The 72,089-nt window shown below is 32.8% G+C and overlaps 5 protein-coding genes and 1 long non-coding RNA gene across 8 annotated transcripts; 1 reads left to right on the top strand and 5 right to left on the bottom strand.

Annotated features, from left to right (window-relative positions):
• Positions 1-6,082: 6,082 nt before the first annotated feature.
• LOC123896980 lies at positions 6,083-9,415 on the top strand. 3 transcript variants are annotated; one of them, XR_006804714.1, is made up of 5 exons: positions 6,083-6,501; positions 6,612-7,325; positions 7,514-7,632; positions 7,812-7,868; positions 9,255-9,415. It is a non-coding gene; the product is annotated as an uncharacterized LOC123896980 (long non-coding RNA). The 3 variants fall into 3 exon arrangements; XR_006804715.1 differs by lacking the exon at positions 9,255-9,415 and having other exon boundaries at positions 6,612-6,686; positions 7,043-7,325; positions 7,812-8,128; XR_006804713.1 differs by lacking the exon at positions 9,255-9,415 and having other exon boundaries at positions 7,812-8,128.
• Positions 9,416-24,250: 14,835 nt separating this feature from the next.
• LOC123896979 (sugar transport protein 5-like) lies at positions 24,251-28,813 on the bottom strand. The gene is made up of 4 exons (XM_045947452.1): positions 28,409-28,813; positions 27,891-28,210; positions 25,075-25,704; positions 24,251-24,991 (listed from the first exon to the last, which is right to left on the bottom strand). The coding sequence occupies exons 1-4, from the start codon at positions 28,548-28,550 to the stop codon at positions 24,551-24,553; spliced, it is 1,533 nt and encodes a 510-aa protein (XP_045803408.1). The 5' UTR covers positions 28,551-28,813; the 3' UTR covers positions 24,251-24,550.
• A 1,384-nt stretch (positions 28,814-30,197) lies between these two features.
• On the bottom strand, positions 30,198-31,625 carry LOC123895848 (zinc finger MYM-type protein 1-like). The gene has a single exon (XM_045946324.1). It carries the CDS (start codon positions 31,623-31,625, stop codon positions 30,198-30,200), a length of 1,428 nt encoding a protein of 475 aa, XP_045802280.1.
• A 278-nt stretch (positions 31,626-31,903) lies between these two features.
• LOC123895847 (zinc finger MYM-type protein 5-like) lies at positions 31,904-32,764 on the bottom strand. Its single transcript, XM_045946323.1, has one exon. It carries the CDS (start codon positions 32,762-32,764, stop codon positions 31,904-31,906), a length of 861 nt encoding a protein of 286 aa, XP_045802279.1.
• Positions 32,765-40,057: 7,293 nt separating this feature from the next.
• Positions 40,058-45,983, bottom strand: LOC123896978 (sugar transport protein 5-like). Its single transcript, XM_045947451.1, has 4 exons — positions 45,695-45,983; positions 45,234-45,553; positions 40,847-41,476; positions 40,058-40,718 (listed from the first exon to the last, which is right to left on the bottom strand). The coding sequence occupies exons 1-4, from the start codon at positions 45,834-45,836 to the stop codon at positions 40,278-40,280; spliced, it is 1,533 nt and encodes a 510-aa protein (XP_045803407.1). The 5' UTR covers positions 45,837-45,983; the 3' UTR covers positions 40,058-40,277.
• Positions 45,984-52,946: 6,963 nt separating this feature from the next.
• Positions 52,947-55,268, bottom strand: LOC123896977 (sugar transport protein 5-like). The gene is made up of 4 exons (XM_045947449.1): positions 55,129-55,268; positions 54,730-55,049; positions 53,804-54,433; positions 52,947-53,683 (listed from the first exon to the last, which is right to left on the bottom strand). The coding sequence occupies exons 1-4, from the start codon at positions 55,259-55,261 to the stop codon at positions 53,243-53,245; spliced, it is 1,524 nt and encodes a 507-aa protein (XP_045803405.1). The 5' UTR covers positions 55,262-55,268; the 3' UTR covers positions 52,947-53,242.
• Positions 55,269-72,089: the final 16,821 nt, after the last annotated feature.

The raw sequence follows: 72,089 nt of genomic DNA, 5'->3' as shown, positions 1-72,089 counted from the left end.
ATATTGAGAAAAAGAGAAAAGAAATGCAAAAAGAAGTGATAGCCTTGAGTACAAAAAGAATTGCAAACTTGTGTGTTGAAATGAAAATGTTCTCTAGTCCACTATGTTTCAAAAGAATAAGGGTTGGTTTATGAAAATTTTCTTTGACTAATAGGGGGATCTAACTCCAAGTTTTTCTACTACTTATCCAAAATGTCACCATCCACCCTAGCCAAGCCACGTTATAACCCTAAAAGACCTCTAATGTGTGTGCACAAAGTGAACCGAATGAATTCTTAGACTACTTGCAAAATTATTGTTGACTTGCATTGATGTGTTGATTTGAGTGAATTACCAAAACTGAAGAGTGTATGTGAGTAGTGTGATGAAATCATAGAGCCTTGGTCGAAAAGTGTGAACTACTTGAAAAATGTCTTGCGGAAACGATGGTGCAATTGAGCGATGTTGCAGGTGGATCATTGATCATCAGGTGATTCTCACGTATGTATGATTCGAGTGAATTTAAGGAAAATGCCAAGGTCTTGACACAAAAGCTTGAGGTAAAAGTTGTTTCCTTGAGGACAAGGAAAGGTTTAAGTTTGGGGTTGTGATGACGGATCGTCACACTCTCTAATCCATGCCTATTTTAGCAACATTAAATGCTTTTTAGTAGGTTTTTAGCAATAAATATAAGAGAAATCTAATCAGAAACTTGATTACTTGTTTTGCAAGAAAACATGAAAAATTGCAGGAAATTACTGATGTTCACTACGCTGGGGGCGTAGCCCATCACGCGCCGCGTGATGGAGATCACAGGGAGCCAAGTTTTCACTCTGATCACGCGCGGCATGACACCTGACCACACGCGGCGTGAAGCTTTGTTCAGGAATTGGTTTGCTCTCTGACTTGATCACGCGCCGCGTGATACCGTTACCACGCGCGGCGTAGTTGATGGATTTGCAACCACGCGCGGCGTGATAGATCTGACGCGCGGCGTGGTTGCGTTGTTATATAAGGAATTCTGTTTTTCTGAAAAAGGGTTGGAAAATTGGGGAATCTGATCTTGATCTTGGGAGTTCCAGGCACGATTTGAAGACTGATCCTGTGTTCCAGAGGCTAAGGGTGGCTAGATTGGAAGCATTCAACATCATGGGAGTTGATTCCTTAAAGTTGGAGCAAGAATTGAGCTACTTCACGATGAGAGGCTAGATCTCCATTGAGGTTGGATCATGATGAGGAACTAAACTAATGTATTCCATGTAATCAATTGTATCTGTATTGAATCTCTCTCTTATGAATGTTATTCAATGAAATTCTATCCTTAATGCTTTACAATTTCTGATCAATCTTGCAATGAACTTAGATTTTAATTATGTACGAGAGTATGAGTTGAAATCAGAACTGAATTCATTGTGCATTTGAGTGTTTCCGGTCGAGAGATTGAAACATAGAATGTAGCATACGATCAACGCGTTTTCAAATACTCCGCTACCGGTAGCTTCCATCCAAGAGATTGGAGAAGTATCGGTAGAGGATATGGTGGATTTTGACAAGAGATTGCGATTCACCATATTGTTGATCTAGTTGTAACATTCGAGTGATTCATTACGATACAATTGAATTGCATGTGAATACTATTGTTTAGGGAATTGTCGACGATCCAACCTCATTCTTAATCAATTGATTTCTCAACATTTTCGTACAAACACATCATTCAAACCAAACCCCCAATTTATGTGTATTCTTTGCATCATGTTTATGAACACTATTAGACTCGTTTAATCACACAATCCCTGTGGATCGATATTTTTATTACTACGTGGTAATTCGTTCACTTGCGAAAATTATCCATCAATTGTCTCCCTCTATATAAAGATAAGTTTTGGCGCCAAAATACGCAATTCAATACTGACTTAAACATTAAAGTGTTAACGTGTTTTACAGATATTTTATGCATCATAATTCACCGTATCATAGATTTACCTCCACTATAAGTCTCAAACTTCGCCAATAGAATCATTTAATTCTGCTCGGAGAAGATCAGATTTGCCTCCACTATAAGTCTCAAATTTGTTATATATCTTAACCTCTCTCAAAGTCACCAACTGATCATGATGGATCATGATTTCTACAATGTCTATTATACCCAACCACAAGAACAAATACAAGGGTACTATGAACTACTAATTTCTTATCCTTAGCAAGATACATCTATGACTATGGCATTAGATGAAATTTTAAATCAATATGAAGCAGCTAGATAGGAAGAAGCAAGACTCAACAAGTTGGAAGAAACGATAAACATGTTTATTCAGGTATCCATGGCTAACCAAGAAAGAACTAATATGTCACTTAAAAATCTTGAATTTCAGGTTAAACAAATAGCCATATGCCTGAATAATCAACAAAAAGGCATCTATACTTAACCCAACCACAAAGAGCTTGAGGAAAGACAATACACTGTAAAAGAATATTTGATTTGCACAATGAAGACATCCCTTTGAGATATTAATGTCATATATATTAACCTTTAAAACATATGCGAATATTGAGTATAAATTTTTAAGTTTAACGGTTTAAAAATTAGAAAGAAGCTAAAAGTCATCAAGTTTGAAACTTTACTAAAAAATCTTTAGAGTTGATAGTTTCTATATTTTGAAAATTGATAAATCTTTGAAAAATCTTTGAAGTCAAAATGAGCTTAGCTTAATTGGTATGAGATATTATACACTATATTTAAGGTGGATTTTTTAGCCGCTAGACTTCTTGACCATAAAAAGAAGATAAAAGATAACTTCGCAAATCGATATTAGTTGAGAAAAGCAAAAAGATTAAATCATGGGATGGTCGTTGAGCGAGTCATATATGAGTAGAAATATATGTTTCCATAGAAATTTAAAAAATAATAGACATTTGTATTGATATCTGATTAGAAATATTGTTTCACATAAAAATTATAAAAATAATTGGAACGCGTATTAATATACGAGTAGAAATATCAATTTCGGTATAAATTATACAAAAATAGACATGCGTAATCAAACATAAGTCCGTAGAAATTATAAAAAACCATGACATGGCAAAATCGAACCAATTTCTACTTGTTTATCTCAACTAATGAACTCTGACAAATTTGGATGATCAGTACTAAAGCCTGAATGTTTTATCATGATATACAATTAGAGGTGCAAGCAATGCAAAATAATAAAACTCTAAGGGTCTGTTTGGTTTGGGGGTTTTGGTAGGGATGACAACGGGCGTCCATGTGTGCGAGTTTGACACTTATCAAATCCACACCCGAAATCATCACCCAAACCCAAATCCAAACCCAAAGGCTGTTCGGGTGGCAAAACAACACCCACGCCCACACCCATTGGGTTCGGGTTTTTTCCATCCAAACCCAAACCCGCAGCACATTTGAAAATAATTTGCAAATTTAAGAATTTAAATGCCAACATAGACTTTGAATTAAATTACAACTAAAATTAAGGTCTTCCAAGAAAATTCAAACATAGACTTTCAAGAAATTACAACATAGACTTTCAAGAAATTAAATTACAACTAAAATTTAAGGTCTTCCAAGGAAATTGAGGGAGACTATGGGGGTAATTAGGTAATTATAAAATATTTCGGGTGGGTGTATGGGTTTCGGGTGTCACCCGAACCCAGTCAAATCGGGTTTCACCCGTTGACTTGGGTTTGGGTTCGGGTGAGTCTCTCGGGTTTGAGTTTTTTTGCCATCCCTAGGTTTTGGAGGGGAGGTAATATTTTAATTTTTTTGTGTTTGGTTCAATTTTTAGGAGGGGATACGAGGGGAGGGGAGGGGAGCACAATCCCTCTGTTTGGTTCGGGGGTTTTGGAGGGGAGGGGAGGTGAGGTAATATTTTAGATTTTAGGTGAGGTATATATATTTTGTTTGTTATTATACTAGTAGTATGTACTATGTACGATGCAATTTATATATTCATTATACATTAGTATTATTATTAACTACTAGTATTTTCTTTTGGTCAGGTAGTAATAATAATAATAATAAGAGGTATTTTTTTTATGCAGTTGCTGATAATTATCACTAAATTATTTTCATGTATTTATAGATAATTTAAAATTATATATATATATATATATATATATATATATATATATATATATATATATATATATATATATATATATATATATATATATATATATATATATATATTTGTTAGATGTATCATAAAATTTGAGAAATTGTTGTGAATATATAGTTATAAAATCATGAATCTGATGTTTATAAGGATAAAAAGGTAAATTAGTTTTAAAATACATCTCCCCCCCTCGTGAACCAAACATATCTATAATTGAAATCCGTCCCCTCCCCTCCTCTTCTCTCTTTTGAACCAAACACATGTGTAATTAAAAAATTTCCCTCCCCTCCCTTCCCTCCCCTCTCCTCTATAAAAATCCCTCACCTCCCCTCCCCTCCCCCTATATTGAACCAAACAGACCCTTAAACTCAATTTTTGCTTCTCCCAAATCGGGGGATTTGGAGGTGAGGGGAGGGAAGCTTTTTCAAAGTTTATTAATCTGACAAAATTATCCTCAATATATTTTAAAATTCCAATATTATCCTTATTACCATTTTTATTATCAGATCTTTGTTGTATGTATTACCTATACTCCTTGTCTGCCACTATTTGCTCGTCATTGCCGCTGATCGCTCGTGTACCCGGTGTATGTTTTTTCTGACTATTTGCATTTATATATATGTATATATGTGTATTGGTGTGCGTCACTTTTTTCCTTGCGTATATATGTGTGTATATAGATATATGTTACTGCTTGCATATACATATGTAAATTTTTGTATATGAACTTGTATATGTATATGAATTTATGTCAATTTGCTGTGCATATCACGTGGTTTATTGGTTTAACATATTTGCTGTACATATCATCAGGTGGTTTATTTTTTATAGGATTATTGATAGTTTGTTAAACTATTATATATGGAATTTATTTTTTAAATTTTTTTATTGAATTAGATGGATAGGCCTGAGCATCGGTCGGTTTCGGTCGGGTTTGGGCCGAAAATCACTAAATCGATAAAAATCGTAACCATTTAATTTGGACCCAATTCCGACCGTCTATATCTTCGTTTGTTCGGGTCATACGGGTGGCAGCTAGAACGGGTCGGTTATTACGGGTTATATCGAAACTTTGTTTACATCTAAAAATTCCTAATTTTCGAATAGTTTAATACCTCGTACACAATGCAACAAAAGATAGACGAAGTAAATTAAAAAATAAAGAGGGTTAGATGCAGTTAGTTTCTTTCAATATATAGATCCAAAGACAATAAAATATCAAGTAGAAGAGACGTAGAAATTAAAATAGATCTAGAATATATATTAAAATATTTTTCCCACCTTCTTCATCACCATATTATTAATTATAAGCTTTGTAAAATATAACATTTTTATCTTATATCAAAGATGGATAAAAATAACAAAGAGAAGAGTATATGAGATTGAGAGGGAGAGAAGGAAAAAAATTAATTTGCATCTAATGGTTGTTCGGTCGGTTTCGGTTATGGAGAGATAGAATTTTAGAGACCCGCACCCGCCCGTATGCAACCGTTCATGTCTGATTTTTCGCAATTTGTTGACCTGAGACCCGACCCGCACCCGAATGCTCACTACAAGAAAACTGCCTTGTAGCTTCAACATTTTAGCGTCGGCCACGACACGGACGCTACTAGCGTCACAATTACGTCTGCTGACTGGACGCTATAACTATTTTCCATTTAATTTTAATTTTTAAAGAATCATTAAACATAGCATCAGCTCTTGTTGACGTTACTTCGAAGCTAATTGAAAATGAAAATTACAATACATATTAGCGTCTGATTTGTTAGACTCAAATACTTCTCTTTTTTATTAGTTAATTAACAAATTTACTAGCATCTGCTGGAGCGGATGCTAAAAAGACTAAATTAAATAAATACTGAAATAAGAAAATTAATAAAATCTTGATATTTTACTTTTAACCAAGAAATCCTCTTTTATACCCTTTCATTTTTTATTTCCCTTTCTCACTCAATCTCAAGAACCCTAGTTTCGATTTTCAAATTTTCAAAAATCCCAATTCAATAGAAGGGACGGAACCCTCTTCACTGCTTCATATGAACCCTAAAACCTTTTTCCTCAAATTCGGTGAACGGTTCACCACTTCACAAAGATCACTCAATCAAAGGTCACATGATTTTCTCAGGGTTTTCGTTCAACCGAATCCCTTTTGTTTTTTTCCAAAAAACATGTCGCTGAATCCATCGTCAAATCATCCACCTATCGCTATCTCCTTCTTCAATTTCTCCATGCCAACTAACGATGGGTTCAACAACGACGATGCCGAACAGCCGTTTCAGATCTAAGGTGACAAAAGCTCCAGGTATCAAATACCAGATGTTCTTCTCAGATATGGATTTGATTTTCTATTTTGATTTCTCAAACACCTTACCGAACAACAACGACATCATACGTAAGTGAATTTGACCAATTTGAATATAGCAACTCAACTTTGACACTGTTGTGGAATTAGTTACAGTTCTTTGTATCTCTAAAACTATTTGGTCATTGATTCTATTGCAGAATACTGAGTTACTTATGCATCTCTAAAGCTATTTGGTTATCATTCAAAATACTAGATTTGTTGGTTCTTCATAGGTATATTTTATTTTAATCAACATAATTTACTATATTATGCATGCCACTTAAATTTGGTGACAACAATTTGGTTATATTATACTACTTATAGTTAGCTATGCCATTGTTGAGGTCACAACTTTCTATCTTGAAACTTTACTATGGTATTGCTCGATTGATATGTCCTTTGAATAAATGTTGTTGAATGTTTATAGTTTACCTGGTGGCTTATCATATTGTGCTTTCTTCATTAATTAATCCATCCCTTTTTCATTATCCCTGCATATTCCCTCTCAAAGAAAAGAAACCCTAACTCTGTCTCTTTGTGTGAATCTTGTCTCTTTGAATCCCATTATTGACGCAACCCGCCAACAAAGCTGACCAACAACTCCCATTCGTTGAGGAAACAACCTTCAAGAAGAAACCTCTTCCGCATGTTTCCTCATTTCCATTGAATTGGATACATTTATTCTGGTATCAAAGAAGAACACTAAGATATGAGAGCATAGTCACTCTTGCTGCCTAGAATCGGCAAGTCTGTTGTAACATTCATAGGTAAGAACAAATTTCATGTCAATGCCTTACAAAGTTCAAACAATAGAGGACTTTGCAAAACAAGTAGAGGCAGGGAATCTGAAACTCCGAGTTCGAGTACTAGCGGTAGGTAAATTCTTTAATCTTCACATCGTATGGTATATAAGTTGTATATCCATACATTGAATATAATTTTATACATTGAACTCCACTCCTTGTTTTGGATAAGTAGCTTTAGCATTTATCATATAAGTTCTTATGTGATTCTTCAACTTATTTTTTCTTATTGGAAATGTGTTTCTTGATTTCTCTAGTCTAAAAAGAGCTACTCGGAAAGTGACAGTGTTACAAATGGCTACTAGAGCTGCTCGGAAAGGGACAGTTTAAAATAGCAAGGATGGTTCTTTGTTTTTTATGAAGGGGTTATCGGAAGGTCAGTATTAGTAAATCTTCCCTCTTTTTCTAACTGTCTATTATCTAAGCTTAATGTTAGAAGGTAAGAGTTCAAGGAACATGGTTTTGCTTTTTTGGTAGACCTTGATGTGCTTGAGGTTGAGGTAATTGAACCTTGTTTGTTTCAGGATAATTGGATTTGTTTTTTAATTATTGCAGAGTAGAAAGGGTGGTTTGTCAGCATGGGAGCAGGCAGGAGCTCAAGAGTGGTTAGAAGTAAGTGTTGTATTAGTATGTCCTCATTCACTGATGATGGGGACAAAGGTTTTTTAGTTATTGATCTTGATATGCTTTCATTTCAGTTTTAGTTTCTATATTGCTCTTTGGTTCCATCATAGTTGAAGCTTGAATCTAAGAGAATTTATTGTTGTCATTTCACCTATGTTCATTATTGTGCCTCAATGACTTGCAATTACATGATTTTCTTATTAGTTATGGATTGTAATGTATGAATGATAGTGGAGGTTCTATCTTTATTTCTGTTAGTCATTCCAAGAGACTCAAGTAATTTGTTTTGAATTATGAGTTGTGTATGATTTTGGAGTATTTCTAATGTTTGTATAGCAGCAAAAAAATGGTTTTTTAGAGCAGCAGAAAAAAAACAATTTTTTTTTTAAAAAAGTAACAGTTCCACGTCGGTTGTTTAGGATTAATTTCCTTTGAGGATTAAATAGATTTCTGCATCTATTCATTGCAACAAGTGTGAAAATTAGGATTAAATTGTGTTGTGTGACTCTTTGGTTGATTGTCTGATAGTTGTGATCTCTCGTGCTTTGTATTTTTAAATCATGTTTTACATCTCTATATCATGCTTGGAATGAAAGTGTATAAAATAGCATGCTTACGATGTGGGTGATCCATAAATATATGTACATTGTGGCTGTTTCTTTTCATCTCTAACATGTTGGAGAAAGTACATGCTTGTTGCTTATAGAAATTGCTAAAGTCTATTAGTATTTGTGACATTTCTTGAATCTACTATGTTTTTAATTGGTTCTTTCTTCCCTCACATTGAGCAAATAAAAGTCCTGATTGCTTGAGTCTAATTGGCATTTTGTTATATACGCATGATTTTAACTTGTTCCAAAATGCATACTTGTTGTCGTCGTTTACTTCTCCACTGTATGTGAGCCTTTCTCTCAAAAAGTTTATGAACTTAAGATTTTGTGGGATGTGTGCTATTGGATTTAATGTCTTGTATCAGTTATTTGCATAAATTTTGCAATTTTTTATCCCACTCAGCTTGTGAGTGATTAGTTCTTCTATTTCTTCATCTACATATTTACACATTTAATTTTCTTTGAATTTGGACGACTTTTGATGTGCTTATCAGTTGCCTTATCTTTAGCTAATTACACATATATGTATGGGCATATAATTATCTATCTCTATGACAAAAATACTTCAAAATCTGATTTGCATTTGTTTAGTTTTATCCCTAAGCTTCTCAATTGTATCTAATTGGTCCTTACTCTGTGAATTGCCTCATGATTAATTTAGCCACTAATTTGGTGCAATATGAGCTAACGATTTGAGTTATTCATTTAGTGTTTTATATCTTATTGGGATCTTCACCAATCTTTCTTCTGTATAAATTTTCAGGTTGTCACCGAAGATTTGGAAGGATCTTCACCAAATAGGTTTTTTTGGTGTAGACTTTACTTTCGATTTGTTAGACATATATTTGATTTGTTTTTCTTAGTGTTATTGTTGTATAACATAATGGTTGCCAATCTCTTGAGATTCTAAAAATTTACACCAAATAAGTTTAGTTTGTTTGTTGGTTGAGATATTGTGTTTGTCACTTTGTATGACTATTGATTTTATGGATTTGTATGTGTGGTTGGGAGAGAATTTAATTAAAAATATATTTTTTTTAAATAAAATAAAATAGCGTCTGCCAAGCCGACTCTATTGGCTAATAAATAGCTTCAAAATAAAGCAGACGCTAGAAATAGCGTCTGCCACACGGACTCTATTGGCAACAATTAATAGAACCAAACCATACCCATAGCGTCATACAAACGCCGAAGCTACTAGCGTCTGCCGTATACCTGTGATTGTAGCTTCAACATAGCATCTCCTCAGACGGACGCCAAATAGCGTCTACTGGACGCAACTGTCTAGCTTCAGGCGTTTAAGTGTCTGCCACGACCTGGACGCTAAGCAGACGCTAAATACGTTGTAGCGTCCGTTTTTTGTCATTTAGCGTCTAATTTTGGCTGACGCTCCAGAGCAGTTTTGTTGTAGTGGCTTCAATATGTTGTCGGTTATATCGGTTTCGAGTCGGGTCTCGGGTTCATGCTCACCCCTATAGATGGATCATCAAATCGAGAAATTGTTATTAATAGATGATTTGATTTGCGCCGAAGAGCTGTAGCTCAACTTATGTGTGCAATTGTTTACCTTTATGTTCGGATGTCTCATAAGAGAAAATTAAGTTATAGCATGAGCTCTGAGAGAGAAAGGGTGTGTGAAGAAATAATGTGTCGAATTAGTAAATGCGAAACTAGTAGAAATCTATTGAGAATGAGCCCTCAAACTTTTTAGAATATGAGTGTTATAAAATTTTAAGGGTAAAAAAGTAAATTGATTTTAAAATACCTCCCCTCCACTTGTGAACCAAACACATATTTAATTAAAATACCTCACCTCCCCCTCTTGTACCCTCTTTTGAACCAAACACATATGTAATTAAAAAAATTTCCTCCCCTCCCATTCCCTCCCCTCTATAAAAATACTGCACCTCCCCTCCCCCTATTTTGAACCAATCAGACCCCAAGTATTTAAGAGTTTTAAGATACAAAAGTTGATAAGAAATTCTAAGTGTAAATATGAGTCTTGATCATAGACGTCGTAATGTTTCTTGATTTGGTTAATGCTGTTGAAAATACATTTGAATTTCCTTATCTTCAAAAGGAATTATCATTTTCCCTTTAGACAAAGTTTTTTTTGAACAAGGATAAGAAGACAAAGTTCACTTTGAGTTTGATAGTGTCCTTCAAGTTGAGCTGATCAGAAGCTTCACTTCAAAGTGTGATTCTCAGAATCAGGTCGTCCAGCTTCTAACTTTCTTTAGAGTCTTATATTCTGATCCAGAGTCTTCTAGCTTTTCATCTACGATCCTACATACTTGAACATATATTAGCATATCCAATTTGTTCTTTTACAACTTTTTATCAAAACTCTAGAGTCATTATACAAAACCCATTTTGTTTCAACCTTGTCTTACATACCAGCAATTAAAAACCTGGAAATTTTTATGATGAACACATGTGACTTTTTTTTTATATAGATAAAACTAAAATCCGCTAGTTTTATAGGAATAAAAAATATATTTAACTTTTTTTTTTATGAAGTGGTAAACACCAACCGAAATTTATAAATAATGATTGGAAATTTCTGGCTTCAAACTCGAGTAAAAGTTTTCGGTCAAACAATTCTGGCATCCTACTTCAAGAAAAATAATTTCGACATTGTTAAATTAAACTTTTTGAACAGTTATTTGACTCAAATGGAAAATCGACCAATTAATTGTTAGGATATTTTACCAATGGTCGTGTTAACATGTGTTTTAAGAGCATATGTTAATAATGTAACAAATTAAACCACTTAAAAAGTTACTCCCTCCATTCATTTTTAAGTGTCGTTTTTTATCACTGCACAGATCTCAATGCACAACTTTGATCTTTAATATCATTAATTATCTATTATAAAAAATTATGAAAATTTTATATTTTGAAAATATTCATCGAGACAAATTGAACAACATTTACATATTAATATAAAAAATTATGATCCTTTGCCTTTTTTAAAAAAAAATTATGATCAAAGCAGATTATATGAATAGTACGCCGATTCTTAAACGACACTTAAAAAAGATCGGAGGAAGTAAAATCCATAAAATTCAAAAAGTAATTTTTACATTTTTTCCTTATCATGTGCCCTAAACATTCTCTTATAACCCCGATATATATATATATATATATATATATATATATATATATATATATATATATATATATATATATATATATATACATTCTCCTTTTAACAAGGGAAAATAAATTGGTTCACGGCATTCCTCGTATTGGTTTTTTTTTTTTTCCTTTTTTTTTGACACATGATGAAATAGTTATAGGATGTAAATTCCGGTATGCAAAGATTAATTAACAAACATTATTAGTGCACATTTATAGAAATAATAATAGTACTCGTCGTAAGAAAAGAAATTATGGATCCAACTACCAAACCATATTAAAGGTATTAAGAGAGAGATGGGGCTTCAGTTTCAGGTAAGGCTACCTATCTTTATTAAACCACCTTAAATTCACTTAAATGCAAACTTCAATAGAGACCAAATTAAAACAAAATTGATTTCTCGGGTCATCTTTTTTAATTCATTCTCAACGACAGGTTTCTCTTGTTTAAATGCTCCCAACACCTTGCCTTCCCATCATTTATGTTTCCCTTCTTCCTTCAAGTTTCAATCACTTCTATGAAGTACAAGAAAATGTCAGAATCGAGTCCAGATTCTCTGCATATGACAATTTCAATTTTCTTTCATATCTATGTCCTTAATTATAAACAAGAGTCTCCTTAATTAATTATCTTTAATATAGAACATATTCATCAGAAATAAATTTTTACTTATAATTATGGCTGGAGGAGTAAGGATAAAAACTTACGAGTAATTCATACAAAAATAATAATTGCTTTTCTTTCTTTAATGTTTTTAAAAAAGGCAAATGTTAACATGTGCACCTAAGGCACGTGTTAAGAATACAAATATAGAAATATTTTCTCGAAACATGTGTATTATATCTTTTAAACATTAAATTCGTTTATAATATTAAATGTAAATTTCTAATTATAGAAACCTTAACATGTGCCCTATATGCACATGTTAACATCACCCTTTAAAAAATACACCTACTATTTTGCCACCAACCCAAATGGTAAATTGGAAAAGTGATTGACAAATGGAAAAGAATTGCTTGTGAGAAGAGATAATATATACCTGAAAATTTATAAAAATAAAATTTGGAAATTTTGTTGTAAAAAACATAAAGAAAAAAAGTGGATCGGCCGGTTTGATAAAATTAGGACTGGTTCTTGATTTTTTTTTTATTTTCCTGTTTTAGCTGGTTCGCACATCATTTTCCAGCAATAGCTACCAATAATTTGACTTTGAATAGAAAATATAAGAAAAAATGGGACAAATTTGAGGAACAATAGGGTAAAATTGTAGGGAAATCTATATCACACGGCCATCTTAAAAAATTCATCTTGGAATTTCTTTATGGAAACACATTGACCATTTTCATCCACAAGCATCCTAGTAGCAATCTCCATTATCGTGCAAATCTGCGGAACAATAAGGTAAAATATAGAAAAATTGAGAAAAAGAAAAATCATAGCGAGCAATAATAATTAAGCAACAAAAAAAAAAAAGAGACACTCACATGCAACATCGGAGGTTTCATCTCACACTCATTCCATCGCGGTAGAACTAGATTGTCCACAATCATAAGCTCAGTGACACATTTGCTTCTACCATCACGGGTAAAACCACAACACCATCACCGGTCGTAGAAGTCGCCACCAAAATGGGTTCCCTAATGCTAGCCAACAATTATGTCATCCAATTTTATGGCTCCTGTCCTGGGGAGGGCGGCCATGACACAACCGTGTATAAAGAGACATTTGAAAAAATATATAAAATGAGAGAAAATTATACTTTTATTTTATTTTAGCAAAAATTATACTTTAATTAAATTGTCCTCATTAAGCATTGTTGTATTTATGATTAGCATAGAGGCAAAGTAGAATACTATTAATATGAGATAAAAAAAAAAGTTAATGTGTTAAGATGGTTTGTGGTTGTATAAAAAAAAATGGTTAGTGGCAACCTCAAACTTGACATTTCCTAAAAAAAAACCCACAAAAATAGATACATAACGTACTAAAAATTTAACATGTCACATAAATTTATTGTGGTGTAATATTAATTTGAGATTCACGTAGACATATCATGTCAAATATTCGTCATGTCATGAGAAGGGATTCTTTTAAGTTGGAAAAAAATTGAGCCATTGGATTGTACATATAAAATAATATTTAAATATAAAAGAAATTGATTAAAGTTGATTGATAGTTGAGATGTGAAAATTGAAAAAAATTGAGAGAAAACAAATTGAGAGGATATTTTCTCGTCATGTCATACCCTTCAAGCCACATTGCCACAATCACAATTATAATATGGATTTTATAAATTGATTATTAATTTAATAAATTTGAAAACTAAAGTTTTGTTTATAATTGCGATAGGAGAAAATATAGTTAATTTTAACGAATAACGATAACGGATAATGTTAAGCCATGGAAAAGATTATGATCATTCAATTGGAACGTGTAATATCTAAGCCAACGTGAATTTGAAGGATCTCTCGGCTGTTCTCAGTTGTTTCTGACTTTACAATTAAGGGCTTGATACCCCTGTGTATCTTCTCTCTTTTTGGACCTTGGGCCCTCCTAAACATCAAAATTATTATTCCTTAGGTTTTGATAAGTTTACCTCACACCTAATAATTCTACCCCATTTTATTTTGAAAATTCTCAAACCATCCTTCCTTACTTAATTATGTAAACATGTATTAATGGTATGGATTTCAGAAGAAAAAAAATCACATGAATAATTCTGTCAAATAAAAAATAAAATCACATGAATAAATTTATTTACATTTTATATTTCAACAAAAAAAAGTATTTAGAGGTTCGATCTCCAACTTTTGTGTAGGAAAAAATTCTGCTAACAAAGAAGAATTCATCTTGTATATCTAACAGACTCCCCAATAAAAATTAGTCACTATTAAAACGTACATCATAAATAACAATTTATAGTTAATAAAATTTTGAATCTAACTCAACCGACAATGTAGATATTGCTACATTTGACACATTCTCTCGGATTCAAACTCATGATCGCATAGTTATGCCTGTGAGTATCAATGGGGCTTTCAACTTTATCTAAAGATAAAAGAAATTCAATCATAGTAAATACCGCAAACCCTAGTCATTATGTTGGAAAATAACATGATTATTGTCTAAACCGACAACTAGAGAATAAACACTGTGAAAATTGTTACAATATATAGACTTCACTCTCAACCACCTCATGACCCCAGTACACCCACACTCTCCAAAGTAAATATTTGAACTACATCTCACAATAGTCTAAAACAAGAGCTTAAGAGAAAAAAATAGACACAAATATAAGCTTAAAGTGTTTTCAGGTGCTACTGCTTGGTGTGTTGAAACAAAGAATTTGAAGTCTCAATATATAGCATTGTGTTCCACCACTATTCAATTCTCTAAGCAATGTGAGACTTCTTGATGTAGGAGGGTTTCTTTTGTAATTTATTATTTTAGATAGATTTAGTTTTATTATATTTTAGGTAGATTTCTTATTTTTATATTTCACCTAGATTAGTTATTTTTATATTTTAGGTAGATTTGTTATTTTTATTTAGTTAAGTTTGTTATTTTCTTTTACATTCTTTTAGGAGATTTGTTATTTTTATTTTCCACTCTTATTTAAGCTAAACTATTGTAGCCTTGAATGCAACTTTTTGATTGAATAAAAATACAGAGATTTTTCTCAAATTTGGTGGATTCCAAATTACTCCTTCTGGTGGATTCCGGAAGTCTAGTGGATTCTAGATTAGTTACTCTTTCTGGTGGATTCCAGAGCCTTATCTAACAGGTTTGTCGCTTGCGAACCTGTGTTTTATTATAGGATTAGCGCTTGTTTTTCCTTCACGCTTTCGTACTGCGTCAGTTGGTATCAGAGCAGGTTTCTCCTGATCTTTTCCTAACGTGATCAGCCATGGGAGAATCAATTCCGGTAATTAGGGTTCACAATAACAACCATATTGTTACGTACATAAAATCAGAACATACTCGTGGTGAATCTGATTTGGAATACTATGAGCGTAGATATTACAAAAGGTTGAAGGATGATTACTACGAGTTTAAAATCTCTGATTCGACATATCGTTGTCCGTTTTGTTACAACAAAGATTACTCGTTGTCCGGCCTTTTGAGGCATGCTTCCAGAATGACAGGTAACTCGCGTAAAACGATTAAAGATATTGCTAAACATTCTGTTTTGATAACGTATGTTAATTGGTATGTTAATGTTAAATTCGAGGAAGTATTTAGCATCTTCAATAATGCCAATAACAACAATCATGCCAATAATTTTCATCTACGTCACATAGCTACTGAAACCCTAGATGATAACCAACCATCTCTTCCCGAGAAACTTGACGATCCTGCTTATAAATCCAAACCGAAAGAAACCGAAGTAGTTGTTGAACAAGATGCTTCGATTGAAGTTGATGAATCGAAAGATGAGAAGGATGAGATCGATGAACATAATGATTCAAAGAAAGAGGATCAAACAGATGTGGAGTCTAAAATGGTAGAAACTACAATCAATGAGGAAGGAGTGCTCAATCTAGAATTGGAGGGTGGTTTCAACGAGAACAACAATGGCATGGATTGCGACATCCAAATAGAGGCGACGCCAGAAATTGATGAAGAAACAAAGGAGAAAGAATGTCGTGTAACAAATTTATCGTCCTCGGCAGCGCAATATGATGTGACCTTAAGGACAACACAAACAAAGAAACTTATGAACATTTATCGGTACTCTCATGTTATGCATATAAGTTCTACCGCCCTTATGGAGTTATTAAACGGATTAATAAGCTATTATCTCAAGTTAGAGGAGAAAAATCAAGCTTTTAAAGAAGAAAAGAGTCGGTATGAGGCAAGACTAAAGGAAGAGCAAAAAGTAGCAATCAAGCAAACGAGAAAGAATTTGATAATTAAGGCAGAACCAGTACTAAGTTTCTACTATGATAAACGCATGAGTCAGTATCAAGATGAGAACTCGGGGTCGAGTTCTTTTGAGGTAGAGGAGACTGATGTAGGAGGGTTTCTTTAGTAATTTATTATTTTAGATAGATTTAGTTTTATTATATTTTAGGTAGATTTCTTATTTTTATATTTCACCTAGATTAGTTATTTTTATATTTTAGGTAGATTTGTTATTTTTATTTAGTTAGGTTTGTTATTTTCTTTTACAATCTTTTAGGAGATTTGTTATTTTTATTTTCCACTCCTATTTAAGCTAAACTATTGTAGCCTTGAATGCAACTTTTTGATTGAATAAAATACAGAGATTTTTCTCAAATTTGGTGGATTCCAAATTACTCCTTCTGGTGGATTCCGGAAGTCTAGTGGATTCTAGATTAGTTACTCTTTCTGGTGGATTCCGGAAATCTGGTGGATTCCAGAGCCTTATCTAACAGGTTTGTCGCTTGCGAACCTGTGTTTTATTATAGGATTAGCGCTTGCTTTTCCTTCACGCTTCCGTACTGCGTCACTTCTCCATATCATTTTCTTGACCTTATATTTTTTTTTTCTCTATTAGCAATGTGGGACTTACATTGCAATCAACGACAACAATCTCCTACTTGATTGTAATGGTCATCTTCATTGTCTACATAGACAATCATGTCTTCACACAAACATAATTCTCATTGTCTATACTAACAAATTAAATTATCATACTCACAAAGAGCACACTACACTTGGAACTAAACCATCCAAAGATTTTTCTTTGGAACTAAACATCCCAAGAATTTCAACATCCTGAAACCTTGCTGAAAAATTTATGGTGCAACTTCCATGTTGGCTTTCTCCGGAAGTTCATCAGTCATCGAGATAACTGAGTACCTTGCATCAATATATGCCAACCAATGCCCCACACTATCATTACACACCTTGCATCCATGTCAACCAATGCTTGTGTGCCACATGAACAACTTCATGCCTTGAACACCTTGTGTAACTCTAATTGCATAATCACATTCTTGATTTGATTTTCCACAAGCCAAACATGATTCTTCCATCAATTTTCTCGAGCCTAAACTTCACAGCAGATAAGAACTCCCTCCCTAATTCAAACTAAAAGCTCTGATACCAGTTGTTGGGAAATAACAGACATAAAGTGTTGGAACATGATGAGAATTTGGAAGGAACTTGGTATTTGAAATAAACACAAGCATTGGAACCATGTATAGTGTGAATTGAAAAAAGACTCTTTGAGTCCCACATTGGAAAGATCACACTACTTGGTAGTGTTTATATACCACTAAGTGGCAACCAAGGGTGTGCCCTTGGGGTACCCACTTTTGTGAGAAAGGGAGACCACACACAATGCTGAATATCACACGCGCGCGCGCGCCGCCGCCGCCGTCCGTCCGTCCGACCGGCCGGCTCGGCTCGGATCGGGCCGGGCCGGGCCGGGCCGGGCTTGGGCTTGGGTCTAGGTGATATATTAATTTTTAATAAGAAAAAGAAAAATTTATTTTTTCTTTAAGTGTGTGAGTTTTTAATTTCGCACATGTTAATTGTGCCTGAAACCAAGTCTTCAAAGCTGTGTCAGCACTTATCTGTTGCTCAGTCAAAAGAAGAATCTGTTCCTTAAAAATAGGTCACATGTGATTTGTTTTTGAAATTCATCTGATTCCTCAAATGTAGAAAAATCAGTTCCCCACTATTCAAATTCGTTCAGAACACTGCATTATAAATAGCAGTCTTTGCTTTCATTATTTTTTCATCAGTTCATACAGTCTCTGAACAATTTTTTCCCTTCTTTCTCCTTGCTTTCTTTCACGCAAAATTTTCCTTTCCTTGTTGTTTCATTGAGTTGATACTCTTGTATCAATTATTGAATTGATTCATCCAATCAATAGAAGGGTGTATCTCTGCCCGAATTCTACAGTGCAGTAGCAATTCGGTATTAAAATTGTGAAGGCTGTTTTATCCTGGAGACTTCACGGTTGATAGTTTACTCTGCACAATTTGAGTAATACCGTGAAACGTCTTAAAGAGAGCGTATTCACCCGCGACTCAGCCGATAATATTTTACAGCAGTAGCATTATTTTCGAAATTTTCAAATTAAAAACAACAATTTTAAGACGTTTTCAAAACTATCATGGCTACTGAGGATATTATCGGTAACAGTTCTGTTGGTGCTACAGAGAAACCTTTTAAGTTTGAAGGCCTGCACTTCAAACGTTGGCAACAGAAGATGTATTTCTTCCTAACTCTGAAAAAGGTTGTGAATGTTCTCAATGAGGACATACCTGTTCTTCCTGATGCTTCTGCTTCTGGAACGAATGAATTGACTGTCACCAATGGTGGTGAGAAACCTGTGAATGACAAAGATAAGGATCAAATTGATTCTGCTGCAGCACAGGTTAAAGCTCAAAAGCTTCAGCTGCAAAAAGAGATACACCTCTGGAAAGAACATGATTATTTATGTAAGAACTATATTATTAATGGACTTGCTGATGACTTGTATGATTATTATCGATCATACAATACTGCTAAAGATGTGTGGGAGGCTCTGACCAAAAAGTATGACACTGAAGAAGCTGGTGCAAAGAAATATGCTGTGAGCAGGTACTTAAAGTATCAGATGGTTGATGAAAGGTCTGTTGAAGCGCAGTCTCATGAAATTCAGAAGATTGCACATGAAATTATTACTGAAGGTATGCCTCTTGATGAACAGTTTCAAATTGCTGTTATTATTGACAAACTGCCCCCTTCTTGGAAAGATTTTAAAAATATTCTTCGTCACAAAACTAAAGAATTTTCAATTGAAAGCTTGATTACTCGCCTCCGTATTGAGGAAGAATCTCGCAGGCAAGATATGAAAGAAGAAGAGAAAATTCTGGTTGTCTCCAATAACAACAAAAAGAAATCCACTGCTGCTGCTGCGGTTCTGAAGCCTACGGGCAAAAATTTCAAGAATCAGAACCGTACTGCACCTGTTCGGATTAAGAATGGGAATCCTTCTAAGGCCCCTATTGCTAGACAGCAACCTCCTCCACCACCTCCTCCAAAGAATGATGCTGGTGAATTTCTGTGCTTTAATTGCTGGAAACCGGGTCATATGGCAAAAAAGTGTAGAAACAAATCAAGGCCAAGGCCTGCTAATCTGAATGCCGTAGAAGAGGCATATGCTGCTATGATCACCGAAATCAATATGATCGGTGTTACTGATGGTTGGTGGATAGACACTGGTGCAACTCGCCATGTCTGTTATGAACGTGCTATGTTCAAAACATACACTACTGCTGAGAACAAGAAGGTGCAGATGGGAAATGCTCACACTTCTGAAGTTGCTGGAATTGGAGATATAGAGCTGAAATTTACTTCCGGAAAGACTCTGATCCTGAAGGAGGTTATGCATGTACCAGATATGAAAAAGAATCTTGTTTCTGGTTTTCTTCTCAATAAGGCTGGGTTTAGTCAAACTATAGGGGCTGATTTGTATACCATCACTAAGAATGGTATTTTTATTGGGAAAGGGTACGCCGCTGATGGCATGTTTAAGTTAAATGTTGATCTTAATTTGAATTTGAATAAAATTTCTACTTCTGTTTATTCCTTGTGTGATTTTAATATTTGGCATTCTAGACTTTGTCATGTTAATTCGCGATCAATATCTAATTTAAGTCACTTAGGCTTAATTCCAAAATTAAAAATTGATGATGTAGAAAAATGCGAATTTTGTAGTCAAGCAAAAATAACAAAAAGTTCACATAAGTCAGTAACTAGGGAATCTGAACCAATGGATTTAATACACTCTGATATATGTGAATTAGATGGAACCTTGACTAGAAATAACAAACGTTACTTTATCACATTTATTGATGATTGTTCTGATTACACCTTTGTATATCTAATGAAACATAAAAGTGAAGCATTTGATGTGTTTAAAGTGTTTGTAAATGAAATTGAAAATCAATTTAGTATGAAAATTAAGAGATTACGTAGTGATAGAGGAACTGAATATAATTCTAGTTTATTTAATGATTTTTATAAACAACATGGAATTATACATGAAACGACTGCACCATATTCCCCTGAAATGAATGGTAAAGCAGAAAGAAAAAATAGAACTCTCACAGAATTAGTTGTTGCTATAATGTTAAATTCAGGCGCTGCTTCACACTGGTGGGGGGAAATTATATTGACTGTTTGCTTTGTCCTGAATAGAGTCCCTAAGTCTAAGAAAATGATCTCACCATATGAGACATTAAAGAAAAGACAACCAAACCTGTCTTATTTGAGAACTTGGGGATGTCTAGCTTATGTCAGGAAACCTGACCCGAAGCGAGTAAAACTTGCTAGTAGAGCCTATGAATGCGTATTCATTGGGTATGCTGCAAACAGTAAAGCTTACAGGTTTTTTGACCTGAATGCTAAAGTAATCATAGAATCAGTTGACGCTGATTTTTTTGAAGATAAATTTCCTTTTAAATTAAGAAATAGTGGGGGCACCGAATCAAGTCACATTCCTGTGATAAGAAACTCTGAGAGCAACAACAATACTGAAATTGAACTTCGAAGAAGTAAAAGAGTGAGAGTAGCTAAAGACTATGGTCCCGAATATTCGGCATATACTTTAGAAGAAGATCCTAAAAATCTTCAAGAAGCATTGTCATCTCTGGATGCAGATTTATGGCAAGAAGCTATTAACGATGAGATGGATTCTCTAGAATCTAACAAAACTTGGCATTTGGTAGATTTGCCTCCTGGTTGCAAACCTATTGGTTGTAAATGGATTTTGAAAAAGAAACTAAAATCAGATGGCTCTATAGAAAAGTACAAGGCTCGCCTTGTCGCCAAAGGTTTTAGACAAAGAGAAAATATAGATTTCTTCGACACTTTCTCTCCGGTCACTCGAATAACATCCATAAGGGTACTTATTTCTATTGCCGCAATTTTTAATTTAACTTTACACCAAATGGATGTTAAAACCGCTTTCCTAAATGGTGACTTAGAAGAAGAAATCTATATGGAACAACCCGAAGGATTTGTGATCCACGGACAAGAAAATAAAGTCTGTAAGTTAGATAAGTCTCTGTATGGTCTAAAACAAGCTCCTAAGCAATGGCATGAAAAGTTTGACAATTTAATGTTGTCGAATGGGTTCAAAGTAAATGAAAGTGATAAATGTATTTACTACAAATTCGAAAATGGCATTTGCACTTTCATGTGTCTCTATGTAGACGACTTACTCATATTTGGATCAAACCTTTCTGCCGTAAATGCTGTGAAATCACTGTTGTGCAACAACTTTGATATGAAAGACCTCGGAGAAGCAAGTGTGATTCTTGGAATCAAGATTACCAGGTCTGAGAAGGGAATATCCCTAGATCAGTCACATTATGTGGAAAAGATCTTAAAGAAGTATGGTTACTATGACTGCAAAGAAAAGAACACTCCATATGACGCTAGTGTAAAATTATTTAAGAACACTGGTGAAAGTGTTAGACAAACTGAATATGCGAGCATCATTGGTAGTCTTAGGTATGCCACTGATTGTACAAGACCCGACATAGCCTATGTCGTGGGACTTCTTTGCAGATTTACTAGCAGACCTAGTAATGAGCATTGGCAAGCTATTGAGAGAGTCATGGGATATCTTAAAAAAACCATGAATCTCGGAATACATTATAAGAGATTTCCTTCCGTGCTTGAAGGGTACAGTGACGCTGATTGGAACACCTTGTCAGATGATTCCAAAGCAACTAGTGGCTTTATATTTAATATAGCCGGAGGAGCTGTGTCTTGGAAATCTAAGAAACAGACCATATTGGCACAGTCCACTATGGAATCTGAATTAATAGCACTAGCAACTGCAAGTGAAGAAGCAAGCTGGTTGAGATGCTTGTTATCTGAGATTCCCCTATGGGAAAAACCTATGCCAGCTGTGTTGATCCACTGCGATAGTACTGCAGCTATCGCTAAAATTAAGAATCGATTTTATAATGGTAAAAGACGTCAAATTAGAAGGAAGCACAGCACAGTGAGAGAGTCAATCTCTAAAGGGGCTGTAAGAGTGGATCATGTACGCACTGATGAAAACTTAGCGGATCCTTTGACGAAAGGACTGACTAAAGAGAAAGTCTATAATACTAATGTAAAAATAGGACTAATGCCTATGAATTGCTCATAATGGTAACCCAACCTAAAAGACTGGAGATCCCAAGAATTAGGTTCCAATGGGTAAACAACAAGTTGTGAGTGGTAGGACGTGAACATGCAAGATAAGAAGCATGAATCCTGAAGCAGAAGTAAAAGGTTGAGTTAATAGAAACTCTTAATGAGATCTAGACTCTGATATGAGTGGAGTACCAAGCTTCAGGAGTACTCCAGATAGACTCACCTATATGAATGTGGAACTGAGGCCGGTTCCTATGGGGTTTTGAGGCGAACTCCTAGATCATTCATGAAACGGGATAGTCGTGCAGGGCCATTAACGCACGGGCCAAAGAATACACCCTAAGAGAGGTTGTGTGCGGTTTGAGAAAAATCCGAGATAGAGTTCAAGACAAGCGTCACTCTTGTTAAATCGGGCTCTTACTCGCTATGTAAAGGTTCAAGACAAGCGTCACCTTTGCTTATGCACAATCTTACCTCTGAAACAACTTTTTTAAATTCAAGTGGGGGATTGTTGGAACATGATGAGAATTTGGAAGGAACTTGGTATTTGAAATAAACACAAGCATTGGAACCATGTATAGTGTGAATTGAAAAAAGACTCTTTGAGTCCCACATTGGAAAGATCACACTACTTGGTAGTGTTTATATACCACTAAGTGGCAACCAAGGGTGTGCCCTTGGGGTACCCACTTTTGTGAGAAAGGGAGACCACACACAATGCTGAATATCACACGCGCGCGCGCGCCGCCGCCGCCGTCCGTCCGTCCGACCGGCCGGCTCGGCTCGGATCGGGCCGGGCCGGGCTTGGGCTTGGGTCTAGGTGATATATTAATTTTTAATAAGAAAAAGAAAAATTTATTTTTTCTTTAAGTGTGTGAGTTTTTAATTTCGCACATGTTAATTGTGCCTGAAACCAAGTCTTCAAAGCTGTGTCAGCACTTATCTGTTGCTCAGTCAAAAGAAGAATCTGTTCCTTAAAAATAGGTCACATGTGATTTGTTTTTGAAATTCATCTGATTCCTCAAATGTAGAAAAATCAGTTCCCCACTATTCAAATTCGTTCAGAACACTGCATTATAAATAGCAGTCTTTGCTTTCATTATTTTTTCATCAGTTCATACAGTCTCTGAACAATTTTTTCCCTTCTTTCTCCTTGCTTTCTTTCACGCAAAATTTTCCTTTCCTTGTTGTTTCATTGAGTTGATACTCTTGTATCAATTATTGAATTGATTCATCCAATCAATAGAAGGGTGTATCTCTGCCCGAATTCTACAGTGCAGTAGCAATTCGGTATTAAAATTGTGAAGGCTGTTTTATCCTGGAGACTTCACGGTTGATAGTTTACTCTGCACAATTTGAGTAATACCGTGAAACGTCTTAAAGAGAGCGTATTCACCCGCGACTCAGCCGATAATATTTTACAGCAGTAGCATTATTTTCGAAATTTTCAAATTAAAAACAACATAAAGAAAATAAAAAACACAATCACAACACAAAAATATAACGTAAAAACTGCAAAACCGAGTGCATCTTTTTACTATTGAAGTGTTTAAATTTGATATTCAAGTCACATACATTAAGAGATATTCTAAGTTTTGCTCACACTAGAATCCACCTTTTTTAATACACTAGTGAATACATTTTGTTCTTAATTTATTGATTAATTTTTGTAAAGTCTACACACAATTTGCTTACACATGATACATGTGCATTGACTTTCAAAAACTCTATATTTAATAAGGTGTTTCAAAACATATTACACTTATACATATACACAACATCAATATTAATATCATCATATTCATGGATGATTTTGTTGACCATCTTCTCCTTTAACAAACCGACACCAAAACCAATGTTTACCCCATATAGTGTACATAGACTCTAAAGGAATTCCTTTGGTCTCCGGCAAGAAGAAGATTATAAACAAGGTCATCACTGTAACCCAAAAAGCATAGAACACAAATGCTCCAAACTTAAAGTGACATAACATTGTCAAAAATGTTTGTGATAGCACAAATATTATTATGAATTGAACTGCAATAGCTATGCTTTGTCCGGTGGTTCTTATATTTGCTGGGAAAATTTCACTTGGAATTAGCCATGTTAAAGGGCCCCATGACCAACCAAAACCAGCAGTGTAGAGACACAATAGCACCAATACCAATATTGCATTGCCCTTTGATATGTCTTTTGAACCATCAACACCACTGACCACTGCTAGAACAATTGCTACAGCAATCTTCACATTGTGCACACATTTTATAATTAGTAATAAAAAATATTTGTTGAGACAAAAAATATATTATAGGTTGTAATACTTACCAAGTTGACAAGCATCACAGCACCCCCAGTTATAAATAAAATTCTTCGACCAAATCGATCAACTATACCGGCAGAGATAAGGTTGGAAGTAAGGCTAACGGATCCAAGTATAATGGAAGAAATTAAAGCGCCATCGTGGCCCAAACCAATAGATTGAAAGAGGTTGGGTGAATAAAAAGCGACGATGTTGATCCCTGTGAGCTGTTGAAAAAATGGGATTGCGAATGCCATCACCAAATGTGGCCGATACTCCCTTTTTAATATGGTCTTAAAGGGTTCTTGTTTCACTGATTTTGCAACTTGTGTAAACTTAATAAGTTCTTCTAACTCGGGTTCAATATCAATGGAGGATCCTCTAATTTTGTGTAGAGCTTTTCTGGCTTGCTCTATCTTACCACGTTCCACCAAGCTATTTGGTGTGTCGGTTATGAGGAAGGAACCAATTGTCATTACAAGTGCTGGCACTACTGCAAGTCCGAGAGAGACTCTCCATCCCCATGTGTGCTTTGATGTGGCGAAGTTTATGCAACCCGCCGCGACTACGCCAATACCCAAGAAGAATTGAAAACCTGTGCTAAAACTACCTCGCCATTTTGGGGGAGCAGTTTCAGAAAGGTACAATGGTGCTGCCTTTTTCAATTATAAAATCAGACTATATTAATTTTCATCAATAATGTTGTTAATTAGACATCTTATAAAAAAGAAAATAAATGAAATGTTTGTGGTTAAAAAAATTAGTAGCTAAAATTTCATCTTTTTAAAGTAAATAAATGAAATGTTTGAAATTTAAACTCTAATTTTTGTTTACAATGAGCTGAGGATCGAACTCATGACTTATAACATACTATTCAAACTCCTTACCACTAGACCAAATCTAATGACTTAACTCTAATTCATATATACAAAATATGTTATCTTTATCCCGACTTCTCAAATTTTTCTTATATTGACTTTTTTAGATTTATTGAGCTATTTAATTTGGTGGGTGTACTGTAGGGTCAAGGCCATGTTGCTAATGATCTATTTTCCATATTTCATGGAGTGTATAAGTGAATCAATAGGGATAAGAAGATAAAACAAACAAAACTCATGATAAGAAAGGAGATAAAACAAACAAAATTCATGATAAGAAAGAATAAAAAGAGTATTATATTTTGGTTACATAACCGTAGTTCAATTGATTGTCATTAAAAATATTATTAGAACAGAAGTTAGAATCAATATGAATTTCTCACTTTCTTAAATGTGTTTGTATGACTTTTTTTTCTCTTTCAATATCGGATCTCGAACTGAATACCTTTAGATTGAAGAATAAATTCTCAACCAAATGACCTCTCAGAAAACAGACAAATGTGTATGACTTTAACCACTATAAGACAAGACAAAAACAAAATATGCATTAAAAATGTACTCCCTCCGTCCCAAAAATTGGTCAACAAAAGTGAATGTATTTGGTTCAAATCTTTAACCAAATACATCAAGTTTTTTTGACTCACTTTTACTTATATTTTGGGACGGAGGGAGTATTTATTGTCAAAAGAAAAAATGGCAACATAAGAAATGTCAAGATAAGAAAATTAAATGCCAACATGGCAACATGGTTTTTAAATATTGTTTTTTGAACTAACATGTTATACATATAATCTGTTGAGTCTAGTCTAAAGGTATGACCAACAAAACAATCATCTTTTGCCGTTAAGAAATATTAAAAAAAAAATTTAATAAAAATCTTCATATTTTTCATTCTTTTGGGAAAAAAAATCTTATTTTCTAATATTTTAAAATTAAAATTAATATTGTCTTAACAAAGATTAAATAAATTAATTGACATTAATATGAATTTAGAAAATACTAAAGAAAAATGATTATATTAATTTAATAAATAATTTTGTATTTAAAACATATGAAAAATAATATTGATACTGAAATTTGTAATTTTACTAAAATACAATTATAAACTTTAAAAATGCCTCAATTTTATTATGAAAAAAATGTCTCATTTTTAATCCCATATTAAACCTCCCACTGTGTTCGGCCGAGCCTAAATAAGTTTTTATTTCCTATAAGGTGATTACAAATTTTCTGTAAAGAAAAGTGATTGTAAATTAATCTCTTTTTAATTTTGGAGTAATAATTTTTTTTAATAATAGTAATAATCTATTTTTAATGTTACGGGTTAGATAAATTAAGAAAAATAAAAAGAGTATATATCAAACTCAATTTTTTAAGTTTAAGTATACTTTTTTTTTTTAGATGTAAGTTTAAGTTTACTTTTTATTATCAAGAAAAAGAACATTGTTAGATAAATTAAGACATTAAAGTGACTAATAAACTAATAACGTTAATCTTATGCCTTTTTACTCATTTAATATATATATATATAGAAGAAAAAAAAGAAAAAAAAGGAGAACATATACAAAAAGGGGTTAAAAAAAATCAAGAAAAAGAACTTTACAACTCTACCAAAACAAAAAATCTTTTAATATGCTTTTATTTTTATTTTTTAAGACTATTTTTATTTTTGTTGTTAAACCTTACCAAACTATCCCACACACAATTGAGGAACTATTAATCTTTCAAAGATAAATATGATCAATTAAAGGGTTTACATCTTTTAACATATATGTTTTTCATACGGATTGGTGAATGATCAAATTCTAATAATCAAATGGTTAAGAGATTAAAATATATAGCACTTTGTGTCACACTATATCATTAATATTTTTCATTTGTGTCACATATTTATATTTTTTGAAAAGACACATCTTATATATGTTTATAACATAAAATAAATGTTTTAAAATTCATTGACTTACTTGATTAGTGAATCCAACCCCAAACCCAAGAAGAACCCGCCCCAGAATGAGCATGGGAATATTTTCGGCACCACCATTAATGGCACCGCCAGCTAGGAAAAGAATACCGCCTATTATAATGACGTTTCTCCGACCATATGCCGCCGTGACTTTGCTAGCTGCAAGGGAAGACACTAATCCCGCAAGATAAAGAGAAGATGTGAATAATGTCAACACTTGACTATCATACACACAATACATATTCACTTGAGTGTTAGCTGCCTTTCGTAGAATATCCGGAAAGAATTTTTCAAGAAATGGAACCATAGTTGTAACACCACCTGAAATTTGATAACAATTTCATTAAGAATAACAAAGTTGTGAAAAACTCGCTCTAGAGACATCTCTTGGTTAGAAGTTCGTACTTGATGTACTCGATTCGAAACAAGAGATGAAGGTAAAATGAAATGAAATAGATAATGAATCTTTTTAAAAGATAGATAGACAAATAGTTTAACGGCATAAAAAAGAAATAAAACCTGAAACTCCGAGATCATATCCATAAAGAAGGCCACCGGATGCTGCAACTATGCAGGTAATAATGATTGAGAGTGTTAACTTGCCATCAATATTGATGGCAGAAATTGGTGTACTATCCACAGGGAGAATCCCACCAGCCATTTTTTAACCCTGTTTTTGCCTAAGGATTTATCTACTTCTAAGGTTAAAAAATATAGTGGTATGGCACCAAACTTAATTATATGTCTGAATATTAGTTTAACTCTATGCTGGTTGGGCAACTTATTTATAAGCTAAGGGATTGGCGGATTGCCATCCACGTTTGTCTTTTTTTATGGGCCTATTTGGATTAGGACAGCTAGAATGATTGCAGATTTCAAAAGTCTAACCATAGAAACAGCTCAGATTGACAAGTTGAGAATTGCAGATTTGAACGTGAGTCCGAAGATTTTAAAATGCAGTCGATATTTGTAATTGTGGCCGCAGTATTGCTGATGTGGTAGTCTATGCAACTGTATAGTCACACCACATTGTAATCGCATCAGACGATGTTGACTATGTTTGTTTAAATTTTCTCACCAAAATTTTTTCTTTTATGAAATTCAAATTCTGATTTGCATCAAATCTAATAAAAATTCTTAGTTTTAACAATCTATCAACCGTGTATTTTAAGCATATTAAATGTTTATGCAATAAACTAAGACTTTGCAATTGTGACACAACGATGTCATTTCATATAGTTTGTGAAATTTCAAAATGATTTCACGTCACAACAGCCGCATTGCGGGTTGTAGCAACTGCAATGATCATAACTGTAACCGTATCCGCGACCCGCAACAGTAATTTAAAATCATGGTTTTTTCCATCTGAGATGTACTTACGAGAGAAAAGAATTGCCATAATTTTTTTTATTCTAATCCATCTTAATTAGAATCTTCGATCTCGATATGGCTAGTTTAAACCATTTGGTACTACTTGGTCATACAGACCAACTTGGTCATTTAAATTTAGTACTACTTGCTTTGCTCGTTATGGTACATTTTTAAGCTTTTTTGTGACTCAAGTAATTTTTAACGTAGAATCGATTATATATAATACATCAATTAGTACAGTATACGCACGCAATGCATATGTGATGACATTTTGTCTGTGTGTATGACAGACAGATAATGGCAAATTTTCAATCTTTTACTGATAAATCATTTGTTTGGTAGTAACTAAATAACACTTCATTATTTGCACATGTATACTAGTAATACGTAATACCAATATATAGTGTACATAAGTCTTCTTCGATTGCACAGTTTAGCAATGTTTATATAATTAAACCATCAATTAGATGTCGAATGAGGTAATTGATTTGCTATGAGTTGACTATTAATTAATGGGATTAATTAAAACAAGTAGTTCTTATTTTATTTATATATTAACTTTCAACTGTGAAATAATTCGTGTTTATTTGCTATATTTTGTTTAGATAAATTAATTGCATATATCAAAGTAGACATTTCAACTAAGTTGGAACTCCTAATCAATTCACTCTTATCATATACCTATAGCTCATATTAATATAAATAAAAAGGGGACAAATATGTGCATTACAGTTAGACCTTATCCCAAAAATAACTAAAAAATAAAATAAAAAAATATAACCAACGTACTCTCCAAAGAGAATATGCAAAGAACTCTAGATTTAGGTTTGTCAATCCCCTCACATTTCCAGGGCCGGCCCAACACTATATGAGGCTTAAAGCAAACTTTGAATTGGGGCCTTTTATACTCTAAAAAAAAAAATAATTATAATATTTTTTAAAAATTTACTTTTCGAGCTTTTTGAGATGCAAAATCATTTATTAAACTATTATAATCAATTTCAGTTAACATTTCTTTTTCTATCGCTAATAAAGCCAATCCATTTAATCTTTGTTGAGACATTGTTGATCTTAGATAAGATTTTATTAATTTTAATTTTGAAAAACTTCTTTCTGCGGAAGCAACAGTTACATGAATCGTTAACATTATTCTATAAGCAACAAATGCATTTGTGAAGGAGTTCATTCTTATTATATAGTTAAGTATATCAATTGGTGTATCATTTTCAACATGTATGATTTCTCTTAATATTTTCAATTCTGAAAATAAGTCTAATCCATCAATATCAGAGTTGTCGTTATGTTTTAATGAACATTCAAGGTTAAGACAACATTCTTTTAAATTTTCAATTTCCAATGACCTTAATTTCTCAATACTAAATAGAAAACCAAAAATATCTTGATATATTTTAAATTGTTCAAATCTACTTTGAAATGATGTAATTGCATGATCTAATATGTACAAAAAATAGTCGGATTTAAATGATTCTTCAGGAGTTTTTGAAACTTCATTGTCAACACTCTCATCAAATCGTTTCTTTCTATGAATAATACGCTTTTCACGAAACTTAGGTTCTATATCCATTTCGCTAGCAATTTCTTTGGCAGAAATCATGGCATTTTCAAAACCATCTTCCCTATATTTTTCAAAAAAAGAAATAAGTCCTTTCAATTGCTCTATAGCAACATCCATGCGCATATTCTTTGATTGAAAGTGCTTACTAACTGTGTTTACTGCGAACAATATTTCATACCAAATAATCATGCCTAACAAAAATTCAAACTTTCCAAGCTCATAAGTTGCCAAACATTCAGCTTCACTTTTTATTCTAGGTTCATCATTTACTTCAGTTAATTTCAATAAAGCATCTCTTATTTCTGAAGTTTGGAATCTTATAGCTTTTACACTTTCAATACGACTTTCCCAACGTGTTTGTGACAATGATTTCAAAGTAAGGCTAGGTATATGATCTAGTAGAATTTTCCATCTTTTAGGAGAAGAAGAAAATATTGTATAAATACGTTGCACCACTCCAAAAAATGTTATAGCTTTGGAACAACAATTTGCCATATCACAAAGTACCAAGTTTAGACTATGACAACCACATGGTGTATAAAATGCTCTAGGATTAACATCTAAAAATCTTTTTTGAACACCTTGATGTTTTCCTTTCATATTAGACCCGTTATCATAACCTTGTCCTCTTAAGTTACTAATATCAAGACCAAGTACATTTAGTTCATTCATAATAACATCAAAAAGACTTTTTCCGGTTGTATCATCTACTATTAAAAATTCTAAAAAATATTCAACTACTTGTATTGGGGATGAAGAAAAATCAACACATCGTAATATAATAGACATTTGTTCTTGATGACTTATATCAGGAGTGCAATCAAGTATGATTGAAAAATATTTTGAGTCCGCAACTTTTTTTATAATTTTTGTTTTAATTTCATTTGCTAGCAAATCTATTAATTCATTTTGGATTCTATGTCCAAGGTAATGGTTATGAATTTCATCATTTTTTATTCTACGAATGTGCTCTTGCATCAGAGGATCAAATTCTGCGATCATTTCAATTAGACATAAAAAATTCCCATTATTTTCTTGGTAAATCTTTTCGTTTGTTCCACGAAATGCTAAGTTATTTTTCCCGAGAGCCTTAACAACCGCAATGATTCTATATAATAAATTTCTCCAGTGTTCTCTTTCTCTATTAATTCTTTCTTGAACATGCTTGTCAATTGTTTTATTTTTAATAATCTCATTTCTAAATCAATCCATGAACTCATATTAACAATATGCTCATTACCCATCTCATGACTCTTCAACTTAGCACTATTATTTCTCCAATCATTACTACCTTCATGTGCTAATTTACTTGTACTAGGAAGAGTTTTAAATAATTTACAACAAAAGCAAAACACTTTATCCAAATTTTGAGAATAAACCAACCATCTTCTTTCATGCTTTTCTCCATTGGACATATGTTGAAGGTAAAGTGATGAACAAAAACGTCTAGCATATGCATCTCTAGGAAAATCAATATCAGTAACTTTTACAGGGCCATTCTCTACTAATAAATCTCTCAAATTTGTGTCAATAGTTGTCCATTGACTTGGGTCATATATATTTTTTTGAGATGGTTCTTCTAATACTTCTTCCCTGTTTTCATGAGTGTCAGAATCAATAGAATCTTGCCTATTTTCACTAGGATCATTATCATTTATATTGTTAACTAGTTCGACAACTACCTCTTCTCGGTTTTCATTTTCATCCTGGTTTACATGAGGATCATTATCATCTATATTGTTAACTTGTACGACAACTACCTCTTCTCGATTTTCATTTTCATCCTGGTTTACATTATTAACTTGTTCATTCACGTTGTTTGTTTTAACAAATTTATCCATAGCCCCCTTTTGTGATTCAATCAATGCTTCAACTCTTCTCCTTTTTTTAAGTTTCGAATAACCCGATTCATATTTTCTAGTTGACATTTATATATTTTAAAACAAGTAAACAATTCAATCAAAGATTAAACAAGTAGATTAAAGAATAAAAATGTAATAGACTAAACAATTTTTTTGTCTGTTTGCCTACAATCACTAAACTAATAGATTAAATAAAATAAAAGAGAATAAAAAGAAAGAATGAACCTGTTTGCCGACAGAAACAACAAATCACTTATTGGAGATGGATAATAATAAAGAACCCAGAAAGCCACTTGCTAGAATTGTTGGCTTGCTGCAATACAAAATCTGAGTCGGCAAGAATTGCTGCAATCACTTATTGGAGATAGATAATAATAATAAAGAACCCAAAAAGCCTCAAAGCCACTTGCTAGAATTGCTGCAATAGAAATTGAAAAGACCTCCAACAAGAGTTGCTGCAGCAGTAGTGTGATAGATGGTTTCACAATATCACAAATTCACAGTTACTAAAATTGCTACACAAAATCGGCAAATCGCAGTGGAAATTGGAAAGTTTTTTGCTTTTGAGGATTGAAGAAGTATGGTGAAAGTTGAAACTTGGAATCATTCTTTTAAAGTAGAAAGTTTGAAGGGAGAATTAAATGATAGGAGGAATTTTGTGAGAAATTGATGCAAGAGACGTTGGTGGAGTTATTGTGGGAAGAAGAAACGATTCACGCGGCCGGCAGAAAATAAAAAGCGTATTCCTTTTTTTCACGCGTGCAGCAGAACATATTTAGGAATAGGGATTTTTTTTTTTGGAGGCCTATTTTTCTTTGATAAAAAAAAAAAATTTGTTGGGCCTAAAGCCCTAGCTTTGGCAGCTTGGCCCAATGGCCGGCCCTGCACATTTCATAGGGACATGTGAGATGTAACACCCTTAGACCGAGTGGTAGAACCAATATTTTGTTCTTTTTCTATTGACTTTTAGTAAGATACTAAGGGTGAATGTCCTGCATTTTTCCTGTCAGCCCAAATTTATTTAACCAATTAATTGAATGTCTGCTTTGGCCACATATGTTAGACGTATGGCCAACGACTTACGAAGACTCCCACATCGGTTGAGAGATGACCTGACTAAGTGTTTCTAAGATGGTATCAGAGCCTTTCCACGATCCGTTGGACCACCTGTTATCAGGTTTCCGTTTTTGGGCCACCTACCGTTTATATCCACGCACCAAGTCCAATAGTGCTGGGCGTGAAGGGGTGTGTAAAGAGTCCCACATCGGTTGAGAGATGGTCTGACTAAGTGTTTCTAAGAGGGAGGGTGAATAAGTCGTAGGATCAACTTTAAAATTTTCAAAAAATGAGTTTGCTTGCGGAAGTGGTTTCGGATCGACAACATCTATCCCCACCAAAATCCAAATATACATCGTAGCAACACCGATTTAAAAATAAATTTCTTCATCCACTCCAGTTTTATATATTTAGATGGTTCAATTTTTTGCTGATGATTTTAAGATTGTATCCTTTTTCCTATTAAAATATGTAGTTACTTTCTTTTTTGAACTATGCCATGTTGAACCAAATAAATATAAAAAAAATGTATTGCAAAACATGAGAATTACTACTATATTGATTGATGCACTAGAAAAACACCAATACATTTTTTAAGTAAAGTATACATGACTGCTTCAAGAAACGAAAAAAGTAAAGTATACATGACAGCTAGAATACATTTTTTCTTGTTATTGATTAATTTTTAATAATATATACACAAATTGCTAAAAATATATGATACATGCATTGATACAAATTGATAAAAATATATGATTTCTTAAAAAAATTAAGAACATAATGACATCAAGAGAATGAAAAACATGTAAATTGTATAGGCTCCTTAATTTGTCAAATGCTCAATAAAAAAAAATAACAAGTACTAGTGGCTTGTCTTGTTGAAAATATCAATAATAAGAACTATTAAATAATGTTACAAAAATATTCGTCATAAAAAAAAATGTTTCAAGAGGAATTTATATGCATATATAAATCACCCATAATTTTTCATCATTTGGAGTATAAACTTTAAAAAAAAAAATTATATATAGTCAAAAGTTTGCCAGATCCACACATTCGAGTGATCCTCAATCGTTGGAAAAGAGATTGGACATCCAAAATTCAATATGAATGCAATTTTTAATTTATTTTAGAATGTAAAACAACAAACGTAAAATTTAAAGAGTCTAATCTTAATTTAAATAATGCGGCAATTTTGTTGGATGATCCCCACAAACTTATGGTTGATTTTCTTCCCCGTCTTGTCCTTTAACAAATCGTTGCCAAAACCAATGTTTGCTCCATATTATGTGCATTGACTCCAAAGGAATACCTTTAGTCTGAGGTAAGAAAAATATGATAAAAAGAGTCATCACAACAACCCAACCAGCATGCTATATAGCATGGTATATAAGTGTTGTGAATTCGGATTGAATCACACCAATAAAATAATTGATGTGTGGAGCAAATAACAATTATACAATTAAATAATGAGATCGACAATAATAATCACAAATAAAAAGATAAAGCGATAAAGAAAAAGGAACACCAGAGAATTGTTTACTCAGTTCAGTCAATGTGACCCACTCTGAGAGAGAGAGCAGCTCTCCGGTTCACTATCAAATGATGTTCTTGATTACAATGAAATCTCACAATAGAGTTACAAGAATTAGCCTTGATCCCAATTCTACCCTAAGCCCGAATTTCTTCCCGTGACCAAGAAATTCAATATGAAAGTGTTTTCCAAGATGATAAAGTGATTCCCCAACCCTAAAGTCTTCCCAAGATGATCTCTTTTAACCCTAGCCGTATTGTTGGCTTTAGAAACCCTAAAATCCTTGTACAAATATTAGAAAAACGTGTTGTATTTATAAACATGCGAAAATTCTGCCTGAGGCACGAGAATTTCCGCATGGGGCGTGAAAACAGCAGCCTACCCCTTTTCCTGCTGCAAATTCTGCCCGAGGCACGAGTTTTTCCGTCTGAGGCGCAAAAAAACAGCAGTTTTGTGTTTTTCCACGTTTTCAAGGCAATTTGCAACACTAAGTTAATGACTCCAAGTATAATAGAAGAAAGAAAGTAAAGCAACATCGTGTTCAAAACCCAGAGATCTAAAGAGGTTTGGTTTGGTGAATAGAAAGCGACAATGTTAATCCCCGTAAAACTTGTTGGAAAAATGGGATTATGAGTGCCATTACGTACCAAGTGAGGTCGATACTCCCTTTTGAATATGGTTTTAAAGGGCTCTTGTTTCACTGATATATTTTACAATTTCTGTCAACTTAACAAGTTCTTCTAACTCAGGCTCAATATCAATGGAGGATCCTCTGATTTTGTGCAAGGCTTTTCTGGCATTCTCTACCTTACCACGTTCGACTGGTGTGTCGGTTATGAGAAAGGCGCGCGCCAATTGTCATGACAATTGCAGGCACAACTGCAAGCCCAAGAGAAAGTCTCCACCCCCATGTGTGCCTTGCAGTGCCATAGTTTACGCAACCTGCTACTATTACTCCAACTCCTAAAATGAATGGAAATCCTGTGCTCAAAGCGCCTCGCCATTTTTTGGTGGAGCAATTTCAGATAGATACAATGGTGCAGTGCAGCCTTTTCCAATTGCAACATGACAATTAATGTTATATAAAGTATAACAATAATAAATAAATCCTTTTCTAAAGAACAATTGACTTACTTTTGTTATATTCCCTCTATTCTTACCGCACACATGTTAATTTACAACTTTAATCATTAATATTTTTAATCATTTATTTTAAAAAAATTATGAAAGATACCTAGCCTCCTCAAGATTCAATAGTCATTAATTGGAGGGATGTTCTCTCCTTTCGATGTGGATCAGTATTGAACCGAATTAGATTAACAAATATCGTACGTTCTTTCTTCTTCTCTTACACTATATTATTATTTATTTTTTTGACTCATTGTTTTTTTTTTGTGATTATTATTGTATTCCATTGGTTATTGGTTTCTTTAATTTATTCCACGCATTAAACTAACACGAATTAACAACAAAAGACAATAAGAAATAAACATAAATGAAAGTCAATCTAAATTAGGGGAATACAGTGCAACGGAAAGCATCCTCTACTAATAATAAACATTGTTATCCCTTTGACTTAGTGCTTTGAATATGTTAATAAATAATTAAGGTGGCAGTGTTATAGTTTAGAATCTAATTATTGGATAATGTAGAAGATTTTAGTTGAAGTAGTAGTGTGAGAATCACTTAGATTATGTATAGATTGTATATATTGCTCTCAATTTCGGATTCACATATAAATGATTCATGGTTGTCTATATATTGTACGGTTGATAACACTAATTAAATATATCTAATATTTACTACTATTTTATTTATATAATTTATGCATTAATTTAATAAATTTATTAGAATTATTTATTTGTTTTTGTTTATTTTGCAAATATAAAACTTAAAACTTAAAATATAAAGAAAAGACTTCATTTGATTTGGTAGAATATGTATCAATCTTATAATTCATTTAGTTATCTCGGTCGGAGAAACCTCATCATAATAGGTGGTATGAATAATGCTAGCAACATACTCTTTAACAAACACACTTCAACACACTCTCTTTTATTGATTGAAATTCACATGGGTCCCATAAAAAAATGTTGACCCATATAACTTTTATGGGATCCATATAAAAATTAACCAATAGAAGAGAGTATGTTAAAGTGTGTTTGTTAAATAGTGTGTTGCTAGCACTCCTCTAGGTGGTATAATCTTCCTTGCTGGTGGTGCCATTAATGGAGGTTCTGAAAATATTCCTGTGTTTATCTTGGGTCGTGTTCTTCTTGGATTGGGGGTCGGTTTCACTAATCAAGTAAGTCAATGGATTTGAACTATGCTTATCTTTGGTTGAAGAGAGTTCATCTATTCAACCTCACCTAAGGAATTTAGCTATTTAAGTAGTTGTAGAAAATTTGTAAAATTTATCATGGGGTCTCTTGGGGGTGTGAATTCTTAAAACATTGTTCAATTTAATTATTTTTTACAAATTTGCTATTTATGTAGCAGAATCTATCCGTTCTTAAATAACGAACATATTTATTTAGGTAATTTAAAATGGCAAATGAGAAATTTTAGAGGATGCAAAAAGAGACTCCTAATATAGACTATTACTTAAACGTCAAGTAATATAGACTATTTTTGAATTTGAATATGAGAAACGTGTATTATTGTATTAGTATATTTTTTTATTTAATTTAATAAAATAAATACTAAACAGTGTTTCAAGAAAAAAAATTAATATTTAAATTATTTTTTTTACAAGAAAATTTATTACCATTTTAATATTAATTTTTTCTTTAATTTCGGTTTTTGATATGTTTTTTTTTTACACAGTTCTATTGTTCAAAAAAATAAGTGCTCTAAAGGCTTAGCTGACTCTATATAGCACACGCAAGCAATGCATATATATGATGATGAATGAAACTGTGACAAATTAAGGCAAATTGGTCAATCTTTTATAGATAAATCATTTGTTTGATGATGTTTGTCAACAAAATAAAATCATTCATTCATTTGTTTGATACATTATTTGCACATGTAATATATATAATATTAATAATAATACCAATATATTTTCAAAATATACTAATACCATTTGTCTAAAAAAAAATTCTACTCCTCCGTTTCAAATTACTTGACGTTTTAGAATAAAAACAAGAAATTAAGAAAGTGTATTTTTGCACCTTATTTTCCTATTATACCCTTATTTTAATTCACCAATTTTTTTTTTCACACACTTTCTCTTTCCAATAAATTTAATATATCATGTACCAAAAAAATTAATATGTTAGTATGTACCAAAAAAAAATTAGTTTTTCAAATATATATTAAATCTTTTACGGTTTCAACAACTACTATTAAATATTTGGAATTAACATAAGGGTAGGAATGTCAACGGGGTAGGGAATGTGCGGAGGAAGCTTCCCCGTTCCCCGCCCCAAAGTGCATGCGGGGGAGATTATGTCTCAATCCCCGTCCCCACGGGGGAATATTTGTCTCTATCTCCATCCTCACAGATCCCCACGGTTTCCCGCAGAGATCCACAGATATCAAATATTAACAAAATTTCTATATTTTTCTGTCAAATTATGACAGTAGTGTGACGTTATTTTTTCTGTCTTGTTTAAAAAAAACAAATATTTTGCGTGTTTCTTTTTAAAAAAAATAAAAACAACACGTAATGCATTCATAACAAAAAAAACATTGCAAAATATTTCATAGCAATGTATGCATAATCATACAAAAGTTCATGACCAAAATATCTCAAAACTGTTGGTAAATATCCAACAAATTAGATTACTCCTCAATTACTTTTTTTTATAAAAAAAAATCAACATTTGATATATAATAATAATAATAATAATAATAATAATAATAATAATTATAATAATATAGTGTATATATGGACGGATTCGGGGAATCCGCGGGGATGGATGCTTCGTCCCCGATCCCCGCCCCGAAGTTCCTGCGAGGGGATTTGTGTCTCCATCCCCATCCCCACAGGGATAAAATTTTTGTTTTCGGAGCTCCGAACAGGGCAATTCCCGCGGGGATCCGCTCCACCAGATTCAAATTGACAACCCTACGTAAGGGTATAATAGACAAAATATAACCTTAAATTATCAAAACCACAAGTAATTTTAAAAAAATAATTTTTTTTAAAACGTGAAGTAATTTGAAACGGAGGTAGTAATATATAGTGTACAAGTCTTCCATTCCTTGGTGTAAAAAAAAAAAGTCTTCCTTTCTTTTTTTTTTTATTGGGAAAAGTGGTGAAGTATTCTTCTATTGCACAGTTAGCAATGCTTAGGGACTTGTCTAGCACAAAATGATGCACAAGTTAGCAATTATAATATAATTAACGAATACGAATTTTATAAATTCTATCGTTGAATTGAAAGTTTATATCATATAGATCATCCATGGAAATTTTGAAAAAAATTGAAAATCATTTGATGTATTAACGTTATTGATACTCATCAAGATTAACGGTATTCAATAAAAACTCATAAACCGTTAATTTTGATGAGCCTCAATAACATATCAAATGATTTATCAATTTCTTTCAAAATTTTCATAGATGATCTATATGGTATAAACTTTCAACACAACAATTAATTTTATAAAATTTACATTCGTTATAATATAATTAATAACTTGTGCGCCGTGCACCGCTTAATAGAAATGCCCTAATTTAGTACAACGGCCTGAGAACCGTTGTCTATAAAGGTATACTATTTATTTATGCACTAATAAAATGTCACCAATACATTATATTTAAGACGTAATACATTTTTTAGTACTATTGATGATTTTTATAAAGTCATTACACAATTTGCAACATGATAAATGTGCATTGACTTTTTTAAAAAAATATCAATAATAATTTAATTAAGAAGCGTAAATACTGTTTGAATACTAATCCTCCTTATACAAACACAAACATCAGGCATAGGAAGCCAAAAGTCAATATTTTACATCCTTTGCTCCCAAACTTCATGGATTATTTTCTTGGCCATCTTGTCCTTTAACAAACCGTTGCCAAAACCAATGTTTACCCCATATCACATACATTGACTCCAAAGGAATTCCCTTAGTCTCAGGCAAGAAAAATATGATAAAAATTGTCATCACAATACACCAACCAGCATAGAACAAGAAAGCTGCAAACTTAAAATGACATAACATTGTCAAGAATGTTTGTGATAACACAAACACTGTTATGAAATTTACAGCAATAGCTATGCTTTGTCCTGTGCTTCTTATATTTATTGGGAAAATTTCACTTGGAATTAGCCATGTTAAAGGACCCCATGACCAACCAAAACCAGCAGTGTAGAGACACAATAACACCAATACCAATATTGCATTGCCCTTTGATATGTCTTTTGTACCATGAACACCAGTAACTACTGCTAGCAGAATGGACACCGCAAGCTTCACTCACAATGTTTCACACAAATGATTTAATTAGTAAATGATACATATATACATAGAGAGTATAAATAATTAGATACTAGCTAGCTAGCTAGCTAGTAAGTCTTTTAATTAATTATTTTGCTTACCAAGCAAACAATCATGACAATTCCCCCTGTTATGAATAAGATTCTTCGACCAAATCGATCAACAGCACCAGTAGAGATAAGGATAGAAGCAAGGTTAACGGCTCCAAGTATAATGGCAGAAAGTAAAGCGGCATCGTGTCCCAAACCAACTGATTGAAAGAGGTTAGGTGAATAGAAAGCGACAATAGTAATCCCTGTAATTTGTTGGAAAAACGGAATTGTGAATGCCATGACCAAGTGAGGTCGATACTCTCTTTTGAATATGGCCTTAAAGGGCTCTTGTTTTACTGATTTTGCAATTTGTGTCCACTTAATAAGTTGTTCTAGTTCGGGTTCAATATCAACAGAGGATCCTCTAATTTTTTGTAAGGCTTTTTTGGCTTGCTCTATTTTACCACGTTCTACCAAGCTGCTAGGTGTGTCACTTATGAGAAAGGCGCCAATAGTCATAACAGCTGCAGGGGCAACTGCAAGTCCTAGAGAGAGTCTCCATCCCCATGTGTGTTTGGCGGTGCCATAGTTAATGCAACCTGCAGCAAGTACACCAACTCCTAGAAAGAATTGGAACCCCGTGCTGAAAGCGCCTCGCCATTTTGGTGGAGCTATTTCAGATAGGTACAGCGGTGCAGCCTTTTTCAATTGCAACTCATCGTTATACAATAGTAGATAATAATAAATAATAATAATAATCATCCTGTTTTTTAAGGAACAATTGAATTAAGAGCATCCACAATGGAGATACTCATTTTTGAGTACTTAACTGGGTCTCATGTGTACACATCACTCGTTTATAAAATTTTAATAATAGTACCTAATAAGTACACAATCCCTCCAACCCAACATCTCTTAAAAAGTTCTAAATAGGCCCTACCAATAACACATCTCACCAATAACTATACATCATTATAAATGATACCCACGAAAACAAAATATGTACTAATGCTTATTGTAAAACCAGTACCTATTAGGTACTCAAATGGATATTGCTCGAATAGTAATACTTAATAAGTACTATGAGTATCTAATAAGTACTACAACATTGGAGATAATCTTAATTACCGTATTTGACAAATTTAATGTATGTAATCAATATATGAACTAGATACATTGAATTCTCAATGAATCTAAAAAGTCAAATTTCTTTTATATTAAGGACTAGAGGGAGTGAGTTGCCATTCATTTTTCTCATTTTGACTTTTTTGGTTCCATAAGTACTTTTAGTTTAATTATTCCGTGTATTTTAAGCTATTGGGACAATGATGTACAAATATTTTTCAACGAGCAACCATCTTTGTATATCCGCAATTATGAACATCATTTTCACTGTTTATCAAAAAAATAACATCATTTTCTCTTTGGCCTGTCATCACATCACCATAATATCACATATATGATATCACTCTTTTTATATATCTCTCTCAAGGTGTAATTTAGATAGATTTAATTATATGCACCGATAGTGTAAAATAATTTTATACTGTCAACTAATACCAATCATGTTTTCCGCCACATCATCCCACTTGACCCCACTTTCTTGACATGACATTGTAAAATAATGGTTATTTATTAAACGATCGTGTAAAACTATTTTACACCGTCGGTGCATATCAATTAAACTCAATTTAGATAGATGGATATCAATAAAATATTATCCTTTTCCATATTTCATGGGGTGTATAAATAAATGATGCATTGATGAGTTTGTTTTAACTTTAAAAAAAATGATTTTTTTTCATATTTTTAAAATTGATTTTTATGTTAGTAAATATTATTTTAAATTGTCATGTGAGCTTAGCTTAGTTGGCAGGGACATGCATTTTATATGCAAGACTGGAGAATGGGGATCAAATCCAGGTCATCCCCTTATCCACCTTAAGTGTGAAATTTCTAACTATTGAGTTACTTGACCAAAAATAAAAATAAAAATTTATCTATTTATAAATTAAAAGAGTGATTTTAACAATATTCAATAACTAAAATATTCATGTTAGAAATTTTAACTTAATAAAAATCACAATTTTTAAAAAAAACTATCTCTAAAAAGTAATTTTTATAAAAAGCTATTTTAAATAGCTTCTTTTTTTAGAGTTCTTTTTTATTTTTAAAATTGATGATCCAAAATTTGTAACAAAATGATGAAATAATTAAAATAATATTTTAAGATTAACTATTTACACTAATTTTTTATTTGAAGCTTTAAAAAAAATTATTTGGTAAAAGACTTTTAATGCAAAAACAATACACTATAAAAGTAATTATTAAAAAAAATCTAAAACAACCCACTTGGGGTTGGTCTAGTGGTGTTAGCTTAGATCCTTGGAGTATGCTCCTCTCAAGGTCTCAAGTTTGATTTCCCATGGTGTCAATTTTCGTGGGCTAAATCTATGCAGAGCAAAAAAAAAACTCTGACTTTAAATGGGGCCCCGCAAATAGGCGGTGGGATTGGTCCTTGAATTAGTAGGTCCTATGACCGGATACCAAATTTTCAAAAAAATATTTAAAGCAAACGCACCCAAAAAAACTTTGGTTATAATCCCAAAAAAAAAACACTTTGGTTATAATATATAATTTTTTTTATCGAGTATGAAAACCCGTATAAATCTAATGGTGTGAGAGGATTCCTATTCACACTCTCTAACACGATCTTTTTAACATATTCTATTTTATTATTAAAATTTCCTAAGGATTCTATCAAGTAGTTTGTATCTCATTAGGGTTGGGAACAGGCCAGGCCAGACCTTGATAGACCTGAGTCTGGCCTACGATTTTTTTTTAGGCCTGAGCCTGACCTACGGCCTATCAAATGTTATTTATTTTGGCCTGGCCTGAGCCTTTTTAAAGCCTGACATGGCCTTGTAGCCTATTTAAAAGTCTGTGTTACATAAAAGTCTCTATATAGTCTTTTTAAATAGGCTAAACATGCCATAAAAGCCTATTTCACTTTTAAATTTTTATAATTTATTTAACATTAAGAAAAAGCTAATAAAATAATTAGAATAATAATTAAAAGTTAATAAAATAACAAATATGATTAAATAATAATATATTTTTTCTTTGGAAAAAAAAAATATAAATAATAATATTATATAAATAATAATAATTAAATATAAACAGGTCGGCCTATCAGGCTTTGTAGACTTTTTTAGAAGCATGAGCCTGACCTATTTATGTAAATAGGCTTTTTTAAAAGCCTAAGCCTGTCATTTTTAATAAACAGGCCAGACCAGGCCAGTCTTACACAGGCCAGGCCAAAGGCGCCTGTAGGCCGCCTGACCTATTCCCAACCCTATATCTCATATAGTAATTTATTGTGATCCAGAGTTATAAATTTTAACCAATTAAATAGTATGTGTTTGGAAAATATATGTTAAAGAGTATGTTATCATTATTCCTTTTAGGTGAGGCCTACTCAACATTTATTTATGTGTCTAAACTCCGGCCGTTTTGGCTCCGGTGGTTTGGAGATAAACTTCATCTGGGGTCGGTTTTATTGTTCACGTGTCGTCGGTTTCGCAGATCTGGATCGTAGATTTCTACTATGATGTTGTGATTCGTGACTGTAAATACGGGATTCGTGGGGGATGAGCGTGATTCATCGCCAACATTTGTTTGTTTATTAATGACAGTGGTTCACGCCACTGTCGACATTTGGCGGTAGTGGGTGTTCCTACTCTTTGATCTCTGAATATTTCCAGGTCTGTTGAGATCTGTAGGTTTCACGGATTTATGTTAACCGTTGCTGCCCTCTTATGTTTGTATCAATGTTACTGATTGATTTCAAAATGACTCTGATATCCCAATCGCTCTCTAGGGTTGATGTGCGGGACTGTTTGGCTCGAAAGAGTGTGCAATGCTTGTTGTGATTTATCGTAAGGGGCTGTTGGAACGTGAATCGGTCCATGTGGATGGTCGACTCATTTGCCTACTTTCAAACCTTGGTTGGGCTCGTAGACTATCACTATGCTCGTGATTGAGGATAATATGTTAGAATCAAATAAGTTGATTTAAATATTTGTATCACCCATTTTGGGTTGACATGCACTTTACTTGGTTAGGTTTTATGTCCCCGAGTTGATATTTATCTTGTACTTTTTTCTTTCTTTTTATTATATATTATTATGAGACTATGGTAGACGATGACGGTCTTTGATGTGCCTTAATTGGTATTTCTAAAGTTCCTTTGATACTCGCTATTCTCTTAACTTATAAAAAAATTCCACTTAATAAAATAAAAATAAATAAAATTTGTTATTAATTAAAATAGTAGTTCCTTTAGTCTCCCATTTAAAAAATTTAAAGATTAAAAAAACAATGAAATAGTTAATCAAAATCACCAAATTAAACATTAAAGCATCAATTAAAATTATTTTCATATCCACTAACTTACTTGATTAGTGAAACCAACCCCTAACCCAAGAAGAATACGACCCAAGATAAGCATAGGAATATTTTCAGAACCTCCGTTTATAGCACCACCAGCAACGAACACACAACCACCAATTATGATGACGTTTCTCCGACCGTATATCGTCGTGACTTTGCTAGCTATAAGTGATGACACTAACCCAGCTAGATACAGAGAAGACGTAAATAATGTCAACACTTGACTGTCATACACACAATACATGTTCACTTCGGCACCAGCTGCCTTTCTTAGAATGTCTGGAAAGAATTTTTGAAGAAATGGTACCATTGTTGTGACACCTCCTGAAATTTGACATTTTAACACACAGCTCTGAGAACAAATTTGCGACGATAATTTTTACTAATAAGATAACTCAAATATAAAGTTAATTACGTTCATAAATAATCATCTGAACTATATTGACGGAAGAGAGAATTAAGAACCTGAAATTCCGACGTCATATCCGAAAAGAAGGCCACCAGAAGCAGCAACAATACAGGTAATGATGATTGAGAGTGTTAACTTGCCACTAACATTGATAGGGGTATCTGGTGTTCTATCCACAGCGAATACTCCACCAGCCATTTTTTAACTCTGTTTTTGTGTATCTATTTCTTAGGTTCTTATGTCTGAAAATCTAAGTGAGTAGGGACACTCTTAATTAGAAATGGGGCACCTAATTTATAGGCTAAGGGGTTGCAAATACCATTAAATATGAAAACAGAGTAGGACGAATTTTCTTAGACACCACACCATCATGGGATAATCTTGTTAATTAATCATAGACACCACACCATCACACCAACTTGATTCCGTTAAGTTTGATTTAGTACTTGCTCGTTAATGTACGGTACGCTAGAATTAATTAATTGCTTATAAAAAAAAGAAAAAAAAATTAATTGATTTATACAGCACACGCACGCAATGCAAATGCATATGTCATAATTTATTTTTTGTGCGGCACATGATTGGAATTCTTCATTCATTTGTTGCTTTAGTAGCAAATTTTACACTAAATCATTTACAAGTGTAATTTCGGCGGACATAATTATAAGCAAAAAAAAAACTTTTTAGGTCTATTGAAAAAGTAATATATTCAGTCCATAATATAGATCGAATACACTACTTTTTCAATGAATCTAAAAAGTATTATTTGTTTATAATTGAGTCCGGAAGGAGTAACATATACTTAGTAATTAATACCAATTTAAAGTCTTGAATTCTTCTACGGTGCAAAAAAGTGTACGTAGAAGTCTTCTATTGCACAGTAATTGATGTTTATTAGATGACTATTCATTATGGAGCATTATGGGTTTAATTTAATGGCCAATGCTAGGGTGGGAGACCATGACATGTCTCTCACCGGTGCACCATATGATATGTGGATTGGATTGAATGTGTACATGATATTATGGTGTACTGTCAGTATTATATTATTTATTATTTTTTTTGAAAAAAAAAAGTTTTCAATTTTTCCGGATAAAATTTTTCTAATTTTTTTTGGAAAAAAAATTTCGGTTTTTTTTTCGAAAAAAAAAGTTCCAAATTTTTAAGGAAAAAAGTTTCGATTTTAGAAAAAAACAATTCCGGAGTCTTTGCTGAACAAAAAAGTTTTCGTTCTTTTTTCAAAAAAAAAAGTTTCGGATATTTTCCGAAAATAAAGTTTCCGATTTTTTTTCTGAAAAAGATCCAATATTTTATTCGGAAAAAAAGTTTCAAATATTTTCTATTTTTTTACTCTTTTTTGTATCGACAATAATTTTTAGGTGAACATTTCGAAACTATTTTTCCCAAAAAATCGGAAATTTTTTTTGGGAAAAATCTGAACTTTTTCCATAAAAAAACAAAAACTTTTTTTTTTTGAAAAATATCCGAAACTTTTTTCCCGAAAAAAGAACGGAAAATTTTTTTCCCAGAAAAACTCTGGAATTGCTTTTATGTGAAATCGAAATTTTTTCCCCCAAAAATCAGGAACTTTTTTTCCAAAAGAAAAAATCGAAAATTTTGTGCCCGAAAAAAAGATAGAAAACTTTTTTCCAGAAAAATTTAAAACTTTTTTTTTTCAAAAAAATATAAATAATATAATACTGACAGTACACCATAATATCATGTACACATTCAATCCAATCCACATATCATATGGTGCACCAGTGAGAGACATGTCATGGTCTCCCACCCTAGAATTGGCCTAATTGAATAATGTAGAATTTAAACTAGGTCAACTTTACTAATTGGTTGTGTATTTGAGAGTTATTAGAATCCAATTTTATTTATATTATGGCCAGATCAGAATGAGATACCTCCCATAGTGAAGCTTAAGGCAATTAGGGTCATATTAGATTTCTAGGATGATAGATCCCGTCAGGGAAGATGTATGCAAGCAAAACAGATTATGACTCCAACGCTCAAGTCAATATGTGATCACGAATGAGTGAAATGAAAAGTGATTGAATTATGTACTTTAGCATCAAAGTCTCGTCCTTATATTGAATTATAATCGTCGATAACAGCTGACATAGAAAAATAGGAACCATTGAACACATATCCAACGGTCCTACCAGCGTTGCATGGAAAATATTCACTTCAAGGGGTGCATAGGAGCAATGGTGTCTATTACTAATGGCTTATGCGAGAAGCTACCGGAATAAAGTAGGATTGGGCTAGACTCAAGTGTTTGGGCCACATGTAATGGGCTCTAGCGCAGTATGGAACAATTTCCCCCGAAGTCCTTGTTGTTTGAGTGTAAGAAGGAGTTGTATTTCCAAGATGCATTCTTGAGCCGTTGGACGGCTCATTTGGGCTTCCATGTCATTTGGTATGTTGATTCACTCCAGCTAAATGGTATAAAGCGGGAATTTCAATCATGAGAAAACTATTTGCCTTTTCAAACTCTTGAGACTCTTAATTAGTTTGTTCCTTCAACCACTGTTGTTTCTTTGATTTCTCTTTTTCATTGAATTATAGATGTTGCCTATGGTTTGTTTCCTTCTGTCATTGACGAGTATCGGTGGATCCTATATCGTTGTGTTTCCTCTTGTTTTGTTTACAAAGTTTGTAAATTCTCTCTTTAAATTATAAGGATTCGAGTACTCATTATACTCCTTTATAATTCATTGTATTGCTTATAAAAAAAATCAATCGGTTCAATTCAATTCAAATAAAAAATTATATTTATGCATGTGCCTCTACTATTTTTAAATTCAGATAATTCAAGTAAATCCATAAAATAATAAAAAATCAACTAAAGACATGTTGAAAAAGAAACAAATTTGAGTCATCTCTCAATGACTATTCCTTATAGTAGAATGAATCAAATATTTTGTACAGGTCAACTCGTGTGTCTATCAGTTGTGTTGCAACTTGCAAGAGCGACATAATACCCGGATTTATGATATTTCTGGGTTGTGTAATTTAAACAACTACTCCACTTCATTAAGAAACGGAGTGTAATCTATTCTTCAATTTTTATAAAATATTATTTAATTTTAAAAAAAAACTTATTTGAGGGATTAATTTTTATTTTTATACGTTAATTTTATTGACAAATTAATTTATTTAATTGTTCTATATAATTAATGTTTTTTGTCATACACTTACGGTCCGTTTGGCCTGACTTTTTTCCCTCTTATTTAGAGCTTATGCAATTTTTATATATTATTATAAGTTTGTCAAGGTAGTTTATGATAAAATAGCTTATAAAATTATAATTTTTACTAGTGTGAATTTATAAAATAATATAAAACTTAATTTATATTGCATAAGCTTAAAAAAAATTAGGCTAAACGAACCCTTAATTTGAAAGTCCAGTAATCTTAAAATGTATGTTTTAGTAGGGATGACAATTTGACACATACTCAGCGGGCACCCGCAAAAAATACCCATAACGGGTAGGGTAAAAACCCGCATTTTGGGTACGGGCATGAATATAGGTAATTACCCGCAAAAATGAACGGGTATGGGTGCGGGTATGGGTACCTGTACCCACCCCGCCCCATACCCGCATAATATATATATAATATATATAATTGTATAAATTACATATGTATATCAATTTTAAAAAATACAATACTATTAAACTATTACACATTTTTAATAAAAAAGTTTATTTATAACATAATACAAACACCATGTGAATATATCAACAAAAAAATTAACTTTAACATGAGGTTAGTAAAATTTTTTTTATAATTTTGATGAGTCAACATTAAAATCTTTTAAAAAAAATTAATTATATTAAAACGATATGATATTTTATAATTGATCGATTTATTTTTAGTAAAATTGCGGGTAACGGGTAAGGGTATGAGTATCTAGGTACCCATAGGGTATGGGGACGGGTACAAAGGTTGTTACCCACACGAGTATGAAGATGGGTACAAGTATTTTTTTAAACTGCGAGTATAAAGATGAGTACTATAGTACCCTACCCATACCCTACTTATTATCATCCCTACGTTTCAGTAAGATTTGTGGTTAGATGATACGAATTTGAGGCATCTCAAAATATAAATTATTAATGACGTTACTGTAGATATAAAACTTAAAGTCTTGAATTCAACGTAGCAAACTTTTGTTTACTTGTACGGGGGATGACGTTTATTTGTTTATTTTAAATCAGTTATTTTTATGCCCACTCTCCGAATATTAATTTTTTGGGTCTTTTTTTTTTTTTTTTTTTTTTTTTTTAGTTTTTATAAACTCAAAGGGATGGGTTTTTTATTTTTATTTTAATGTTGCAGCATGTTTAAATTTAGAGATTAAATTCAAAATTTTAACTTTTCAAAAAAGATAATCACGTTATTTCATCTAAGTGTTTTGAAGTACAAAAAGTGACCTCCTTTATCATAAAATAAAATAAAATAAATAAATTATCCAGAATTTTGGAACACCATTGATTATATTGCTCCATTTATTAGTAGTACCATCACCATCAGCTTACTTTCACTTATTGAAAAGAACCGGTAAAAGTGGTCATTTATTTTTAAACAATATTTTAATTTATTTTCTCAGTCAATATTTCGGCCTTGTTCTATTTGAATAACATATCTCGTAATCAAATCTTTTTGTTGTTTCGATTAAAAACTTAATTTTTTTTCTTACATGATTAGAAATTAATTTATCTAACAAGTTTCTAAGTTAAAAATTTAAAAAAGAAATAGTAGAAAGAATTTAGTCTTGAAAAATTAAAAAACTTAAACTTTAATTTGTTTTGAATGCATAATTTTTAAAAATATCCATAGTGAAATCTGAATCCGAAATTAGTTGATAGTAAAGGAAGAAGTCGTGTCCTGAATACTCAAAAGAAGGTTGGCAAGCTTTTTAATTTGAAGAAGCTCAAAGATGTTCGTTCGTCTTGAGCGGAACGATTTTGAGGATAATTATTTGAAAGCTCTCGATGTGGCTATTAGTGTTGGAGAGAGTAGCTATGACTATGAGAAGCCTCTTGATATATATGTGGAGTGGAGGCGGATCTTAAGGTGGATGCTGATTTTTGGATTTAGTCACTACTAGAAAACTCGGCTTTAGCGACCGATTTAGAGACCGATTTTGATGAAAATCGGTCTCTAAATCCATTAGCGACCGAAATAGCGACCAAATAAAATCGGCATCAATGACCCTGGTCGCTGATCAGTGGTGACCACCCCAGCGACCGATTTTGTAGCGACTGAATAGCGACCGGAATTAGCGATCGAAACAGTGACCGAAATCAGAGACTGGCTTAGAGACTGATTTTGCGACCGAAACAGTGACCGAAATCAGAGACTGGCTTATGCATATTAACTATTGCCCATAACGGGTGTGGTTATGGTGCATAAGCCCAAACTTATGCACCATGTATAAACTTGCTTCCTACACCCATCATATTTGCTTCCTACACCAAAAGTCAACCAAAGGTCAGCCCAAGCCCAAAATTAGGCAATCCATTACTCGCGCGCCCCCCATATACTATCCCATTACTTGCGCCCCCCTTTTGCTTAGCGCACCCCCCAATTTTTTTTCCTTTTTCTCCTAGATTTCTTGTGAGCCCCCCAATTTTTTTTCCTCTCCTAGATTTCTAGCGCGCCCCCAATTTTTTTCCCTCCTCCAAACTTCTAGCGCACCCCCCCAAATTTCTAGCGTGCCCCCCATTTCCAATTAAATAATAACTTTTGTTCCTTTGAAGTATATATTATAAAAATCCATTTTTAATTAATTTTCGTCATACACCCCCTCGAAGCCCAACATAATAACGAATGGTTCATGTATATATAAAGCATACTTGTCAAACATACAATTTAATTTTAAGTTTTATCAATCATAATCACAATATAAATAAAATTTCATACATTAATTATATATATATATATATATATATATATATATATATATATATATATATATATATATATATATATATATATATATATATATATATCGATTTTTCTTTACAATAAAAAAATGATCGAATCCAATATCTCATGCATACTATCCAATTTTTTTTCAACTAAACTAACCCTAATTGCTTTATATGATTTTTTGCTTTATGTAGCATGGTTTTGTAAAATGGTTATGTGATGTTTTACTTAATAACAATGGTTTCAATGTATAACATCTTGGCACTAATGCACATATGAAACCATTTAACTAAAATAATGGTTTCAGTGTATAACGCTATGAAACCATTTAACTAGACTAATGGTTTCAGTGTATAACATCTTGAAACCAAATAACAAGACTAATGGTTTCAGTGTATAACGCTATGAAACCATTTAACTAGAATAATGGTTTCAGTGTATAACAGTATGAAACCATTTAACTAGACAAATGGTTTTAGTGTATAACATCTTGAAACCAATTAAAAGGACTAATGGTTTCAATGTATAACATCTTGACACTAATGCTCATATAAAATCATTTAACTATAATAATGGTTTCAGTGTATAACAGTATCAAACCATTTAACTCGACAAATGGTTTCAGTGTATAACATCTTGAAACCAATTAACAAGACTAATGGTTTCAGTGTATAACATCTTGACACTAATGCTCATATAAAACCATTTAACTATAATAATGGTTTCGGTGTATAACGCCATGAAACCATTTAACTAGACTAATGATTTCAGTGTATAACGGTATGAAACCATTTTTGCTGTGGAATGGTTTCAAAGAGTTGTTCTCCAAAAACATATTTAACCCTTAATAAAAATTGTGAAATAAATTTAAATTTTTAAGACGATATAAAACCGAAGAGAGTGAGGTATCCCCAACAGTTCCAAATAATTCAAAATACCCTAAATAAAATTTTGGGAAAATTTTATTAATATCTTATATTTATAAAAGCATATTTACCTCATTTAATTAACTAAAAATAGTTCCAGGTCTCAGAAAAATACCAAACTGGTCCCAAAATTCTCAGAAAATTATTTACTATTTTTATGTAAAAATAATAAAAAAATTTGGAGTCTCCTTGGCACCGCACGCGCCGCCAGCGAGAGTGGGTGTGGACGCGCGTCACTGTTCATCATCTTCCTCACCCATTTTCTATTGAAACGGGTCACGACGACCCGGTTCGTCGACCCGGTTCGTTCTCCCTCAATAATCAACGAAACTCGACGTTCTTTATACCGTTTTGATCGTCGTTCAATTTTATGAATGTTTCCGGTATTAATTTTTGAAATCGGTGATCGAATCGCATGTAAAATGTGGCCGAAATTGAGCAAGCAAAAATATAAAGTTATTTAGTTATGATTATTACATGTGTAAAATCATCTGATGGCTGTGAATGACTTATGCACCATACATAAGAAAAGGCTTATGCATATTAACTATTGCCCATCTAAATTATTATTTATATAAGTCTCGTCCTACTATATTACACTAGTGTGATCTTTCAAGCATTTATTTTGGTATAAATTTTCACAAAACCTATAATGATACCTAGTAGAACCAACAATTATCATGTTTTGATTTGCTTCAAATAACTTTACAAGAATTAAGTGATCATAGCATCATGGAAGATTGTTCTTGTCAACTTCTTCTTTAACAAACCGCTTCCAAAACCAATGTTTGCCCCATATGATGTACATTGACTCCAAAGCAATTCCTTTGGTCTCAGGTAAGAAGAAAATAATAAATAGAGTCATCACTGCAACCCAAAATGCATAGAACAAGAAAGCACCAAACTTAAAGTGACAAAACATTGTCAAGAATGTTTGTGATAACACAAACAAGCATATGAATTGCACACCAACAGCTATGCTTTGTCCAGTTGTTCTGATTTTTAATGGGAAAATTTCACTTGGAATTAGCCAGGCAAGTGGGCCCCAAGAAGAAGCAAAACCAGCAGTGTAGAAACATAGTAACACCAATACCAATATTGCATTTGCCTTTGATATGTCCTTTGTACCATCAACACCAGTCACCAAAGCTAACAATGCAGAAACTGCAATCTTTGAAATTGGAAACAGCAATTAAAATTATTAGAACAAATACTATCCATATAATATAATTACTACTAAAAAAGTTGATGTAGAGGACAAAATAATATAATACTTGAATAATTTGCTTACCAGACAAATCAACATTAGAATTCCACCCAAAATGAACAAGAATCTTCGACCAAACCGATCAACAAAAGCAGTGGAGACTAGTATAGAGGCGAGGTTGACTAGTCCAAGAATTATGGCAGAAAGTAAAGCACCATTGTTTCCCAAACCAACAGATTGAAAGAGGTTAGGTGCGTAGAAAGCAACAATGTTGATCCCCGTAAGTTGTTGGAAAAATGGAATTGCAAATGCCATAATCAATTGAGGTCGATATTGTCTCTCAAATATGGTCATAAATGACTCTTGTTGTACTGATTTTGCAATTTGTGTCCACTTAGTCAGTTCTTCTAACTCGGGTTCAATATCGATGGAGGATCCTCTGATTTTCTGCAATGATTTTCTGGCTTGGTCTATATGTCCACGCTCAACCAAGCTGCTAGGTGTGTCAGTTATAAGGAAGGCTCCAATTGTCATCACAGCTGCAGGCACCACTGCTAGTCCAAGAGAGAGTCGCCATCCCCACGTGTGCTTGGCAGTGGCATAATTTATGCAATTTGCTGCCACCACACCAATTCCGATAAAGAATTCATAGCCTGTGTTGAAACCACCTCGCCATTTGGGTGGAGCGATTTCTGAAAGGTATAGTGGAGTCGCCTTTTCCAAAAGTATTATTATATAATTAGCAGGCAAAAATTATTTTTAAAAAAAGTTTTTAAAGGTAAAAGATATGATATGAGCATAAGTTTAAATGAAGGATTAGCATTAAAATTTGGACATGTCTCAGTGACCATAACACAACACAACTATATTTTATCACAATTCTCTATAACAATAAGAATCAAGATACAAATACAATTGCTATTTAAAATTGCGGTTAATTAGGATCTAAAAAAAAGGGGAAATAACCATTGGTATTTTAAAAATATGTATAATCGTGTATATCGACTTACTTGAGAAGTAAATCCAACCCCAAAACCAAGAAGGATACGACCAAAGATGAGCATGGCAATATTTTCAGAACCACCATTGATTGCAGCACCAACAAGAAAGATAGCACCACCTAGCATTATGGTGTTTCTTCGTCCCATAGTTGCAGTGACTTTGCTAGCTGCGAGTGATGACACTAATGCAGCTAGATACAAAGAAGACGTAAATAATGTCAACATTTGACTGTCATATATACAATACATGTCTTTTTCAGTACGAGCTGCATTTTTCAGAATGTCTGGGAAGAACTTTTTGAGAAATGGTACCATTGTTGTCACACCTCCTGAAAATTTCATAATATTTTTCATTAGTAAGAGGGGTTAGATTTTTTTAATTTGATACAAAAAAAAAGGAAAAAGAACCTGAAATCCCAACATCATATCCAAAAATGAGTCCACTGGATGCAGCAACGATACAAGTAATGAAAACTGAGAGTGTTATCTTTCCATCAAAGCCATTGGAAGGTGCATCAATGGCGAATCCTCCACCAGCCATTTTGAACTTTGTCCTGTTTCTTTGTGGATCTGATTTCTAATTAATAGCTCTGCTTGCTTACCAATTACTACATACTAGTATGTAATATGTATATAGCTCAATGGACTACTAAGAGTTTTTGCTGCCGAAAGATAATAACTACCTTGACCAAATTTACTCAGTAATTTTTTTGACTAAATTTATTCTTACGGTAACTAATTCTTGTCACAGACACGTGACACCGGTGTTTAAGATTCTGATCAAGAATAATTTTTAGTAACATATATTTAGTAACAAAATAAAATTTACTTGATTATTCTTGATCAGACTATACTTACCTCTAAAGTTAGAAGTGTTAAACATAATGTGTTAAAAAAATGTGTCGCCGCCATCAAGATTTTTTTTTTGAAATAAGAATTTAGAATGAGATGTAACATTTCAATCCAAAACAAAAAAAAAATTAAATAAAATTCTAACTTTAGAGCTAACACATTTTTAATAAAATTTTAAAAATAATCAAGAATAAGTATATATGCTCTTAAAAAATTTATTAACCATTTAAGCTCAATCACTTGATTATTTTTAACATTCACTTTTTGTTGATTGAAATTCAAAATAAAATTCATTATTTTATTAAAAATGGTAAATTAATTAGGTTAACCTTCGAACTATTTTTTAGTAGTCATCCATCAAATGATTATTATATGCAGCTTACCGTTGCTAAAACTATTTAGTAACATATATTTTATCTATCATCGCGAATATACTTCAGTTGATAGTGATATTACTATTTGTCGGGGATGTGGCTCAAATTTTGGACACACTACGTATTCAACTTAGGAAAAATTTAGCTGTACATAGATTTATTCAAACTAGTCCCACACCCGTGCGATGCACGGGTGTTAAGCGGTATTTTATATTATAATGTTGAAAAATCATTCGTATAAATTGAAACAATAAGTATTATGAAAATTATAATAATAACATCAATAAAAACAAAATAATAATAATAATAATAATAAAGTGATGTTCCTTAAAAAAAAAAATAAAGTGATGTAAATATAAGATAGATATTAAAGATGTGTTTATACATTTCGAAAAGATTACAATGGATCCTATTGCATCTACCAAAATAAGTTGGTAATCTATAAATTGTCATGTCACTATGAAAACGGTTTATGGTCATACTCATACACTGTGGTTAGATTAGTGGTTGCACAACTATCTAGGAATTATATATATCGATGCTTATATATTTAAAAAACTTATTTATACATCAGATTTGAAGTTACTTTGGTATCTTCTTCATTAACATTGATTAGCAATATCTTTAACTCATTCTTCAAAATAACTATGGAAATGACAGCATATAATTGACCATGGAAAACAATCGATGTTGAAACATAAGTTTTTATTTATATTATAAATCTCATTGGAGGATTCTGAGTTGGATAAACTACTTTATTATCTCTTACCAAAAAACTACTGTATTATCGAATTTGACATTTATATTAATTTGAAACTTATTGGAGCAAAAATAAACCAACTTAACTCATACTCAAATATCGAATATGATAAAAATCATACAGGGCATAACAACCATTAGTAAACTTTATTTTATCTATTTTTTTTACTAACATTAGAAAGTAGTCTTGACAATCGACCAACTCCTTATATTTACAAAGATTGGACAAAAGATTATTAGCAAAAACATTAACCTTTTTGAAAAAAAGACAATAAAATACAGAAAATAATAAAATGAACAAAAAAATGTAAATGAATAATAACCCAAAATAATAATAATAATAATAATAATAATAATTACAATTAGTACCCCACATTAAATGAATGTAAGTGGATGATATGGCTAAATGAAAAGTTTTCATTGGTTTGTGGATTAGGGTTTAGATAGACAATTCCACAACTATCTAGGATTTATATATATAGATGTTGCTAAATTTATATAATAACATATTTCCTTGATTTAATAATATTTTCCTGATGTTTCTGCTGCAAGTATCTGAGTTATTTACAATTATGAGCTAATTAACGGTAATTACCTAACATATTTTTCCAAAGCAATCAACAAGACCAGTCTACGATATTTATGATTTTATGTGAACAGCAACTATAGCTAGCCCGTGGTGACTTTATTTGTTCGTTGTTTATTCATCACTTAAAAGGAAAATGAAAGCTCCCTCTTGTTTGCCTTGACGTATGGAGGGAGTATTATTAAATATAATTCCAAGAATGTGTGCTATGCCTATGATTAATTGGGACCAAGGTATAGACTCCTCAATTTGGAAATTAGATTTTCTCCTTTTCTTGATATTCATCAAATTAATCGTTTTTTTACATGTGAACTACCCGTCGTTATAGCACTCAACATCGAACTGTCTGAGAAATTTGAGTATTCAATTTACTCTAACTCTAACATAATCGACTCTCTAATATGCGACTCAATCACACTATCTCCAACTCTAATACTCCCTTGTTAATGTATGAAACTTGCCTTCAGATTTCTTTATTTCCTTTTACAACTAGTTGCTAATGTAATTCTACCTCTTATCATTTTTATAAAAGACATATGAGAGATAAAAGTTAATGTTTTAGTCCCTATTATGGAATAAATATATAAAATTTTGTTGACTCATATGTCTCTTATAGAAAAAGGAACAGAATGACTCATACTTTTCCTCATCAGCCTCAAAACGGTTGGCCCTCGTCTTTAGTTTTCTTTTCACGCCTCCTTTCTACATTTCCATTATAGATTTAGATTTTCTACTATCAAAATTTTCATATAAAATTTGGCCCATATTTTCATGGGTCGCATGCAGCCTTAATTAATTATTACTTCCAGCACCATCTGAATTAAATCCGAATGATTCCTCCCTAAATTTTCTCCGCTACTTCTCACGAAAATATCGATCTATTTTCACTTGTCCTTGTTTGTCACTTTTCTAATTAAAATTCTTAGCTGTTAGAATTATTATAGTTTTTTTTTTATATGAAATTAGACATTATCGATTTCAAAAAAAAGTTAGTTTTTTTTTTACATGAAATTAGACATTATAGATTTAAAAAAAAAAAACCTATGTAATTTTATTTTTTTTATCAGCCACCAAAAAAACAAAAATCTTTAAGAAAAAAAACTATTGATTTCTTTTTTTTAAGCAAAAAAAAGTTATTTATTAGGAAGTTTCTTAACCTAATTTTTAAAAAAAAATTCAATGTTCAACATGGGTTGACTCCTTCGTCAAGTTTGCTTGGCAGTGAGTTGTTTTCACCTTTTAAGTTTTTTTTTGAACCAAACAAACTTACTGCATTTCATTAATTATCAAAAGCTCAATACATGAAGGAATAATCTCAAATCTATGGAAACTAGTCCAGGAATTGGCCGCCCTAGCTAAAGTGTGAGCAACCGAATTCACTTGTCTCCTAATAAACTTAACTTCAAAGTTCACACATGATAACATAACAAGAATAATTTCATTAACGATTGAAAGAAACTCTGAATTGCCTCGCCGTTTGGTACGAATAGCATCAACCAACACTTGAGAGTCACTTTCAAACTGGACGCTTTCAAAACCTCTATTCTTAGCTTCATTCATAGCTTGCAATAGTGCCCATGCTTCACCCTCCTCTGTTGATAAAGTCATTTGTTGCCACTGCGTAATTCCAGCCATAAACGCACCAGAATTATTACGAAAACAAGCACCCATTGCGGTCCTACCTTCACCGACAAAAAATGCTGCATCTACATTGCACTTTAACCATCCTATGCGAGGCTTTTCCCACCGAATGGTGCTGGCAAGCGGGACATCATGATCATCGTTACCTCGCAATTTATGGACGGCAATCCACTCGTTCCACTGCTCAAACGCAGTCCGGCCAACTTGGATTGGGCTTCTAACATTATCGTTCCAAATTTTATCATTCCGGTTATGCCATATACTCCATAACAACATAGCCACTCTACCTATAATAGCGTAATCCTCATTCCGACACAAGGCAAACATTCTATCTGCCGCACTACCTTGCTGACAAGCTGCGGAACCCAAGACAGCTGATAGTCCAGCTGCTTGCCAACTAGATTGAGCAGAAGCGCAGGTGAAAAAAGCGTGTACATCATCTTCTACCTCATCTTCACATAATGGACAATGAACATCACAATCAACATGACGTTCTAATAACCGACGCCTCGTTGGAATACATCCCCTACATAACCGCCAAAGAAGATGACGCGCTTTATGTGGAGCATGTGCTTTCCATATTTCTTTCCAATTGCCGTTCACATGGTATTTATCATTACGGAAAATACACTTCATAGCAAGCTTGTACCCGGATTTGACAGAGTAACACCCATTTCGTTCCTCCTCCCAAACCATTTTATCCACATAAACTGACCCAATGAGAGGTGTTGCAATAATCCTCTCTGCCACCTGGACTGGGAATAACATACGAATTTTAGTCACATTCCAAGCTTTATAATTATCTATCATTAGGTCCCTAACAAATAAGTTATACATTCCTTCAGGTTGAGGCGAAGAAATCCAGCGTTCTCCATTCCCACGTAACCAAGGATCCGACATGACGTGTATCTTGTCACCACTACCAATCCTCCACCGACACCCAAGTAAAAGAACCTGTCTAGCTTTCCAGATACTACGCCATGCAAAACTAGGATTATAGCCCAAGGACGCCTCCAACAAAGTAGATCGTGGAAAATACCTTGCTTTAATAAGCCTAGCCACCAATGTATCTGGATTTTGTAAAATTTTCCATGCTTGTTTTGCTACCATAGCCATATTAAAGGCTTCAAAATTCCGAAAACCCAAACCCCCTTTATCTTTGGGGCAAGCAAGTCTCTCCCATGCTAACCAATGAATACCTTTACTATTACCATTACCACCTCCCCACCAAAAGGCATTTATCATTTTTTCAATATCATCAATAAAAGAAGAAGGGAGGATAAACAAACTCATAACATAAGCTGGGATGGCTTGAAGCACTGACTTTATCATAATCTCTTTTCCAGCTTTCGATAAGGCTCGTCCTCGCCATGAATTTATCCTCTTCCAGATACGGTCTTTAATATAGGAAAAAATTGCCTTCTTACTTCTACCTACCATAGACGGTAGGCCGAGATAAATACCTGTTCCCAACACATGTCGCACACCAAGTATACCGGCTAAATCAGCTTGAGCCGCCTGTGACATATTGCGACTAATGAACACCTCAGACTTAGACAGGTTAATTTCCTGACCCGAGGCCTGTTCATAAGTTTGTAGAATACTTAAGAGTTGGGTCACCTCAGCAACATTAGCTCTGCAAAATAAAAAACAGTCATCTGCAAACAAGAGATGAGACACTTCCGGGGCGCCTCGACAAATTCGCACACCATGAATGTCTCCTTGTCTAACAGCTTGGTGTATTAGAGCGGTCAGTCCTTCCGCCACAAGAATAAATAAATAAGGGGACAATGGGTCTCCCTGCCGTAATCCTCTTCCCGGAGTAATAGGACCAACCTTGTCAAAATTCATAAGCACTGAATAGTTAACAGAACTCACACACATCATCATCCATTGTATCCACTTCTCTCCAAACCCCATTTTGACTAACATACCACGAAGGAAACCCCAATCCACCTTGTCATAAGCCTTACTAATATCAATTTTTAATGCTAACTCACCTCTATATCCTCTAGTCTTTCTCTTCATAGCATGTATAACTTCAATAGCAATAAGGGCATTATCAAGGATCGACCGACCTTCGACAAAAGCTGACTGCTCCTGGGAAACACATTTATCCAGACAAAGCTTCAACCTATTAGCAAGCACTTTAGAAACTATCTTGTAGAGGACATTACACAGAGAAATAGGTCTCAAATCTTTCATCGAAGTAGGATTATCACATTTAGGGATGAGACAAATATTAGTTTCATTAAGGCTAGAAGGAAAATACCCCCTATCTAACCAGGAAGATGCAGCTACAAAGATATCGTCTCCGCAATGTTCCCAGAACCTTTGGTAGAAAGCTGGGTTGAAACCATCAGGACCTGGGGATTTATCCGGATGCATCTGAAATAAAGCTTGTTGTAATTCAATTTTGGTCAGGGGTGCCATAAGTAAATGATTATCCTCCTCTGTCACCCTTTGCTGGATAAGATTAAGCACGGGTTCATGAATGCCGCTTATATGTCTGAAGAGAGCATTAAAATAGTTCTTAGCTACCCGGCACAAATCCTCTTGAGTATGGACTGCAGTACCTGCTTCATCCATGAGTTTGGTAATCTTTTTTTTCTTACTACGAACTGAAGCGGACATATGAAAAAATCGAGTATTCAAGTCACCTTCTTGAAGCCAATGCATCTTGGCTCGCTGCTTCCAGTACCCTTCCTCCTGAACCAGTAAAGTAGCATGCTTATCAGAACATTCCTGAAACCTCTTACTCTCTTCCTCCCCCTGATTATCCCTCAACGCCTCCATCTCCCGGACACATTCTGCTATCTCTTGTTTAAACTTCACTCTTTTCCTTTTGCCCCACCTTTGTAACTTGTTAGCACACCGAGCAACACGATCAACTAATAATTAGATCAGATTTTCAATTTTCATTTATACCGTAGCTATTATTTTTCAAATAATAATTAGACATTAATGATAATTGAAACAATTTGAAGTATACTGTAATCAAATCATTTTAGCCCATATTTATAGTCACAATTAGAATCAAATCGAAAAAAATATATATTGATGTAAAAATTCTTTGTGCATCACAGTTATATATATTATCAAAGAATATATCACTCATACTAACACCTTTTACAATATTCACGTAAAAAAAATTATTTTCACATTTCAATGGCTCATGTTAAGAGCTTTGTCACACTTGCACTTAATTTACTCAGAGGTGTGTATCAATTTTCGTTTTGTGTCGTGATTTATCATCTTTATTTCTGAAATCGATATTGTTTTTAAAAAATTTTGCTAACTTTATTTTTTAATATATATATTAAAACAAGTCATTTGAATGTCAATCCTTTATTTGATCGGGAGAAGTTGGTTAATGATTTACATGTTAGATATCGGACCTACTGCGTTGAGTTTTGCGTAACCGAAGTTACTACAGTTCTTAATTTTTTATTAGATTTTTTTTTACTATAATTCTCAATGTTGTTCGATTCTAAATTTTATTGTGTGTTATTTTTATAGGGTGCAGTGATGCTATCGAAAATGTTTTATGCTGATTTTCAAGATGAAATTAACCGTTTTGCAAAATTGGTTGATCCGTTTGGGAATCAATTTGAAGTATTAGTCGAAAAAATTAACAACAATATATATTTAACACATGATTGGTATGCTTTAAAAGATTTTTACAATATTGGACCTACGGGGGTTTGGGTTACAATTTGGTATAATTTTACGCGATAGGTTTCGTGCAGTTATAGATCCACCAAAATTTGAACCTCCTATGAAATTCAAAATAGATAAATCACGTGTTGAGTCTGACTTTGTAGCTGGTCTCTCAGAAGATACGGATCTACTGTCGTATACTCATGAAATTGGTGTTGATGACATCACTTTCGAGAAAAAATTAACTGCTTATGACATTACAATAGGGTTTTTGGCAAGTTTTATAACAATGTATTTTATGATACAATGTGTTACATAAATATATTTACTCACACAAATTTTATGTTTTTATTTTCTTAAATGGTACCGTATGAAGAGTTTGGTGAGAAAGCTTTTAAGAAGAAAATGACTACACTTGAGATTGTTGATGATCGTGGCAATATATGGAATTGTATTCTCATATGTGGTTCTTTTCCATACAAGCATTATAAAATTAGTGGCAACTGGAAAAGATTGGTGGCGACAAGGAGAATTGCTATCGGTATTTTCGCATGGTCAGTTATATGTTGTTGTGTCAAGAGTCACATCGAGAAATGATTTGAAGATTTTAATCGTTGATGATAACGACAATCTTACAAATACCACATCAAATGTCGTTTATAAAGAAATTTTTCATAATTTGTAGGATTGTTTGTACTTTCATATTTATGTAAGTTGGTGGAAATAAATTAGACAATAAATAATTTTGATTTATACACGTATGAATTACTTTATTTATTAGTCAAAATAAATATAATATAATTGATCTACAATTTTTGACCCGTGCGAACGCACGGGCATGGTGACTAGTTTACAATTATGAGCTAATTAACGGTAACAGCACTAATATTTACCTAACATATTTTTCCAAAGCAATCAACAAGACCAGTCTACGATATTTATGATTTTATGTGAACAGCAACTATAGCTAGCCCGTGGTGACTTTATTTGTTCGTTGTTTATGCATCACTTAAAAGGAAAATGAAAGCTCCCTCTTGTTTGCCTTGACGTATGGAGGGAGTATTATTAAATATAATTCCAAGAATGTGTGCTATGCCTATGATTAATTGGGACCAAGGTATAGACTCCTCAATTTGGAAATTAGATTTTCTCCTTTTCTTGATATTCATCAAATTAATCGTTTTTTTACGTGTAAACTACCCGTCGTTATAGCACTCAACATCGAACTGTCTGAGAAATTTGAGTATTCAATTTACTCTAACTCTAACATAATCGACTCTCTAATATGCGACTCAATCACACTATCTCCAACTCTAATACTCCCCCTTGTTAATGTATGAGACTTGCCTTCAGATTTCTTTATTCCCTTTTACAACTAGTTGCTAATGTAATTCTACCTCTTGTTATTTTTATAAAAGACATACGAGAGATAAAAGTTAATATTTTAGTCTCTATTATGGAGTAAATATATAAAATTTTGTTGACTCATATGTCTCTTATAGAAAAAGGAACGGAATGACTCATACTTTTCCTCATAGCCTCAAAACGGTTGGCCCTCATCTTTAGTTTTCTTTTCACGCCTCCTTTTCTACATTTCCATTTTAGATTTAGATTTTCTATTATCCAAATTAGGCACATCAAAATTTTCATATAAAATTTGGCCCATATTTTCATGGGTCGCATGCAGCCTTAATTAATAATTATTACTTCCAGCACCATCTGAATTAAATCCGAATGAATCCTCCCTCCCAAAATTATCTCCGCCACTTCTCACGAAAATATTGATCTATTTTCACTTGTCCTTGTTTGTCACTTTTCTAATTTTCAGAAATATGCAATAAGCCATCTGATCGTGAAAGGTTTTAAATAGCAGTCGCGTGCTATACCATTTGTTGCGGTTGCGGTGGCTAACTATACTAACATGCAGCTTGCCTGCTATGCCATTTGTTGCGGCTGTTATTTTTAGTAATGGAGAACTGTTTTTCAAAGCCTTGGTGGTATAGTTGTAGAAAATAATAAGTGAATACTGTTGTGTGTTATTCCTCAGCTCAAGGCTGGTTTAAATAGGAAGAGTACAAACATAAAAGGAAATAATAGATAAGCTTAGAATCTCCTAGAAATAACAAACTAGGAAACTAAATATTTTCCAACACCCCCCCTCAAGTTGGTGCATAGATATCTGTCATGCCCAACTTGCCGATCAAATGCTCAAAGGTGGGTCTTGCCAAACTTTTGGTTAAGATATCTGCAGTTTGCTGACTCGAAGTTACAAAAGGTAGACATATGATTCCGGCATCTAACTTCTCTTTTATGAAATGTCGATCGATCTCAATATGCTTGGTTCTGTCATGTTGAACTGGATTATGAGCTATGCTAATAGCGGCTTTACTGTCAGAGTATAATTTCAATGGAAGCTCAATTTTCATCTTAAGCTCTTCTAGGACTCTGTGGATCCATAATCCTTCACATATACCTTGAGCCATAGCTCTAAACTCAGCTTCTGCACTACTTCTTGCTACAACTCCTTGTTTCTTGCTCCTCCATGTCACAAGATTACCTCACATAGGCACAATATCCAGAGGTTGATCTTCTATCAGTAATCGAACCTGCCCAATCAGCATCGGTAAAGATAGACACATTTCTTTCACTAGTCTTCTTAAAAAATAATCCCTTTCCAGGATTTGCTTTCAAATATCGCAGTATCCTATAGACTGCCTCAAGATGTTCCTCAAAAGACTGACTTACTACACTAACCGAGAAAGCAATGTCAGGTCTAGTGTGTGACAAATAAATCAGTTTCCCAACCAATCTCTGGTACCTTCCAGTATCAACAGGAACACTACCTTCTTCCCAAAGTTTTGCATTAGGATCCATGGGAGTATCTGCTGGTCGACATCCACTCATTCCTGTTTCTTTCAATAAATCTAGAATGTATTTTTGTTGGGAAACTACAATACCATCTTTTGATCGAGCAACCTCCATACCAAGAAAATATCTCATGGATCCCAGGTCCTTGATTTCAAAGTCTAATGCTAATTTCTCTTTTACTCTTGCCATTTCAACTATATCATCTCCAGTAAGGACGATATCATCAACATAAACAATTAGGACAGCAATTTTTCCATCTTGGGAGAACTTTGTGAACAATGTGTGGTCAGCTTGTCCTTGAATGTACCCTTGTTTCTTCATGGAATAAGTGAATTTTTCAAACCAAGCTCTAGGAGACTGCTTTAATCCATACAAAGACTTATTTAGTTTGCATACATTTGATCCAAACTTGTCTTCAAAGCCAGGAGGAATGTCCATATATACTTCCTCTTCAAAATCACCATTGAGAAAAGCATTCTTAACATCCAACTGATGTAGGGGCCAATCTAAGTTAGCAGCAAGAGACAAGAGAATTCTGACAGTGTTCAATTTTGCAACAGGAGCAAAAGTCTCTGAGTAGTCTATACCATAGGTTTGAGTAAAACCCTTAGCCACCAATCGAGCCTTGTACCTTTCGATTGACCCATCTGAATTATACTTCACAGTAAACACCCATTTGCATCCAACCGTCTTCTTGCCATCCGGTAGTGTCATAACACTCCAGGTTTTGTTCTTTTCAAGAGCTTTCATCTCCTCAAGTACAGCTTCCCTCCACTTTGGAACTTCTAGAGCAACCTGTACATTTTTTGGAATCTCTACACTAGACAATTTTGAGGTGAAGGCAGAAAAAGACGAAGACAAATTTGAATATGATATAAAATTGGACAATGGGTATTTAGTGCAAGATCTAACAGGTTTTCTAACAGCCACAGGATCATCGATATCAGGATACAAAATACGACTCTCAGAAACAGAGATAGACTTACCTTTTCTTTTTTTAGGAAGTTGATCATCCCCCGGTTCAGATTCATGACAGTGTTGAGATGTGGACTCATCACTTTCTTTGTGATTCTTTCTCACAAAAACCTTTCCTTTCCAAGTCTTGTTTCCTGCTTCAAACCTATTATCTTTATATGACTCATTATTTTGTGGCATTTCAATTAGATCACCATTATCATCGTTTTCAAGATTCTCATTGTTTTCTTCATGAGAAAATTTAGGCTCGGATTCACCAAGTTCACTACCTAATAACAGGAGTAGGATTAGATAAAGAATCATGGCCATTTTTCGTTGGTGCAGAAGTATAAGTCTTAGAACTTTGTGATACCGGCAAAGATAAATTATTAAAAAAACTCATGTCCTCAGTTTGAAACGAATCTTCATTTAAATTCCCCCCCTGAAGATGCGTGTCAAAAAAATGTTTGTTTTCAAAGAATGTAACATCCACGGTGACAAACATTTTCTGGTTTTTTGGATCAAAACATTTATATCCCTTCTGGGTTGGAGAATACCCAACAAAAACACATTTTATAGCACGCGGTTCGAGTTTGCTAATATTCTTATGTTCATGAACAAATGCAGTGCAACCAAAGATTTTTAAGGTCAAATCGTTTGAAACACGATCATTAGGAAAACATTCTTTGAAAATATGAATTGGAGTTTGAAAATTAAGAACTTTGGAGGGCACTCTGTTAATTAAGTATGCAGCAGTTAAAACTGCTTCACCCCACAAATAATTTGGTACTTTACTTGCGAAAAGTAAAGCTCTAGCCACCTCCAACAAGTGGCTATTTTTCCTTTCTGCAACTCCATTTTGTTGGGGAGTGTTAGGACATGAACTTTGATGCACAATTCCATTTTCACGAAAAAAATCACTCAACATTGTGTTAAAATATTCTTTGCCGTTATCACTTCTAAATACTTGAATATTTGTTTGAAATTGATTTTGCACCATTTTAACAAAATCTTTTACGGCCTGACAAACGTCAAATTTCCCCTTTAACAAGTACACCCAACAAACTCTTGAGTGATCATCTATAAATGTGATAAACCATTTTTTATGAGAAAGTGTACTCGTTCGGTTAGGGCCCCAAACATCACTGTGAATAACAGAAAAAGGTTTTGATGGTTTGTAGGGCTGTAATGGAAAATGAGAACGATGATGTTTTGCAATTTCACATGCTTCACATTTAAACAAAGACAAATCCTTATTACGAAATAACTCAGGAAATAAGTGTTTTAAATAAGGAAAACTAGGATGACCTAATCGTGAATGCCATAACATAACATCATCATTATTATTATTCAGAACTAAAAAAGATTCAAAGCATGAACTTATTGGTTTGGAAGGTAGTTGTGATTCAGGTTCAATGTCGAAGTAGTAGAGTCCTCCACTCTCCTTAGCACTACCAATCATCTTCCCCGAGTTCAAATCCTGAAAAACACAATGAGTACGGAAAAAATTAGTTTGACAATTTCTATCTTGGGCTAATTTACTGACAGACATGAGACTACAAGATAGATTTGGGACATGAAGAACATCTTTAAGGGTTAGACTTGGAGACAACACAATTGAACCTTTACCCGCAATGGCTGAAAAGGATCCATCTGCAATTTTTATTTTATGGTTACCTGCACATGGACTATAAGAAGAAAACAGAGTAGAATCACCTGTCATGTGATCACTTGCACCCGAATCTACTATCCAAGCACGACTGGGACTGACACTAAAAAGGGCAGAAGTACCTTTTGGGGCAACAGAGCCAGAAAGAGTGTTAGATTCAAGAATTTTGTACAGTTTGTCTAGTTGTTCCATCGTGAATGAAAGCTGAATTGAAGAAGACTGTTGCTCTTGATCAGAATTACTGGCTTGGAATGTATGACCCTCACCTCCACCTTTGTTCTTCCGATTTGAAGGTCGCGGAAGACCATGTAATTTCCAACATTGAAAAATAGTATGTCCCAAACGATGACAATATTTGCATTCACGACGGTATTTGAAAGTGGATGATCGTCGTCGAGAATAAAAAAACGTCATAATTAATAATCTTAGCCAAGTAGTACCGGAAGCAGCAAAGAAAAAAGTAACGCCGGTGAACAGTACACGCGAACAGTGCGTGTGAACAGTGCCGTCGGTGAACAGTACCACCGAATGAACAGTGTCGTATGAACAGTACCACGGGTGAACAATGCCGCACAAAATCAATTGTCGTGGTCGGATTGTAAACACGACGGCGGCTAGGGTTTTGCGGAAGCGAGACCCCCAAAATCGGGAGCTCTCGATACCATGTAGAAAATAATAAGTGAATATTGTTGTGTGTTATTCCTCAGCTCAAGGCTGGTTTAAATAGGAAGAGTACAAACATAAAAGGAAATAATAGATAAGCTTAAAATCTCCTAGAAATAACAAACTAGGAAACTAAATATTTTCCAACAATAGTATAGCACACAAGCTGCATATTAATACAGTTATATAATACACACTACTGGGATCATGAAAGCATTTATTTTTTTAAGTCTTCTTATACATGAACTAGTATCCGGACCCGTGCCAAGCACGGGTAAAATGAGACTAAAAAATTAACATTTTAATATTAAAATTTTCATCATTCTAAAATAAAAAGGATGAAAAATGAAAAACTATAACATAAAAAAAGTAGGATCCCGTATTTGTCAAAAATAAAATAAAATAAGATCCCGTATTAATATATAAATATAGTCAATAAAAATAGTTTTAAAATCATATACAATTCAATTAAAATTGTACCTCTGATTTTTTATTTTACGGAAAATTAAACGTACAATTTTAATATATTTCCTGCGTGAATCACAAAAAAAAAAAAGTAGGCCCCGTATAAATTACAAAAAAATAAATCATGTCTCTTAATATATACGTAAAAATATAGACTCGTGTGTAAACTTTTTTAAAAAAAAGCCCCCCAAACAAACAAAAAAAGTTAAAATAATCTCATAATACCCATAGTAAAATAAATATGAAACAAAAATACCCTAAAAAAATTATTTGAATATATCTTATATTAGTTAATTTAATTTCCACATCAATATCCTCCAAATAAAATAAATATAGAACATCGTATAAATTATTGAAAAAAAAATGTCTTTGTGTTAATATATGAATAAAAATAACGTATTTATTGTAATACATGTGAAAAAATATATGCCCATGTAAATTATAAATACAAAAGTCTCACGTAAATTATAAAATAAAAATAGATTCCCGTCTTAATATATGAATATAAATATATAATCTTCATATAAATCAACAAAAAAAAAGTCATATATAAATAACAAAAAAAAATGAACACAGACCCGATAAAAAATACAAAAAATAGATCAATGAAAATATGAGTAAAAATATAAAATCTCGTATAAATGTCTTAAAATAAAGCCCCGAGCAAACAGAAAAAGTTAAATTAATTTCATAATATCTAAAGTAAAATAACTATGAAAAAAATAGGAAAATGCTAACTTATTCCCTTAAAATTAATGTAACACATTTAATGATTTAAATAAAAAAATATTTTATTAAAATTCATGCGGTTAATTCAAGTTTAAATTTTCATAAATAAAATGCAGAAAAATTTATTATATAAAAAAAAATGCACAAAAATGAAGAGAATATTTTGATATTTGGATTCTTTAACATGAACTCTAAGAATTAACATGACCCAAAAAATTAGGGGGGTGTATTCAATTAGGATTTTGATGGATTTTAAAAGACTTTTTTATGATGATAAAATTCTGTGGTATTCAATTAGGATTTTAAAAGACTTTAAAAAAGTCTAGTGGTATTCAATTAGGATTTTAAAAGACTTTAAAAAAGTCTAGTGGTATTCAATCAAGACTCTTTACAACTTACAAAAAGTCTTGTGGTATTCAAAAGTATTCTAATTTCGATGGATTGTTTAAAAAATAGGATTTTAATGGACTTTTTAGTGAATTTTGAGCTACAAAAAGTCTTTCCTCATATCATGAGATTTTGATGGATTTTCATTTTTTTTTTATTTCTTTCACCTTTCCTCATGTTTCTATGTTTTCTGATTATCTCATGTTTTTTATAATCGCTTATATTTTCTCCCTACCTCTCTATCACGTTTCCTCTTCATGGTTGTCCTGCTACCATAAATAGTGTCACGATTCATTATAGGATATAGACATTGAAAATATATACAACAACAACATGTTTCAACAACAACAACAAACCTTGTTCATTTTTTTTTGGACCATTTCTATCAATTTGGTTCAAGCTAGCTAGTTTACAATGAGCTATACTTATGGGCGGTGACATATGCATTGGACAAGACTTAAAGCTGTGTAGTGATAAATTATTTTTTTTGTTTATTCATTGATGTTTTTTTTGTAGAATTTTATTCATTGATTTTTTTATTATATTAATGATTGTTGATGTTTTTAAGGAATGATTAATTTTCATTGATTGATTCATTATTATTTTAGAAGGAATTTATATCGAATTTATTGACTCATTTAAATCTTCAAAATCTCAAAAGTCCGTGTCATAAAGTCTCACAAATTCTTGTGATAAGAATCTTGATTGAAAAAGTCATTCAAAAAAGTCTTCTAAAATCTCATAAAATCAATACAATCTCACAAAGTCTTTTAAAATCTTCAAGATTTTTTTTGCTAAAATTGTCTTGTGAAATCTTAATCCAATACACCCCCCTTAGTCACTAATTGCGGATATAATTTTTTATTATTTAATCGTACACATTAATAGTCTACACTAATTTAATTGCGCGACATAATTTTTCTAATTTTGAGTTTTTAAGAGACTTGGGGTTGTTGTTGTTTAACTCCAGGAACACGATGTACTGTGATGGGATCCTCTTCTTCTACTTTTCTATTATATGACTTTATTGGACAGTGCGAGTGTTCCGATTTTAGCATATCTTATGCCTTGATTAATAAAACCACCTTATGTAATAAAAAATTATCATAAATAATGCATTCGACACAAACATTGAAATTAAAAAAAAAGTTATATATGTCTACATCATAAATCAAATTACATTACATTGCAACAACTGAACATAAATCTCCAAAACGTAAAAGTAGCAAATTGAAAAGACAAACAAAACTAAAAAATGTAAAGAATTATTCTTCAATGTCTTAAACCCATGTCTTAGATGAGTCCGTCATCATTCTACCAAACAAATCTACATATAAAATAGATTTAAAAATTGCACATAGTTTGTGACAAAAGAAAAATTGATGTGGGGTATCTTAATTATCAAAGTCATTATCTTAATGATCAAAGTCATTATATTTGAAATTAAAAAAAAAATTGCACATAGTTTGTGACAAAAGAAAGATATAATGAAATATGACAAACTTTTAGTGTGTGAAAGAAGAAATAATTTTACTCAAACAATGTATTAATCTGCGTACATAAACAAATAGATCAAAACATCATTTTATGTTAGATGGAAGGAATATTATTTGATACATCACATATGAGATTACGATTGATTTTAAATTACGTCGGACAATTTTTTAATAACGATATCTCCATCATATCTGCAGATTATGGAAAAATAATTATTTCTAATATTCTTTTTAAAATAAAGTTGCAAATAATATTTGATGAAATT

Source organism: Trifolium pratense, linkage group LG7, assembly GCF_020283565.1.
Source record: "Trifolium pratense cultivar HEN17-A07 linkage group LG7, ARS_RC_1.1, whole genome shotgun sequence".
In the NCBI taxonomy this organism is placed as follows: Eukaryota; Viridiplantae; Streptophyta; class Magnoliopsida; order Fabales; family Fabaceae; genus Trifolium; species Trifolium pratense.
This window is presented reverse-complemented; position numbering and strand designations above follow the sequence as displayed.

Coding starts and splice junctions, on each gene's coding strand:
- LOC123896979 (XM_045947452.1), bottom strand. CDS start 28,550: ATGGCTGGTGGGATTCTCCCTGTGGATAGTACACCAATTTCTGCCATC. Junction 25,705..27,890: donor GGGTTGGATTCACTAATCAA/GTAAGTCAATGA, acceptor TAATTGAAAAAG/GCAGCACCATTGTACCTTTC. Junction 24,992..25,074: donor CTGTGATGCTTGTCAACTTG/GTAAGTATTACA, acceptor CACAATGTGAAG/ATTGCTGTAGCAATTGTTCT.
- LOC123896977 (XM_045947449.1), bottom strand. CDS start 55,261: ATGGCTGGTGGAGGATTCGCCATTGATGCACCTTCCAATGGCTTTGAT. Junction 55,050..55,128: donor ATATGATGTTGGGATTTCAG/GTTCTTTTTCCT, acceptor TGAAATTTTCAG/GAGGTGTGACAACAATGGTA. Junction 53,684..53,803: donor TTCTAATGTTGATTTGTCTG/GTAAGCAAATTA, acceptor CCAATTTCAAAG/ATTGCAGTTTCTGCATTGTT.
- LOC123896978 (XM_045947451.1), bottom strand. CDS start 45,836: ATGGCTGGTGGAGTATTCGCTGTGGATAGAACACCAGATACCCCTATC. Junction 45,554..45,694: donor ATATGACGTCGGAATTTCAG/GTTCTTAATTCT, acceptor GTCAAATTTCAG/GAGGTGTCACAACAATGGTA. Junction 41,477..45,233: donor GGGTTGGTTTCACTAATCAA/GTAAGTTAGTGG, acceptor CAATTGAAAAAG/GCTGCACCGCTGTACCTATC.
- LOC123895848 (XM_045946324.1), bottom strand. CDS start 31,625: ATGTCTATTATATTACGATGTGTTGATTTTTCTTCATCCCCAATACAA.
- LOC123895847 (XM_045946323.1), bottom strand. CDS start 32,764: ATGTCAACTAGAAAATATGAATCGGGTTATTCGAAACTTAAAAAAAGG.